Below are 69,395 nucleotides of genomic sequence, written 5' to 3' on the forward strand. Positions count from 1 at the left end.
AATCCATATTGCTCAGGATGCCTCTGAGAGGCAAGCTGGCACCAGTGCCAAGTCAGGCTGGTTGGAGAGTGCCAAGTACCTCCTGTGAACTGACACCATGAAACTGAGGTGGTGACTTTTGCTTACCTGGGAAAAGGGCCGTTGTTTGTGTTTCAAGGCCTGTGGTGCGGAGAGGCCGGCTGGCTCCTAAAAATCCATATTGCGCAGGATGCCTCCCAGAGGCAAGCTGGCACCAGTGCCAAGTCAGGCTGGTTGGAGAGTGCCAAGTACCTCCTGCAAACTGACACCATGAAACTGAGGTGGTGACTTTTGCTTACCTGGGAAAAGGGCCGTTTTTTGTGTTCCAGGGCCTGTGGCCCGGAGAGGCCGGCTGGCTCCTAAAAATCCATATTGCACCGGATGCCTGCCAGAGGCAAGCTGGCACCAGGGCCAAGTCATGGTGGTTTGAGAGTGCCAAGTACCTCCTGCAAACTGACACCATGAAACTGAGGTGGTGACTTTTGCTTACCTGGGAAAAGGGCCGTTGTTTGTGTTTCAAGGCCTGTGGCGCGGAGAGGCCGGCTGGCTCCTAAAAATCCATATCGCGCAGGATGCCTCCCAGAGGCAAGCTGGCACCAGTGCCAAGTCAGGCTGGTTGGAGAGTGCCAAGTACCTCCTGCAAACTGACACCATGAAACTGAGGTTGTTGACTTTTGCTTACCTGGGAAAAGGGCCGTTGTTTGTGTTCCAAGGCCTGTGGCCTGGAGAGGCCTGCTGGCTCCTAAAAATCCATATTGCGCAGGGTGCCTCCGAGAGGCAAGCTGGCACCTGTGCCAAGTCAGGCTGGTTTGAGAGTGCCAAGTACCTCCTGCAAACTGACACCATGAAACTGAGGTGGTGACTTTTGCTTACCTGGGAAAAGGGCCGTTTTTTGTGTTCCAGGGCCTGTGGCCCGGAGAGGCCGGCTGGCTCCTAAAAATCCATATTGCACCGGATGCCTGCCAGAGGCAAGCTGGCACCAGGGCCAAGTCAGCTGGTTTGAGAGTGCCAAGTACCTCCTGCAAACTGACACCATGAAACTGAGGTGGTGACTTTTGCTTACCTGGGAAAAGGGCCGTTGTTTGTGTTTCAAGGCCTGTGGCGCGGAGAGGCCGGCTGGCTCCTAAAAATCCATATCGCGCAGGATGCCTCCCAGAGGCAAGCTGGCACCAGTGCCAAGTCAGGCTGGTTGGAGAGTGCCAAGTACCTCCTGCAAACTGACACCATGAAACTGAGGTTGTTGACTTTTGCTTACCTGGGAAAAGGGCCGTTGTTTGTGTTCCAAGGCCTGTGGCCTGGAGAGGCCTGCTGGCTCCTAAAAATCCATATTGCGCAGGGTGCCTCCGAGAGGCAAGCTGGCACCTGTGCCAAGTCAGGCTGGTTTGAGAGTGCCAAGTACCTCCTGCAAACTGACACCATGAAACTGAGGTGGTGACTTTTGCTTACCTGGGAAAAGGGCCGTTTTTTGTGTTCCAGGGCCTGTGGCCCGGAGAGGCCGGCTGGCTCCTAAAAATCCATATTGCACCGGATGCCTGCCAGAGGCAAGCTGGCACCAGGGCCAAGTCAGCTGGTTTGAGAGTGCCAAGTACCTCCTGCAAACTGACACCATGAAACTGAGGTGGTGACTTTTGCTTACCTGGGAAAAGGGCCGTTGTTTGTGTTTCAAGGCCTGTGGCGCGGAGAGGCCGGCTGGCTCCTAAAAATCCATATCGCGCAGGATGCCTCCCAGAGGCAAGCTGGCACCAGTGCCAAGTCAGGCTGGTTGGAGAGTGCCAAGTACCTCCTGCAAACTGACACCATGAAACTGAGGTTGTTGACTTTTGCTTACCTGGGAAAAGGGCCGTTGTTTGTGTTCCAAGGCCTGTGGCCTGGAGAGGCCTGCTGGCTCCTAAAAATCCATATTGCGCAGGGTGCCTCCGAGAGGCAAGCTGGCACCAGTGCCGAGTCAGGCTGGTCGGAGAGTGCCAAGTACCTCCTGTAAACTGACATCATGAAACTGAGGTGGTGACTTTTGCTTACCTGGGAAAAGGGCCGTTGTTTGTGTTCCAGGGCCTGTGGCCCGGAGAGGCCGGCTGGCTCCTAAAAATCCATATTGCACAGGATGCCTGCCAGAGGCAAGCTGGCACCAGGGCCAAGTCAGCTGGTTTGAGAGTGCCAAATACCTCCTGTAAACTGACACCATGAAACTGAGGTGGTGACTTTTGCTTACCTGGGAAAAGGGCCGTTGTTTGTGTTCCAGGGCCTGTGGCCCGGAGAGGCCGGCTGGCTCCTAAAAATCCATATTGCTCAGGATGCCTCTGAGAGGCAAGCTGGCACCAGTGCCAAGTCAGGCTGGTTGGAGAGTGCCAAGTACCTCCTGTGAACTGACACCATGAAACTGAGGTGGTGACTTTTGCTTACCTGGGAAAAGGGCCGTTGTTTGTGTTTCAAGGCCTGTGGTGCGGAGAGGCCGGCTGGCTCCTAAAAATCCATATTGCGCAGGATGCCTCCCAGAGGCAAGCTGGCACCAGTGCCAAGTCAGGCTGGTTGGAGAGTGCCAAGTACCTCCTGCAAACTGACACCATGAAACTGAGGTGGTGACTTTTGCTTACCTGGGAAAAGGGCCGTTTTTTGTGTTCCAGGGCCTGTGGCCCGGAGAGGCCGGCTGGCTCCTAAAAATCCATATTGCACCGGATGCCTGCCAGAGGCAAGCTGGCACCAGGGCCAAGTCATGGTGGTTTGAGAGTGCCAAGTACCTCCTGCAAACTGACACCATGAAACTGAGGTGGTGACTTTTGCTTACCTGGGAAAAGGGCCGTTGTTTGTGTTTCAAGGCCTGTGGCGCGGAGAGGCCGGCTGGCTCCTAAAAATCCATATCGCGCAGGATGCCTCCCAGAGGCAAGCTGGCACCAGTGCCAAGTCAGGCTGGTTGGAGAGTGCCAAGTACCTCCTGCAAACTGACACCATGAAACTGAGGTTGTTGACTTTTGCTTACCTGGGAAAAGGGCCGTTGTTTGTGTTCCAAGGCCTGTGGCCTGGAGAGGCCTGCTGGCTCCTAAAAATCCATATTGCGCAGGGTGCCTCCGAGAGGCAAGCTGGCACCTGTGCCAAGTCAGGCTGGTTTGAGAGTGCCAAGTACCTCCTGCAAACTGACACCATGAAACTGAGGTGGTGACTTTTGCTTACCTGGGAAAAGGGCCGTTTTTTGTGTTCCAGGGCCTGTGGCCCGGAGAGGCCGGCTGGCTCCTAAAAATCCATATTGCACCGGATGCCTGCCAGAGGCAAGCTGGCACCAGGGCCAAGTCAGCTGGTTTGAGAGTGCCAAGTACCTCCTGCAAACTGACACCATGAAACTGAGGTGGTGACTTTTGCTTACCTGGGAAAAGGGCCGTTGTTTGTGTTTCAAGGCCTGTGGCGCGGAGAGGCCGGCTGGCTCCTAAAAATCCATATCGCGCAGGATGCCTCCCAGAGGCAAGCTGGCACCAGTGCCAAGTCAGGCTGGTTGGAGAGTGCCAAGTACCTCCTGCAAACTGACACCATGAAACTGAGGTTGTTGACTTTTGCTTACCTGGGAAAAGGGCCGTTGTTTGTGTTCCAAGGCCTGTGGCCTGGAGAGGCCTGCTGGCTCCTAAAAATCCATATTGCGCAGGGTGCCTCCGAGAGGCAAGCTGGCACCTGTGCCAAGTCAGGCTGGTTTGAGAGTGCCAAGTACCTCCTGCAAACTGACACCATGAAACTGAGGTGGTGACTTTTGCTTACCTGGGAAAAGGGCCGTTGTTTGTGTTCCAGGGCCTGTGACCGGGAGAGGTTGGCTGGCTCCTAAAAATCCATATTGCGCAGGATGCCTCCGAGAGGCAAGCCGGCACCAGTGCCACGTCAGGCTGGTTGGAGAGTGCCAAGTACCTCCTGCAAACTGACACCATGAAACTGAGGTGGTGACTTTTGCTTACCTGGGAAAAGGGCCGTTGTTTGTATTCCAGGGCCAGTGGCCCGGAGAGGCCGGCTGGCTCCTAAAAATCCATATTGCGCAGGATGCCTGCCCGAGGTAAGCTGGCACCAGTGCCAAGTCATGGTAGTTGGAGAGTGCCAAGTACCTCCTGCAAACTGACACCATGAAACTGAGGTGGTGGCTGTTGCTTACCTGTGAAAAGGGCCGTTGTTTGTATTCCAGGGCTTGTGGCCTGGAGAGGCCGGCTGGCTCCTAAAAATCCATATTGCGCAGGATGCCTCCGAGAGGCAAGCTGGCACCAGTGCCAAGTGAGGCTGGTTGGAGAGTGCCAAGTACCTCCTGTAAACTGACACCATGAAACTGAGGTGGTGACTTTTGCTTACCTGGGAAAAGGGCTGTTGTTTGTGTTCCAGGGCCTGTGGCCAGGAGAGGCCTGCTGGCTCCTAAAAATCCATATTGCGCAGGATGCCTCCGAGAGGCAAGCTGGCACCAGTGCCAAGTCAGGCTGGTTGGAGAGTGCCAAGTACCTCCTGCAAACTGACACCATGAAGCTGAGGTGGTGACTTTTGCATACCTGTGAAAAGGGCCGTTGTTTGTGTTCCAAGGCCTGTGACCCGGAGAGGCCGGCTGGCTCCTAAAAATCCATATTGCGCAGGATGCCTCTGAGAGGCAAGCTGGCACCAGTGCCAAGTCAGGCTGGTTGGAGAGTGCCAAGTACCTCCTGCAAACTGACACCATGAAACTGAGGTGGTGACTTTTGCTTACCTGGGAAAAGGGCCGTTGTTTGTGTTCCAGGGCCTGTGGCCCGGAGAGGCCGGCTGGCTCCTAAAATTCCATATTGCGCAGGATGCCTGCCAGAGGCAAGCTGGCATCAGGGTCAAGTCAGCTGGTTTGAGAGTGCCAAGTACCTCCTGTAAACTGACACCATGAAACTGAGGTGGTGACTTTTGCTTACCTCGGAGAAGGGCTGTTGTTTATGTTCCAGGGCCTGTGGTCAGGAGAGGCCGGCTGGCTCCTAAAAATCCATATTGCGCAGGATGCCTCCGAGAGGCAAGCTGGCACCAGTGCCAAGTCAGGCTGGTTGGAGAGTGCCAAGTACCTCCTGCAAACTGACACCATGAAGCTGAGGTTGTTGACTTTTGCTTACCTGGGAAAAGGGCCGTTGTTTGTGTTCCAGGGCCTGTGGCCAGCAGAGGCCGGCTGGCTCCTAAAAATCCATATTGCGCAGGATGCCTCCCAGAGGCAAGCTGGCACCAGTGCCAAGTCATGGTGGTTTGAGAGTGCCAAGTACCTCCTGTAAACTGACACCATGAAACTGAGGTGGTGACTTTTGCTTACCTGGGAAAAGGGCCGTTGTTTGTGTTCCAGGGCCTGTGGCCCGGAGAGGCCGGCTGGCTCCTAAAAATCCATATCGCTCAGGATGCCTCCCAGAGGCAAGCTGGCACCAGTGCCAAGTCAGGCTGGTTGGAGAGTGCCAAGTACCTCCTGTGAACTGACACCATGAAACTGAGGTGGTGACTTTTGCTTACCTGGGAAAAGGGCTGTTGTTTGTGTTCCAGGGCCTGTGGCGCGGAGAGGCCGGCTGGCTCCTAAAAATCCATATTGCGCTGGATGCCTCCCAGAGGCAAACTGGCACCAGTGCCAAGTCAGGCTGGTTGGAGAGTGCCAAGTACCTCCTGCAAACTGACACCATGAAACTGAGGTGGTGACTTTTGCTTACCTGGGAAAAGGGTCGTTGTTTGTATTCCCAGGCCTGTGGCGCGGAGAGGCCGGCTGGCTCCTAAAAATCCATATTGCGCAGGGTGCCTCCGAGAGGCAAGCTGGCACCAGTGCCGAGTCAGGCTGGTTGGAGAGTGCCAAGTACCTCCTGTAAACTGACATCATGAAACTGAGGTGGTGACTTTTGCTTACCTCGGAAAAGGGCCGTTGTTTGTGTTCCAGGGCCTGTGGCCCGGAGAGGCCGGCTGGCTCCTAAAAATCCATATTGCGCAGGATGCCTCCCAGAGGCAAGCTGGCACCAGGGCCAAGTCAGCTGGTTTGAGAGTGCCAAATACCTCCTGTAAACAGACACCATGAAACTGAGGTGGTGACTTTTGCTTACCTGGGAAAAGGGCCGTTGTTTGTGTTCCAGGGCCTGTGGCCCGGAGAGGCCGGCTGGCTCCTAAAAATCCATATTGCTCAGGATGCCTCTGAGAGGCAAGCTGGCACCAGTGCCAAGTCAGGCTGGTTGGAGAGTGCCAAGTACCTCCTGTGAACTGACACCATGAAACTGAGGTGGTGACTTTTGCTTACCTGGGAAGTGGGCCGTTGTTTGTGTTTCAAGGCCTGTGGCGCGGAGAGGCCGGCTGGCTCCTAAAAATCCATATTGCGCAGGATGCCTCCGAGAGGCAAGCTGGCACCTGTGCCAAGTCAGGCTGGTTGGAGAGTGCCAAGTACCTCCTGCAAACTGACACCATGAAACTGAGGTGGTGACTTTTGCTTACCTGGGAAAAGGGCCGTTTTTTGTGTTCCAGGGCCTGTGGCCCGGAGAGGCCGGCTGGCTCCTAAAAATCCATATTGCACAGGATGCCTGCCAGAGGCAAGCTGGCACCAGGGCCAAGTCAGCTGGTTTGAGAGTGCCAAGTACCTCCTGCAAACTGACACCATGAAACTGAGGTGGTGACTTTTGCTTACCTGGGAAAAGGGCCGTTGTTTGTGTTTCAAGGCCTGTGGCGCGGAGAGGCCGGCTGGCTCCTAAAAATCCATATCGCGCAGGATGCCTCCGAGAGGCAAGCTGGCACCAGTGCCAAGTCAGGCTGGTTGGAGAGTGCCAAGTACCTCCTGCAAACTGACACCATGAAACTGAGGTTGTTGACTTTTGCTTACCTGGGAAAAGGGCCGTTGTTTGTGTTCCAAGGCCTGTGGCTTGGAGAGGCCTGCTGGCTCCTAAAAATCCATATTGCGCAGGGTGCCTCCGAGAGGCAAGCTGGCACCTGTGCCAAGTCAGGCTGGTTTGAGAGTGCCAAGTACCTCCTGCAAACTGACACCATGAAACTGAGGTGGTGACTTTTGCTTACCTGGGAAAAGGGCCGTTGTTTGTGTTCCAGGGCCTGTGGCCCGGAGAGGCCGGCTGGCTCCTAAAAATCCATATTGCACAGGATGCCTGCCAGAGGCAAGCTGGCACCAGGGCCAAGTCAGCTGGTTTGAGAGTGCCAAATACCTCCTGTAAACTGACACCATGAAACTGAGGTGGTGACTTTTGCTTACCTCGGAAAAGGGCCGTTGTTTGTGTTCCAGGGCCTGTGGCCCGGAGAGGCCGGCTGGCTCCTAAAAATCCATATTGCTCAGGATGCCTCTGAGAGGCAAGCTGGCACCAGTGCCAAGTCAGGCTGGTTGGAGAGTGCCAAGTACCTCCTGTGAACTGACACCATGAAACTGAGGTGGTGACTTTTGCTTACCTGGGAAAAGGGCCGTTGTTTGTGTTTCAAGGCCTGTGGCGCGGAGAGGCCGGCTGGCTCCTAAAAATCCATATTGCGCAGGATGCCTCCCAGAGGCAAGCTGGCACCAGTGCCAAGTCATGGTGGTTTGAGAGTGCCAAGTACCTCCTGCAAACTGACACCATGAAACTGAGGTGGTGACTTTTGCTTACCTGGGAAAAGGGCCGTTGTTTGTGTTCCAGGGCCTGTGGCCCGGAGAGGCCGGCTCGCTCCTAAAAATCCATATTGTGCAGGATGCCTCCCAGAGGCAAGCTGGCACCAGTGCCAAGTCATGGTGGTTTGAGAGTGCCAAGTACCTCCTGCAAACTGACACCATGAAACTGAGGATGTTGACTTTTGCTTACCTGTGAAAAGGGCTGTTGTTTGTGTTCCAGGGCCTGTGGCGCGGAGAGGCCGGCTGGCTCCTAAAAATCCATATTGCGCTGGATGCCTCCGAGAGGCAAACTGGCACCAGTGCCAAGTCAGGCTGGTTGGAGAGTGCCAAGTACCTCCTGCAAACTGACACCATGAAACTGAGGTGGTGACTTTTGCTTACCTGGGAAACGGGTCGTTGTTTGTATTCCCAGGCCTGTGGCGCGGAGAGGCCGGCTGGCTCCTAAAAATCCATATTGCGCAGGGTGCCTCCGAGAGGCAAGCTGGCACCAGTGCCGAGTCAGGCTGGTCGGAGAGTGCCAAGTACCTCCTGTAAACTGACATCATGAAACTGAGGTGGTGACTTTTGCTTACCTGGGAAAAGGGCCGTTGTTTGTGTTCCAGGGCCTGTGGCCCGGAGAGGCCGGCTGGCTCCTAAAAATCCATATTGCACAGGATGCCTGCCAGAGGCAAGCTGGCACCAGGGCCAAGTCAGCTGGTTTGAGAGTGCCAAATACCTCCTGTAAACTGACACCATGAAACTGAGGTGGTGACTTTTGCTTACCTGGGAAAAGGGCCGTTGTTTGTGTTCCAGGGCCTGTGGCCCGGAGAGGCCGGCTGGCTCCTAAAAATCCATATTGCTCAGGATGCCTCTGAGAGGCAAGCTGGCACCAGTGCCAAGTCAGGCTGGTTGGAGAGTGCCAAGTACCTCCTGTGAACTGACACCATGAAACTGAGGTGGTGACTTTTGCTTACCTGGGAAAAGGGCCGTTGTTTGTGTTTCAAGGCCTGTGGCGCGGAGAGGCCGGCTGGCTCCTAAAAATCCATATTGCGCAGGATGCCTCCCAGAGGCAAGCTGGCACCAGTGCCAAGTCAGGCTGGTTGGAGAGTGCCAAGTACCTCCTGCAAACTGACACCATGAAACTGAGGTGGTGACTTTTGCTTACCTGGGAAAAGGGCCGTTTTTTGTGTTCCAGGGCCTGTGGCCCGGAGAGGCCGGCTGGCTCCTAAAAATCCATATTGCACCGGATGCCTGCCAGAGGCAAGCTGGCACCAGGGCCAAGTCATGGTGGTTTGAGAGTGCCAAGTACCTCCTGCAAACTGACACCATGAAACTGAGGTGGTGACTTTTGCTTACCTGGGAAAAGGGCCGTTGTTTGTGTTTCAAGGCCTGTGGCGCGGAGAGGCCGGCTGGCTCCTAAAAATCCATATCGCGCAGGATGCCTCCCAGAGGCAAGCTGGCACCAGTGCCAAGTCAGGCTGGTTGGAGAGTGCCAAGTACCTCCTGCAAACTGACACCATGAAACTGAGGTTGTTGACTTTTGCTTACCTGGGAAAAGGGCCGTTGTTTGTGTTCCAAGGCCTGTGGCCTGGAGAGGCCTGCTGGCTCCTAAAAATCCATATTGCGCAGGGTGCCTCCGAGAGGCAAGCTGGCACCTGTGCCAAGTCAGGCTGGTTTGAGAGTGCCAAGTACCTCCTGCAAACTGACACCATGAAACTGAGGTGGTGACTTTTGCTTACCTGGGAAAAGGGCCGTTGTTTGTGTTCCAGGGCCTGTGACCGGGAGAGGTTGGCTGGCTCCTAAAAATCCATATTGCGCAGGATGCCTCCGAGAGGCAAGCCGGCACCAGTGCCACGTCAGGCTGGTTGGAGAGTGCCAAGTACCTCCTGCAAACTGACACCATGAAACTGAGGTGGTGACTTTTGCTTACCTGGGAAAAGGGCCGTTGTTTGTATTCCAGGGCCAGTGGCCCGGAGAGGCTGGCTGGCTCCTAAAAATCCATATTGCGCAGGATGCCTGCCCGAGGTAAGCTGGCACCAGTGCCAAGTCATGGTAGTTGGAGAGTGCCAAGTACCTCCTGCAAACTGACACCATGAAACTGAGGTGGTGGCTGTTGCTTACCTGGGAAAAGGGCCGTTGTTTGTGTTCCAAGGCCTGTGGCCTGGAGAGGCCGGCTGGCTCCTAAAAATCCATATTGTGCAGGATGCCTCCCAGAGGCAAGCTGGCACCAGTGCCAAGTCATGGTGGTTTGAGAGTGCCAAGTACCTCCTGCAAACTGACACCATGAAACTGAGGATGTTGACTTTTGCTTACCTGTGAAAAGGGCCGTTATTTGTGTTCCACGGCTTGTGGCCTGGAGAGGCCGGCTGGCTCCTAAAAATCCATATTGCGCAGGATGCCTCCGAGAGGCAAGCTGGCACCAGTGCCAAGTCAGGCTGGTTGGAGAGTGCCAAGTACCTCCTGCAAACTGACACCATGAAGCTGAGGTTGTTGACTTTTGCATACCTGTGAAAAGGGCCGTTGTTTGTGTTCCAAGGCCTGTGACCCGGAGAGGCCGGCTGGCTCCTAAAAATCCATATTGCGCAGGATGCCTCTGAGAGGCAAGCTGGCACCAGTGCCAAGTCAGGCTGGTTGGAGAGTGCCAAGTACCTCCTGCAAACTGACACCATGAAACTGAGGTGGTGACTTTTGCTTACCTGGGAAAAGGGCCGTTGTTTGTGTTCCAGGGCCTGTGGCGCGGAGAGGCCGGCTGGCTCCTAAAATTCCATATTGCACAGGATGCCTGCCAGAGGCAAGCTGGCATCAGGGTCAAGTCAGCTGGTTGGAGAGTGCCAAGTACCTCCTGTAAACTGACACCATGAAACTGAGGTGGTGACTTTTGCTTACCTCGGAGAAGGGCTGTTGTTTATGTTCCAGGGCCTGTGGTCAGGAGAGGCCGGCTGGCTCCTAAAAATCCATATTGCGCAGGATGCCTCCGAGAGGCAAGCTGGCACCAGTGCCAAGTCAGGCTGGTTGGAGAGTGCCAAGTACCTCCTGCAAACTGACACCATGAAGCTGAGTTTGTTGACTTTTGCTTACCTGGGAAAAGGGCCGTTGTTTGTGTTCCAGGGCCTGTGGCCAGCAGAGGCCGGCTGGCTCCTAAAAATCCATATTGCGCAGGATGCCTCCCAGAGGCAAGCTGGCACCAGTGCCAAGTCATGGTGGTTTGAGAGTGCCAAGTACCTCCTGTAAACTGACACCATGAAACTGAGGTGGTGACTTTTGCTTACCTGGGAAAAGGGCCGTTGTTTGTGTTCCAGGGCCTGTGGCCCGGAGAGGCCGGATGGCTCCTAAAAATCCATATTGCTCAGGATGCCTCTGAGAGGCAAGCTGGCACCAGTGGCAAGTCAGGCTGGTTGGAGAGTGCCAAGTACCTCCTGTGAACTGACACCATGAAACTGAGGTGGTGACTTTTGCTTACCTGGGAAAAGGGCCGTTGTTTGTGTTCCAGGGCCAGTGGCCCGGAGAGGCCGGCTGGCTCCTAAAAATCCATATTGCGCTGGATGCCTCCGAGAGGCAAACTGGCACCAGTGCCAAGTCAGGCTGGTTGGAGAGTGCCAAGTACCTCCTGCAAACTGACACCATGAAACTGAGGTGGTGACTTTTGCTTACCTGGGAAAAGGGCCGTTGTTTGTATTCCCAGGCCTGTGGCGCGGAGAGGCCGGCTGGCTCCTAAAAATCCATATTGCGCAGGGTGCCTCCGAGAGGCAAGCTGGCACCAGTGCCGAGTCAGGCTGGTCGGAGAGTGCCAAGTACCTCCTGCAAACTGACACCATGAAACTGAGGTGGTGGCTGTTGCTTACCTGGGAAAAGGGCTGTTGTTTGTGTTCCAAGGCCTGTGGCCTGGAGAGGCCGGCTGGCTCCTAAAAATCCATATTGTGCAGGATGGCTCCCAGAGGCAAGCTGGCACCAGTGCCAAGTCATGGTGGTTTGAGAGTGCCAAGTACCTCCTGCAAACTGACACCATGAAACTGAGGATGTTGACTTTTGCTTACCTGTGAAAAGGGACGTTTTTTGTGTTCCAGGGCTTGTGGCCTGGAGAGGCCGGCTGGCTCCTAAAAATCCATATTGCGCAGGATGCCTCCGAGAGGCAAGCTGGCACCAGTGCCAAGTCAGGCTGGTTGGAGAGTGCCAAATACCTCCTGCAAACTGACACCATGAAGCTGAGGTGGTGACTTTTGCATACCTGTGAAAAGGGCCGTTGTTTGTGTTCCAAGGCCTGTGGCCCGGAGAGGCCGGCTGGCTCCTAAAAATCCATATTGCGCAGGATGCCTCTGAGAGGCAAGCTGGCACCAGTGCCAAGTCAGGCTGGTTGGAGAGTGCCAAGTACCTCCTGCAAACTGACACCATGAAACTGAGGTGGTGACTTTTGCTTACCTGGGAAAAGGGCCGTTGTTTGTGTTCCAGGGCCTGTGGCCCGGAGAGGCCGGCTGGCTCCTAAAAATCCATATTGCACAGGATGCCTGCCAGAGGCAAGCTGGTACCAGGGCCAAGTCAGCTGGTTTGAGAGTGCCAAATACCTCCTGTAAACTGACACCATGAAACTGAGGTGGTGACTTTTGCTTACCTGGGAAAAGGGCCGTTGTTTGTGTTCCAGGGCCTGTGGCCAGGAGAGGCCGGCTGGCTCCTAAAAATCCATATTGCGCAGGGTGCCTGCCAGAGGCAAGCTGGCACCAGTGCCAAGTCAGGCTGGTTGGAGAGTGCCAAGTACCTCCTGCAAACTGACACCATGAAGCTGAGGTTGTTGACTTTTGCTTACCTGGGAAAAGGGCCGTTGTTTGTGTTCCAGGGCCTGTGGCCAGCAGAGGCCGGCTGGCTCCTAAAAATCCATATTGCGCAGGATGCCTCTGAGAGGCAAGCACCACCCGTGCCAAGTCATGGTGGTTTGAGAGTGACAAGTACCTCCTGTAAACTGACACCATGAAACTGAGGTGGTGACTTTTGCTTACCTGGGAAAAGGGCCGTTGTTTGTGTTCCAGGTCCTGTGGCCTGGAGAGGCCGGCTGGCTCCTAAAAATCCATATTGCGCAGGATGCCTCTGAGAGGCAAGCTGGCACCAGTGCCAAGTCCTGGTAGTTTGAGAGTGCCAAGTACCTCCTGCAAACTGACACCATGAAACTGAGGTGGTGACTTTTGCTTACCTGGGAAAAGGGCCGTTGTTTGTATTCCTGGGCGTGTGGCCCGGAGAGGCCGGCTGGCTCCTAAAAATCCATAATGCGCAGGATGCCTCTGAGAGGCAAGCTGGCACCAGTGCCAAGTCATGGTGGTTTGAGAGTGACAAGTACCTCCTGTAAACTGACACCATGAAACTGAGGTGGTGACTTTTGCTTACCTGGGAAAAGGGCCGTTGTTTGTGTTCCAGGTCCTGTGGCCCGGAGAGGCCTGCTGGCTCCTAAAAATCCATATTGCGCAGGATGCCTGCCAGAGGCAAGCTGGCACCAGTGCCAAGTCATGGTGGTTTGAGAGTGCCAAGTACCTCCTGCAAACTGACACCATGAAACTGAGGTGGTGACTTTTGCTTACCTGGGAAAAGGGCCGTTGTTTGTATTCCAGGGCGTGTGGCCCGGAGAGGCCGGCTGGCTCCTAAAAAACCATATTGCGCAGGATGCCTCCGAGAGGCAAGCTGGCACCAGTGCCAAGTCATGGTGGTTGGAGAGTGCCAAGTACCTCCTGTAAACTGACACCATGAAACTGAGGTGGTGACTTTTGCTTACCTGGGAAAAGGGCCGTTGTTTGTATTCCCAGGCCTGTGGCCCGGAGAGGCCGGCTGGCTCCTAAAAATCCATATTGCGCAGGATGCCTCCCAGAGGCAAGCTGGCACCAGAGCCAAGTCCGGCTGGTTGGAGAGTGCCAAGTACCTCCTGTAAACTGACACCATGAAACTGAGGTGGTGACTTTTGCTTACCTGGGAAAAGGGCCGTTGTTTGTGTTCCAAGGCCTGTGGCGCGGAGAGGCCGGCTGGCTCCTAAAAATCGATATTGCGCAGGGTGCCTCCGAGAGGCAAGCTGGCACCAGTGCCAAGTCAGGCTGGTTGGAGAGTGCCAAGTACCTCCTGCAAACTGACACCATGAAACTGAGGTGGTGACTTTTGCTTACCTGGGAAAAGGGCCGTTGTTTGTGTTCCAGGGCCTGTGGCCCGGAGAGGCCGGCTGGCTCCTATAAATCCATATTGCGCAGGATGCCTTCCAGAGGCAAGCTGGCACCAGTGCCTAGTCAAGCTGGTTTGAGACTGCCAAGTACCTCCTGCAAACTGACACCATGAAACTGAGGATGTTGACTTTTGCTTACCTGTGAAAAGGGCCGTTGTTTGTGTTCCAAGGCCTGTGACCCGGAGAGGCCGGCTGGCTCCTAAAAATCCATATTGCGCAGGATGCCTCTGAGAGGCAAGCTGGCACCAGTGCCAAGTCAGGCTGGTTGGAGAGTGCCAAGTACCTCCTGCAAACTGACACCATGAAACTGAGGTGGTGACTTTTGCTTACCTGGGAAAAGGGCCGTTGTTTGTGTTCCAGGGCCTGTGGCCCGGAGAGGGCGGCTGGCTCCTAAAAATCCATATTGCGCAGGATGCCTCTGAGAGGCAAGCTGGCACCAGTGCCAAGTCAGGCTGGTTGGAGAGTGCCAAGTACCTCCTGTAAACTGACACCATGAAACTGAGGTGGTGACTTTTGCTTACCTGGGAAAAGGGCTGTTGTTTATGTTCCAGGGCCTGTGGTCAGGAGAGGCCGGCTGGCTCCTAAAAATCCATATTGCGCAGGATGCCTCCGAGAGGCAAGCTGGCACCAGTGCCAAGTCAGGCTGGTTGGAGAGTGCCAAGTACCTCCTGCAAACTGACACCATGAAGCTGAGTTTGTTGACTTTTGCTTACCTGGGAAAAGGGCCGTTGTTTGTGTTCCAGGGCCTGTGGCCAGCAGAGGCCGGCTGGCTCCTAAAAATCCATATTGCGCAGGATGCCTCCCAGAGGCAAGCTGGCACCAGTGCCAAGTCATGGTGGTTTGAGAGTGCCAAGTACCTCCTCTAAACTGACACCATGAAACTGAGGTGGTGACTTTTGCTTACCTGGGAAAAGGGCCGTTGTTTGTGTTCCAGGGCCTGTGGCCCGGAGAGGCCGGCTGGCTCCTAAAAATCCATATTGCTCAGGATGCCTCTGAGAGGCAAGCTGGCACCAGTGCCAAGTCAGGCTGGTTGGAGAGTGCCAAGTACCTCCTGTGAACTGACACCATGAAACTGAGGTGGTGACTTTTGCTTACCTGGGAAAAGGGCCGTTGTTTGTGTTCCAGGGCCAGTGGCCCGGAGAGGCCGGCTGGCTCCTAAAAATCCATATTGCGCTGGATGCCTCCGAGAGGCAAACTGGCACCAGTGCCAAGTCAGGCTGGTTGGAGAGTGCCAAGTACCTCCTGCAAACTGACACCATGAAACTGAGGTGGTGACTTTTGCTTACCTGGGAAAAGGGCCGTTGTTTGTATTCCCAGGCCTGTGGCGCGGAGAGGCCGGCTGGCTCCTAAAAATCCATATTGCGCAGGGTGCCTCCGAGAGGCAAGCTGGCACCAGTGCCGAGTCAGGCTGGTCGGAGAGTGCCAAGTACCTCCTGCAAACTGACACCATGAAACTGAGGTGGTGGCTGTTGCTTACCTGGGAAAAGGGCTGTTGTTTGTGTTCCAAGGCCTGTGGCCTGGAGAGGCCGGCTGGCTCCTAAAAATCCATATTGTGCAGGATGGCTCCCAGAGGCAAGCTGGCACCAGTGCCAAGTCATGGTGGTTTGAGAGTGCCAAGTACCTCCTGCAAACTGACACCATGAAACTGAGGATGTTGACTTTTGCTTACCTGTGAAAAGGGCCGTTATTTGTGTTCCAGGGCTTGTGGCCTGGAGAGGCCGGCTGGCTCCTAAAAATCCATATTGCGCAGGATGCCTCCGAGAGGCAAGCTGGCACCAGTGCCAAGTCATGGTGGTTTGAGAGTGCCAAGTACCTCCTGTAAACTGACACCATGAAACTGAGGTGGTGACTTTTGCTTACCTGGGAAAAGGGCTGTTGTTTGTGTTCCAGGGCCTGTGGCCAGGAGAGGCCGGCTGGCTCCTAAAAATCCATATTGCGCAGGATGCCTCCGAGAGGCAAGCTGGCACCAGTGCCAAGTCAGGCTGGTTGGAGAGTGCCAAATACCTCCTGCAAACTGACACCATGAAGCTGAGGTGGTGACTTTTGCATACCTGTGAAAAGGGCCGTTGTTTGTGTTCCAAGGCCTGTGACCCGGAGAGGCCGGCTGGCTCCTAAAAATCCATATTGCGCAGGATGCCTCTGAGAGGCAAGCTGGCACCAGTGCCAAGTCAGGCTGGTTGGAGAGTGCCAAGTACCTCCTGCAAACTGACACCATGAAACTGAGGTGGTGACTTTTGCTTACCTGGGAAAAGGGCCGTTGTTTGTGTTCCAGGGCCTGTGGCGTGGAGAGGCCGGCTGGCTCCTAAAATTCCATATTGCACAGGATGCCTGCCAGAGGCAAGCTGGCATCAGGGTCAAGTCAGCTGGTTTGAGAGTGCCAAGTACCTCCTGCAAACTGACACCATGAAACTGAGGTGGTGACTTTTGCTTACCTGGGAAAAGGGCCGTTGTTTGTGTTCCAGGGCCTGTGGCCCGGAGAGGCCGGCTGGCTCCTAAAAATCCATATTGCACAGGATGCCTGCCAGAGGCAAGCTGGCACCAGGGCCAAGTCAGCTGGTTTGAGAGTGCCAAATACCTCCTGTAAACTGACACCATGAAACTGAGGTGGTGACTTTTGCTTACCTCGGAAAAGGGCCGTTGTTTGTGTTCCAGGGCCTGTGGCCCGGAGAGGCCGGCTGGCTCCTAAAAATCCATATTGCTCAGGATGCCTCTGAGAGGCAAGCTGGCACCAGTGCCAAGTCAGGCTGGTTGGAGAGTGCCAAGTACCTCCTGTGAACTGACACCATGAAACTGAGGTGGTGACTTTTGCTTACCTGGGAAAAGGGCCGTTGTTTGTGTTTCAAGGCCTGTGGCGCGGAGAGGCCGGCTGGCTCCTAAAAATCCATATTGCGCAGGATGCCTCCCAGAGGCAAGCTGGCACCAGTGCCAAGTCATGGTGGTTTGAGAGTGCCAAGTACCTCCTGCAAACTGACACCATGAAACTGAGGTGGTGACTTTTGCTTACCTCGGAAAAGGGCCGTTGTTTGTGTTCCAGGGCCTGTGGCCCGGAGAGGCCGGCTGGCTCCTAAAAATCCATATCGCTCAGGATGCCTCCCAGAGGCAAGCTGGCACCAGTGCCAAGTCAGGCTGGTTGGAGAGTGCCAAGTACCTCCTGTGAACTGACACCATGAAACTGAGGTGGTGACTTTTGCTTACCTGGGAAAAGGGCTGTTGTTTGTGTTCCAGGGCCTGTGGCGCGGAGAGGCCGGCTGGCTCCTAAAAATCCATATTGCGCTGGATGCCTCCGAGAGGCAAACTGGCACCAGTGCCAAGTCAGGCTGGTTGGAGAGTGCCAAGTACCTCCTGCAAACTGACACCATGAAACTGAGGTGGTGACTTTTGCTTACCTGGGAAACGGGTCGTTGTTTGTATTCCCAGGCCTGTGGCGCGGAGAGGCCGGCTGGCTCCTAAAAATCCATATTGCGCAGGGTGCCTCCGAGAGGCAAGCTGGCACCAGTGCCGAGTCAGGCTGGTCGGAGAGTGCCAAGTACCTCCTGTAAACTGACATCATGAAACTGAGGTGGTGACTTTTGCTTACCTGGGAAAAGGGCCGTTGTTTGTGTTCCAGGGCCTGTGGCCCGGAGAGGCCGGCTGGCTCCTAAAAATCCATATTGCACAGGATGCCTGCCAGAGGCAAGCTGGCACCAGGGCCAAGTCAGCTGGTTTGAGAGTGCCAAATACCTCCTGTAAACTGACACCATGAAACTGAGGTGGTGACTTTTGCTTACCTCGGAAAAGGGCCGTTGTTTGTGTTCCAGGGCCTGTGGCCCGGAGAGGCCGGCTGGCTCCTAAAAATCCATATTGCTCAGGATGCCTCTGAGAGGCAAGCTGGCACCAGTGCCAAGTCAGGCTGGTTGGAGAGTGCCAAGTACCTCCTGTGAACTGACACCATGAAACTGAGGTGGTGACTTTTGCTTACCTGGGAAAAGGGCCGTTGTTTGTGTTTCAAGGCCTGTGGCGCGGAGAGGCCGGCTGGCTCCTAAAAATCCATATTGCGCAGGATGCCTCCCAGAGGCAAGCTGGCACCAGTGCCAAGTCAGGCTGGTTGGAGAGTGCCAAGTACCTCCTGCAAACTGACACCATGAAACTGAGGTGGTGACTTTTGCTTACCTGGGAAAAGGGCCGTTTTTTGTGTTCCAGGGCCTGTGGCCCGGAGAGGCCGGCTGGCTCCTAAAAATCCATATTGCACCGGATGCCTGCCAGAGGCAAGCTGGCACCAGGGCCAAGTCAGCTGGTTTGAGAGTGCCAAGTACCTCCTGCAAACTGACACCATGAAACTGAGGTGGTGACTTTTGCTTACCTGGGAAAAGGGCCGTTGTTTGTGTTTCAAGGCCTGTGGCGCGGAGAGGCCGGCTGGCTCCTAAAAATCCATATCGCGCAGGATGCCTCCCAGAGGCAAGCTGGCACCAGTGCCAAGTCAGGCTGGTTGGAGAGTGCCAAGTACCTCCTGCAAACTGACACCATGAAACTGAGGTTGTTGACTTTTGCTTACCTGGGAAAAGGGCCGTTGTTTGTGTTCCAAGGCCTGTGGCCTGGAGAGGCCTGCTGGCTCCTAAAAATCCATATTGCGCAGGGTGCCTCCGAGAGGCAAGCTGGCACCTGTGCCAAGTCAGGCTGGTTTGAGAGTGCCAAGTACCTCCTGCAAACTGACACCATGAAACTGAGGTGGTGACTTTTGCTTACCTGGGAAAAGGGCCGTTGTTTGTGTTCCAGGGCCTGTGACCGGGAGAGGTTGGCTGGCTCCTAAAAATCCATATTGCGCAGGATGCCTCCGAGAGGCAAGCCGGCACCAGTGCCACGTCAGGCTGGTTGGAGAGTGCCAAGTACCTCCTGCAAACTGACACCATGAAACTGAGGTGGTGACTTTTGCTTACCTGGGAAAAGGGCCGTTGTTTGTATTCCAGGGCCAGTGGCCCGGAGAGGCCGGCTGGCTCCTAAAAATCCATATTGCGCAGGATGCCTGCCCGAGGTAAGCTGGCACCAGTGCCAAGTCATGGTAGTTGGAGAGTGCCAAGTACCTCCTGCAAACTGACACCATGAAACTGAGGTGGTGGCTGTTGCTTACCTGGGAAAAGGGCCGTTGTTTGTGTTCCAAGGCCTGTGGCCTGGAGAGGCCGGCTGGCTCCTAAAAATCCATATTGTGCAGGATGCCTCCCAGAGGCAAGCTGGCACCAGTGCCAAGTCATGGTGGTTTGAGAGTGCCAAGTACCTCCTGCAAACTGACACCATGAAACTGAGGATGTTGACTTTTGCTTACCTGTGAAAAGGGCCGTTATTTGTGTTCCACGGCTTGTGGCCTGGAGAGGCCGGCTGGCTCCTAAAAATCCATATTGCGCAGGATGCCTCCGAGAGGCAAGCTGGCACCAGTGCCAAGTCAGGCTGGTTGGAGAGTGCCAAGTACCTCCTGCAAACTGACACCATGAAGCTGAGGTTGTTGACTTTTGCATACCTGTGAAAAGGGCCGTTGTTTGTGTTCCAAGGCCTGTGACCCGGAGAGGCCGGCTGGCTCCTAAAAATCCATATTGCGCAGGATGCCTCTGAGAGGCAAGCTGGCACCAGTGCCAAGTCAGGCTGGTTGGAGAGTGCCAAGTACCTCCTGCAAACTGACACCATGAAACTGAGGTGGTGACTTTTGCTTACCTGGGAAAAGGGCCGTTGTTTGTGTTCCAGGGCCTGTGGCGCGGAGAGGCCGGCTGGCTCCTAAAATTCCATATTGCACAGGATGCCTGCCAGAGGCAAGCTGGCATCAGGGTCAAGTCAGCTGGTTGGAGAGTGCCAAGTACCTCCTGTAAACTGACACCATGAAACTGAGGTGGTGACTTTTGCTTACCTCGGAGAAGGGCTGTTGTTTATGTTCCAGGGCCTGTGGTCAGGAGAGGCCGGCTGGCTCCTAAAAATCCATATTGCGCAGGATGCCTCCGAGAGGCAAGCTGGCACCAGTGCCAAGTCAGGCTGGTTGGAGAGTGCCAAGTACCTCCTGCAAACTGACACCATGAAGCTGAGTTTGTTGACTTTTGCTTACCTGGGAAAAGGGCCGTTGTTTGTGTTCCAGGGCCTGTGGCCAGCAGAGGCCGGCTGGCTCCTAAAAATCCATATTGCGCAGGATGCCTCCCAGAGGCAAGCTGGCACCAGTGCCAAGTCATGGTGGTTTGAGAGTGCCAAGTACCTCCTGTAAACTGACACCATGAAACTGAGGTGGTGACTTTTGCTTACCTGGGAAAAGGGCCGTTGTTTGTGTTCCAGGGCCTGTGGCCCGGAGAGGCCGGCTGGCTCCTAAAAATCCATATTGCTCAGGATGCCTCTGAGAGGCAAGCTGGCACCAGTGCCAAGTCAGGCTGGTTGGAGAGTGCCAAGTACCTCCTGCAAACTGACACCATGAAACTGAGGTGGTGACTTTTGCTTACCTGGGAAAAGGGCCGTTGTTTGTGTTCCAGGGCCAGTGGCCCGGAGAGGCCGGCTGGCTCCTAAAAATCCATATTGCGCTGGATGCCTCCGAGAGGCAAACTGGCACCAGTGCCAAGTCAGGCTGGTTGGAGAGTGCCAAGTACCTCCTGCAAACTGACACCATGAAACTGAGGTGGTGACTTTTGCTTACCTGGGAAAAGGGCCGTTGTTTGTATTCCCAGGCCTGTGGCGCGGAGAGGCCGGCTGGCTCCTAAAAATCCATATTGCGCAGGGTGCCTCCGAGAGGCAAGCTGGCACCAGTGCCGAGTCAGGCTGGTCGGAGAGTGCCAAGTACCTCCTGCAAACTGACACCATGAAACTGAGGTGGTGGCTGTTGCTTACCTGGGAAAAGGGCTGTTGTTTGTGTTCCAAGGCCTGTGGCCTGGAGAGGCCGGCTGGCTCCTAAAAATCCATATTGTGCAGGATGGCTCCCAGAGGCAAGCTGGCACCAGTGCCAAGTCATGGTGGTTTGAGAGTGCCAAGTACCTCCTGCAAACTGACACCATGAAACTGAGGATGTTGACTTTTGCTTACCTGTGAAAAGGGACGTTATTTGTGTTCCAGGGCTTGTGGCCTGGAGAGGCCGGCTGGCTCCTAAAAATCCATATTGCGCAGGATGCCTCCGAGAGGCAAGCTGGCACCAGTGCCAAGTCAGGCTGGTTGGAGAGTGCCAAATACCTCCTGCAAACTGACACCATGAAGCTGAGGTGGTGACTTTTGCATACCTGTGAAAAGGGCCGTTGTTTGTGTTCCAAGGCCTGTGGCCCGGAGAGGCCGGCTGGCTCCTAAAAATCCATATTGCGCAGGATGCCTCTGAGAGGCAAGCTGGCACCAGTGCCAAGTCAGGCTGGTTGGAGAGTGCCAAGTACCTCCTGCAAACTGACACCATGAAACTGAGGTGGTGACTTTTGCTTACCTGGGAAAAGGGCCGTTGTTTGTGTTCCAGGGCCTGTGGCCCGGAGAGGCCGGCTGGCTCCTAAAAATCCATATTGCACAGGATGCCTGCCAGAGGCAAGCTGGTACCAGGGCCAAGTCAGCTGGTTTGAGAGTGCCAAATACCTCCTGTAAACTGACACCATGAAACTGAGGTGGTGACTTTTGCTTACCTGGGAAAAGGGCCGTTGTTTGTGTTCCAGGGCCTGTGGCCAGGAGAGGCCGGCTGGCTCCTAAAAATCCATATTGCGCAGGGTGCCTCCGAGAGGCAAGCTGGCACCAGTGCCAAGTCAGGCTGGTTGGAGAGTGCCAAGTACCTCCTGCAAACTGACACCATGAAGCTGAGGTTGTTGACTTTTGCTTACCTGGGAAAAGGGCCGTTGTTTGTGTTCCAGGGCCTGTGGCCAGCAGAGGCCGGCTGGCTCCTAAAAATCCATATTGCGCAGGATGCCTCTGAGAGGCAAGCACCACCCGTGCCAAGTCATGGTGGTTTGAGAGTGACAAGTACCTCCTGTAAACTGACACCATGAAACTGAGGTGGTGACTTTTGCTTACCTGGGAAAAGGGCCGTTGTTTGTGTTCCAGGTCCTGTGGCCTGGAGAGGCCTGCTGGCTCCTAAAAATCCATATTGCGCAGGATGCCTGCCAGAGGCAAGCTGGCACCAGTGCCAAGTCCTGGTAGTTTGAGAGTGCCAAGTACCTCCTGCAAACTGACACCATGAAACTGAGGTGGTGACTTTTGCTTACCTGGGAAAAGGGCCGTTGTTTGTATTCCTGGGCGTGTGGCCCGGAGAGGCCGGCTGGCTCCTAAAAATCCATAATGCGCAGGATGCCTCTGAGAGGCAAGCTGGCACCAGTGCCAAGTCATGGTGGTTTGAGAGTGACAAGTACCTCCTGTAAACTGACACCATGAAACTGAGGTGGTGACTTTTGCTTACCTGGGAAAAGGGCCGTTGTTTGTGTTCCAGGTCCTGTGGCCCGGAGAGGCCTGCTGGCTCCTAAAAATCCATATTGCGCAGGATGCCTGCCAGAGGCAAGCTGGCACCAGTGCCAAGTCATCGTGGTTTGAGAGTGCCAAGTACCTCCTGCAAACTGACACCATGAAACTGAGGTGGTGACTTTTGCTTACCTGGGAAAAGGGCCGTTGTTTGTATTCCAGGGCGTGTGGCCCGGAGAGGCCGGCTGGCTCCTAAAAAACCATATTGCGCAGGATGCCTCCGAGAGGCAAGCTGGCACCAGTGCCAAGTCATGGTGGTTGGAGAGTGCCAAGTACCTCCTGTAAACTGACACCATGAAACTGAGGTGGTGACTTTTGCTTACCTGGGAAAAGGGCCGTTGTTTGTATTCCCAGGCCTGTGGCCCGGAGAGGCCGGCTGGCTCCTAAAAATCCATATTGCGCAGGATGCCTCCCAGAGGCAAGCTGGCACCAGAGCCAAGTCCGGCTGGTTGGAGAGTGCCAAATACCTCCTGTAAACTGACACCATGAAACTGAGGTGGTGACTTTTGCTTACCTGGGAAAAGGGCCGTTGTTTGTGTTCCAAGGCCTGTGGCGCGGAGAGGCCGGCTGGCTCCTAAAAATCGATATTGCGCAGGGTGCCTCCGAGAGGCAAGCTGGCACCAGTGCCAAGTCAGGCTGGTTGGAGAGTGCCAAGTACCTCCTGCAAACTGACACCATGAAACTGAGGTTGTTGACTTTTGCTTACCTGGGAAAAGGGCCGTTGTTTGTGTTCCAGGGCCTGTGGCCCGGAGAGGCCGGCTGGCTCCTATAAATCCATATTGCGCAGGATGCCTTCCAGAGGCAAGCTGGCACCAGTGCCTAGTCAAGCTGGTTTGAGACTGCCAAGTACCTCCTGCAAACTGACACCATGAAACTGAGGATGTTGACTTTTGCTTACCTGGGAAAAGGGCCGTTGTTTGTGTTCCAAGGCCTGTGACCCGGAGAGGCCGGCTGGCTCCTAAAAATCCATATTGCGCAGGATGCCTCTGAGAGGCAAGCTGGCACCAGTGCCAAGTCAGGCTGGTTGGAGAGTGCCAAGTACCTCCTGCAAACTGACACCATGAAACTGAGGTGGTGACTTTTGCTTACCTGGGAAAAGGGCCGTTGTTTGTGTTCCAGGGCCTGTGGCCCGGAGAGGGCGGCTGGCTCCTAAAAATCCATATTGCGCAGGATGCCTCTGAGAGGCAAGCGGGCACCAGTGCCAAGTCAGGCTGGTTGGAGAGTGCCAAGTACCTCCTGTAAACTGACACCATGAAACTGAGGTGGTGACTTTTGCTTACCTGGGAAAAGGGCTGTTGTTTATGTTCCAGGGCCTGTGGTCAGGAGAGGCCGGCTGGCTCCTAAAAATCCATATTGCGCAGGATGCCTCCGAGAGGCAAGCTGGCACCAGTGCCAAGTCAGGCTGGTTGGAGAGTGCCAAGTACCTCCTGCAAACTGACACCATGAAGCTGAGTTTGTTGACTTTTGCTTACCTGGGAAAAGGGCCGTTGTTTGTGTTCCAGGGCCTGTGGCCAGCAGAGGCCGGCTGGCTCCTAAAAATCCATATTGCGCAGGATGCCTCCCAGAGGCAAGCTGGCACCAGTGCCAAGTCATGGTGGTTTGAGAGTGCCAAGTACCTCCTCTAAACTGACACCATGAAACTGAGGTGGTGACTTTTGCTTACCTGGGAAAAGGGCCGTTGTTTGTGTTCCAGGGCCTGTGGCCCGGAGAGGCCGGCTGGCTCCTAAAAATCCATATTGCTCAGGATGCCTCTGAGAGGCAAGCTGGCACCAGTGCCAAGTCAGGCTGGTTGGAGAGTGCCAAGTACCTCCTGTGAACTGACACCATGAAACTGAGGTGGTGACTTTTGCTTACCTGGGAAAAGGGCCGTTGTTTGTGTTCCAGGGCCAGTGGCCCGGAGAGGCCGGCTGGCTCCTAAAAATCCATATTGCGCTGGATGCCTCCGAGAGGCAAACTGGCACCAGTGCCAAGTCAGGCTGGTTGGAGAGTGCCAAGTACCTCCTGCAAACTGACACCATGAAACTGAGGTGGTGACTTTTGCTTACCTGGGAAAAGGGCCGTTGTTTGTGTTCCAAGGCCTGTGGCGCGGAGAGGCCGGCTGGCTCCTAAAAATCCATATTGCGCAGGGTGCCTCCGAGAGGCAAGCTGGCACCAGTGCCGAGTCAGGCTGGTCGGAGAGTGCCAAGTACCTCCTGCAAACTGACACCATGAAACTGAGGTGGTGGCTGTTGCTTACCTGGGAAAAGGGCTGTTGTTTGTGCTCCAGAGCCTGTGGCCCGGAGAGGCCGGCTGGCTCCTAAAAATCCATATTGTGCAGGATGGCTCCCAGAGGCAAGCTGGCACCAGTGCCAAGTCATGGTGGTTTGAGAGTGCCAAGTACCTCCTGCAAACTGACACCATGAAACTGAGGATGTTGACTTTTGCTTACCTGTGAAAAGGGCCGTTATTTGTGTTCCAGGGCTTGTGGCCTGGAGAGGCCGGCTGGCTCCTAAAAATCCATATTGCGCAGGATGCCTCCGAGAGGCAAGCTGGCACCAGTGCTAAGTGAGGCTGGTTGGAGAGTGCCAAGTACCTCCTGTAAACTGACACCATGAAACTGAGGTGGTGACTTTTGCTTACCTGGGAAAAGGGCTGTTGTTTGTGTTCCAGGGCCTGTGGCCAGGAGAGGCCGGCTGGCTCCTAAAAATCCATATTGCGCAGGATGCCTCCGAGAGGCAAGCTGGCACCAGTGCCAAGTCAGGCTGGTTGGAGAGTGCCAAATACCTCCTGCAAACTGACACCATGAAGCTGAGGTGGTGACTTTTGCATACCTGTGAAAAGGGCCGTTGTTTGTGTTCCAAGGCCTGTGACCCGGAGAGGCCGGCTGGCTCCTAAAAATCCATATTGCGCAGGATGCCTCTGAGAGGCAAGCTGGCACCAGTGCCAAGTCAGGCTGGTTGGAGAGTGCCAAGTACCTCCTGCAAACTGACACCATGAAACTGAGGTGGTGACTTTTGCTTACCTGGGAAAAGGGCCGTTGTTTGTGTTCCAGGGCCTGTGGCGCGGAGAGGCCGGCTGGCTCCTAAAATTCCATATTGCACAGGATGCCTGCCAGAGGCAAGCTGGCATCAGGGTCAAGTCAGCTGGTTTGAGAGTGCCAAGTACCTCCTGTAAACTGACACCATGAAACTGAGGTGGTGACTTTTGCTTACCTCGGAGAAGGGCTGTTGTTTATGTTCCAGGGCCTGTGGTCAGGAGAGGCCGGCTGGCTCCTAAAAATCCATATTGCGCAGGATGCCTCCGAGAGGCAAGCTGGCACCAGTGCCAAGTCAGGCTGGTTGGAGAGTGCCAAGTACCTCCTGCAAACTGACACCATGAAGCTGAGGTTGTTGACTTTTGCTTACCTGGGAAAAGGGCCGTTGTTTGTGTTCCAGGGCCTGTGGCCAGCAGAGGCCGGCTGGCTCCTAAAAATCCATATTGCGCAGGATGCCTCCCAGAGGCAAGCTGGCACCAGTGCCAAGTCATGGTGGTTTGAGAGTGCCAAGTACCTCCTGTAAACTGACACCATGAAACTGAGGTGGTGACTTTTGCTTACCTGGGAAAAGGGCCGTTGTTTGTGTTCCAGGGCCTGTGGCCCGGAGAGGCCGGCTGGCTCCTAAAAATCCATATCGCTCAGGATGCCTGCCAGAGGCAAGCTGGCACCAGTGCCAAGTCAGGCTGGTTGGAGAGTGCCAAGTACCTCCTGTGAACTGACACCATGAAACTGAGGTGGTGACTTTTGCTTACCTGGGAAAAGGGCTGTTGTTTGTGTTCCAGGGCCTGTGGCGCGGAGAGGCCGGCTGGCTCCTAAAAATCCATATTGCGCTGGATGCCTCCGAGAGGCAAACTGGCACCAGTGCCAAGTCAGGCTGGTTGGAGAGTGCCAAGTACCTCCTGCAAACTGACACCATGAAACTGAGGTGGTGACTTTTGCTTACCTGGGAAAAGGGCCGTTGTTTGTGTTCCAGGGCCTGTGGCCCGGAGAGGCCGGCTGGCTCCTAAAAATCCATATTGCACAGGATGCCTGCCAGAGGCAAGCTGGCACCAGGGCCAAGTCAGCTGGTTTGAGAGTGCCAAATACCTCCTGTAAACTGACACCATGAAACTGAGGTGGTGACTTTTGCTTACCTCGGAAAAGGGCCGTTGTTTGTGTTCCAGGGCCTGTGGCCAGGAGAGGCCGGCTGGCTCCTAAAAATCCATATTGCGCAGGATGCCTCCGAGAGGCAAGCTGGCACCAGTGCCAAGTCAGGCTGGTTGGAGAGTGCCAAGTACCTCCTGCAAACTGACACCATGAAGCTGAGGTTGTTGACTTTTGCTTACCTGGGAAAAGGGCCGTTGTTTGTGTTCCAGGGCCTGTGGCCAGCAGAGGCCGGCTGGCTCCTAAAAATCCATATTGCGCAGGATGCCTCTGAGAGGCAAGCACCACCCGTGCCAAGTCATGGTGGTTTGAGAGTGACAAGTACCTCCTGTAAACTGACACCATGAAACTGAGGTGGTGACTTTTGCTTACCTGGGAAAAGGGCCGTTGTTTGTGTTCCAGGTCCTGTGGCCTGGAGAGGCCTGCTGGCTCCTAAAAATCCATATTGCGCAGGATGCCTGCCAGAGGCAAGCTTGCACCAGTGCCAAGTCCTGGTAGTTTGAGAGTGCCAAGTACCTCCTGCAAACTGACACCATGAAACTGAGGTGGTGACTTTTGCTTACCTGGGAAAAGGGCCGTTGTTTGTATTCCTGGGCGTGTGGCCCGGAGAGGCCGGCTGGCTCCTAAAAATCCATAATGCGCAGGATGCCTCTGAGAGGCAAGCTGGCACCAGTGCCAAGTCATGGTGGTTTGAGAGTGACAAGTACCTCCTGTAAACTGACACCATGAAACTGAGGTGGTGACTTTTGCTTACCTGGGAAAAGGGCCGTTGTTTGTATTCCAGGTCCTGTGGCCCGGAGAGGCCTGCTGGCTCCTAAAAATCCATATTGCGCAGGATGCCTGCCAGAGGCAAGCTGGCACCAGTGCCAAGTCATGGTGGTTTGAGAGTGCCAAGTACCTCCTGCAAACTGACACCATGAAACTGAGGTGGTGACTTTTGCTTACCTGGGAAAAGGGCCGTTGTTTGTATTCCAGGGCGTGTGGCCCGGAGAGGCCGGCTGGCTCCTAAAAAACCATATTGCGCAGGATGCCTCCGAGAGGCAAGCTGGCACCAGTGCCAAGTCATGGTGGTTGGAGAGTGCCAAGTACCTCCTGTAAACTGACACCATGAAACTGAGGTGGTGACTTTTGCTTACCTGGGAAAAGGGCCGTTGTTTGTATTCCCAGGCCTGTGGCCCGGAGAGGCCGGCTGGCTCCTAAAAATCCATATTGCGCAGGATGCCTCCCAGAGGCAAGCTGGCACCTGTGCCAAGTCAGGCTGGTTTGAGAGTGCCAAGTACCTCCTGCAAACTGACACCATGAAACTGAGGTGGTGACTTTTGCTTACCTGGGAAAAGGGCCGTTGTTTGTGTTCCAGGGCCTGTGGCCCGGAGAGGCCGGCTGGCTCCTAAAAATCCATATCGCGCACGATGCCTCCCAGATGCAAGCTGGCACCAGTGCCTAGTCAAGCTGGTTTGAGAGTGCCAAGTACCTCCTGCAAACTGACACCATGAAACTGAGGTGGTGACTTTTGCTTACCTGGGAAAAGGGCCGTTGTTTGTGTTCCAAGGCCTGTGGCCCGGAGAGGCCGGCTGGCTCCTAAAAATCCATATTGCGCAGGATGCCTCCGAGAGGCAAGCTGGCACCAGTGCCAAGTCATGGTGGTTTTAGAGTGCCAAGTACCTCCTGCAAACTGACACCATGAAACAGAGGTGGTGACTTTTTCTTACCTGGGAAAAGGGCCGTTGTTTGTGTTCCAGGGCCTGTGGCCCGGAGAGGCCGGCTGGCTCCTAAAATTCCATATTGCACAGGATGCCTGCCAGAGGCAAGCTGGCACCAGGGTCAAGTCAGCTGGTTTGAGAGTGCCAAGTACCTCCTGTAAACTGACACCATGAAACTGAGGTGGTGACTTTTGCTTACCTCGGAGAAGGGCTGTTGTTTATGTTCCAGGGCCTGTGGTCAGGAGAGGCCGGCTGGCTCCTAAAAATCCATATTGCGCAGGATGCCTCCGAGAGGCAAGCTGGCACCAGTGCCAAGTCAGGCTGGTTGGAGAGTGCCAAGTACCTCCTGCAAACTGACACCATGAAACTGAGGTGGTGACTTTTGCTTACCTGGGAAAAGGGCCGTTGTTTGTGTTCCAGGGCCTGTGGCCAGGAGAGGCCGGCTGGCTCCTAAAAATCCATATTGCGCAGGATGCCTGCCAGAGGCAAGCTGGCACCAGTGCCAAGTCAGGCTGGTTTGAGAGTGCCAAATACCTCCTGTAAACTGACACCATGAAACTGAGGTGGTGGCTGTTGCTTACCTGTGAAAAGGGCCGTTGTTTGTGTTCCAGAGCCTGTGGCCTGGAGAGGCCGGCTGGCTCCTAAAAATCCATATTGCGCAGGATGCCTCCGAGAGGCAAGCTGGCACCAGTGCCAAGTCAGGCTGGTTGGAGAGTGCCAAGTACCTCCTGCAAACTGACACCATGAAGCTGAGGTTGTTGACTTTTGCTTACCTGGGAAAAGGGCCGTTGTTTGTGTTCCAGGGCCTGTGGCCAGCAGAGGCCGGCTGGCTCCTAAAAATCCATATTGCGCAGGATGCTTCCGAGAAGAAAGCACCACCCGTGCCAAGTCATGGTGGTTTGAGAGTGCCAAGTACCTCCTGCAAACTGACACCATGAAACTGAGGTGGTGACTTTTGCTTACCTGGGAAAAGGGCCGTTGTTTGTGTTCCAGGGCCTGTGGCCCGGAGAGGCCGGCTGGCTCCTAAAAATCCATATCGCGCAGGATGCCTCCCAGAGGCAAGCTGGCACCAGTGCCAAGTCCGGCTGGTTGGAGAGTGCCAAGTACCTCCTGTAAACTGACACCATGAAACTGAGGTGGTGACTTTTGCTTACCTCGAAAAAGGGCTGTTGTTTGTGTTCCAGGGCCTGTGGCCTGGAGAGGCCGGCTGGCTCCTAAAAATCCATATTGCGCAGGATGCCTCCGAGAGGCAAGCTGGCACCAGTGCCAAGTCAGGCTGGTTGGAGAGTGCCAAGTACCTCCTGCAAACTGACACCATGAAGCTGAGGTTGTTGACTTTTGCATACCTGTGAAAAGGGCTGTTGTTTGTGTTCCAAGGCCTGTGACCCGGAGAGGCCGGCTGGCTCCTAAAAATCCATATTGCGCAGGATGCCTCTGAGAGGCAAGCTGGCACCAGTGCCAAGTCAGGCTGGTTGGAGAGTGCCAAGTACCTCCTGCAAACTGACACCATGAAACTGAGGTGGTGACTTTTGCTTACCTGGGAAAAGGGCTGTTGTTTGTGTTCCAGAGCCTGTGGCCAGGAGAGGCCGGCTGGCTCCTAAAAATCCATATTGCGCAGGATGCCTGCCAGAGGCAAGCTGGCACCAGTGCCAAGTCAGGCTGGTTGGAGAGTGCCAAGTACCTCCTGCAAACTGACACCATGAAGCTGAGGTTGTTGACTTTTGCATACCTGTGAAAAGGGCTGTTGTTTGTGTTCCAAGGCCTGTGGCCCGGAGAGGCCGGCTGGCTCCTAAAAATCCATATTGCGCAGGATGCCTCCGAGAGGCAAGCTGGCACCAGTGCCAAGTCATGGTGGTTTTAGAGTGCCAAGTACCTCCTGCAAACTGACACCATGAAACAGAGGTGGTGACTTTTTCTTACCTGGGAAAAGGGCCGTTGTTTGTGTTCCAGGGCCTGTGGCCCGGAGAGGCCGGCTGGCTCCTAAAATTCCATATTGCACAGGATGCCTGCCAGAGGCAAGCTGGCACCAGGGTCAAGTCAGCTGGTTTGAGAGTGCCAAGTACCTCCTGTAAACTGACACCATGAAACTGAGGTGGTGACTTTTGCTTACCTCGGAGAAGGGCTGTTGTTTATGTTCCAGGGCCTGTGGTCAGGAGAGGCCGGCTGGCTCCTAAAAATCCATATTGCGCAGGATGCCTCCGAGAGGCAAGCTGGCACCAGTGCCAAGTCAGGCTGGTTGGAGAGTGCCAAGTACCTCCTGCAAACTGACACCATGAAGCTGAGGTTGTTGACTTTTGCTTACCTGGGAAAAGGGCCGTTGTTTGTGTTCCAGGGCCTGTGGCCCGGAGAGGCCGGCTGGCTCCTAAAAATCCATATTGCGCAGGATGCCTCCGAGAGGCAAACTGGCACCAGTGCCAAGTCAGGCTGGTTGGAGAGTGCCAAGTACCTCCTGCAAACTGACACCATGAAACTGAGGTGGTGACTTTTGCTTAGCTGGGAAAAGGGCCGTTGTTTGTATTCCCAGGCCTGTGGCGCGGAGAGGCCGGCTGGCTCCTAAAAATCCATATTGCGCAGGGTGCCTCCGAGAGGCAAGCTGGCACCAGTGCCAAGTCAGGCTGGTTGGAGAGTGCCAAGTACCTCCTGTAAACTGACACCATGAAACTGAGGTGGTGACTTTTGCTTACCTGGGAAAAGGGCCGTTGTTTGTGTTCCAGGGCCTGTGGCCAGGAGAGGCCGGCTGGCTCCTAAAAATCCATATTGCACAGGATGCCTGCCAGAGGCAAGCTGGCACCAGGGCCAAGTCAGCTGGTTTGAGAGTGCCAAGTACCTCCTGCAAACTGACACCATGAAGCTGAGGTTGTTGACTTTTGCTTACCTGTGAAAAGGGCCGTTGTTTGTGTTCCAAGGCCTGTGGCCCCGAGAGGCCGGCTGGCTCCTAAAAATCCATATTGCGAAGGATGCCTCCGAGAGGCAAGCTGGCACCAGTGCCAAGTCAGGCAGGTTGGAGAGTGCCAAGTACCTCCTGCAAACTGACACCATGAAGCTGAGGTTGTTGACTTTTGCTTACCTGGGAAAAGGGCCGTTGTTTGTGTTCCAGAGCCTGTGGCCCGGAGAGGCCGGCTGGCTCCTAAAAATCCATATTGCGCAGGATGCCTCCGAGAGGCAAGCTGGCACCAGTGCCAAGTCAGGCTGGTTGGAGAGTGCCAAGTACCTCCTGCAAACTGACACCATGAAACTGAGGTTGTTGACTTTTGCTTACCTGGGAAAAGGGCCGTTGTTTGTGTTCCAGGGCCTGTGGCCAGCAGAGGCCGGCTGGCTCCTAAAAATCCATATTGCGCAGGATGCCTCCGAGAAGAAAGCACCACCCGTGCCAAGTCATGGTGGTTTGAGAGTGCCAAGTACCTCCTGCAAACTGACACCATGAAGCTGAGTTTGTTGACTTTTGCTTACCTGGGAAAAGGGCCGTTGTTTGTGTTCCAGGGCCTGTGGCCCGGAGAGGCCGGCTGGCTCCTAAAAATCCATATCGCGCAGGATGCCTCCCAGAGGCAAGCTGGCACCAGTGCCAAGTCCGGCTGGTTGGAGAGTGCCAAGTACCTCCTGTAAACTGACACCATGAAACTGAGGTGGTGACTTTTGCTTACCTCGGAAAAGGGCTGTTGTTTGTGTTCCAGGGCCTGTGGCCTGGAGAGGCCGGCTGGCTCCTAAAAATCCATATTGCGCAGGATGCCTCCGAGAGGCAAGCTGGCACCAGTGCCAAGTCAGGCTGGTTGGAGAGTGCCAAGTACCTCCTGCAAACTGACACCATGAAGCTGAGGTTGTTGACTTTTGCATACCTGTGAAAAGGGCCGTTGTTTGTGTTCCAAGGCCTGTGACCCGGAGAGGCCGGCTGGCTCCTAAAAATCCATATTGCGCAGGATGCCTCTGAGAGGCAAGCTGGCACCAGTGCCAAGTCAGGCTGGTTTGAGAGTGCCAAGTACCTCCTGCAAACTGGCACCATGAAACTGAGGTGGTGACTTTTGCTTACCTGGGAAAAGGGCTGTTGTTTGTGTTCCAGGGCCTGTGGCCAGGAGAGGCCGGCTGGCTCCTAAAAATCCATATTGCGCAGGATGCCTGCCAGAGGCAAGCTGGCACCAGTGCCAAGTCAGGCTGGTTGGAGAGTGCCAAGTACCTCCTGCAAACTGACACCATGAAGCTGAGGTTGTTGACTTTTGCATACCTGTGAAAAGGGCTGTTGTTTGTGTTCCAAGGCCTGTGGCCCGGAGAGGCCGGCTGGCTCCTAAAAATCCATACTGCGCAGGATGCCTCCGAGAGGCAAGCTGGCGCCAGTGCCAAGTCAGGCTGGTTGGAGAGTGCCAAGTACCTCCTGCAAGCTGACACCATGAAATAGAGGTGGTGACTTTTTCTTACCTGGGAAAAGGGCCGTTGTTTGTGTTCCAGGGCCTGTGGCCCGGAGAGGCCGGCTGGCTCCTAAAATTCCATATTGCACAGGATGCCTGCCAGAGGCAAGCTGGCGCCAGGGTCAAGTCAGCTGGTTTGAGAGTGCCAAGTACCTCCTGTAAACTGACACCATGAAACTGAGGTGGTGACTTTTGCTTACCTCGGAGAAGGGCTGTTGTTTATGTTCCAGGGCCTGTGGTCAGGAGAGGCCGGCTGGCTCCTAAAAATCCATATTGCGCAGGATGCCTCCGAGAGGCAAGCTGGCACCAGTGCCAAGTCAGGCTGGTAGGAGAGTGCCAAGTACCTCCTGCAAGCTGACACCATGAAACAGAGGTGGTGACTTTTTCTTACCTGGGAAAAGGGCCGTTGTTTGTGTTCCAGGGCCTGTGGCCCGGAGAGGCCGGCTGGCTCCTAAAATTCCATATTGCACAGGATGCCTGCCAGAGGCAAGCTGGCACCAGGTTCAAGTCAGCTGGTTTGAGAGTGCCAAGTACCTCCTGTAAACTGACACCATGAAACTGAGGTGGTGACTTTTGCTTACCTCGGAGAAGGGCTGTTGTTTATGTTCCAGGGCCTGTGGTCAGGAGAGGCCGGCTGGCTCCTAAAAATCCATATTGCGCAGGATGCCTCCGAGAGGCAAGCTGGCACCAGTGCCAAGTCAGGCTGGTTGGAGAGTGCCAAGTACCTCCTGCAAACTGACACCATGAAGCTGAGGTTGTTGACTTTTGCTTACCTGGGAAAAGGGCCGTTGTTTGTGTTCCAGGGCCTGTGGCCAGCAGAGGCCGGCTGGCTCCTAAAAATCCATATCGCGCAGGATGCCTGCCAGAGGCAAGCTGGCACCAGTGCCAAGTCAGGCTGGTTGGAGAGTGCCAAGTACCTCCTGCAAACTGACACCATGAAACTGAGGTGGTGACTTTTGCTTACCTGGGAAAAGGGCCGTTGTTTGTGTTCCAGGGCCTGTGGCCCGGAGAGGCCGGCTGGCTCCTAAAAATCCATATTGCACAGGATGCCTGCCAGAGGCAAGCTGGCACCAGGGCCAAGTCAGCTGGTTTGAGAGTGCCAAATACCTCCTGTAAACTGACACCATGAAACTGAGGTGGTGGCTGTTGCTTACCTGTGAAAAGGGCCGTTGTTTGTGTTCCAGAGCCTGTGGCCAGGAGAGGCCGGCTGGCTCCTAAAAATCCATATTGCGCAGGATGCCTCCGAGAGGCAAGCTGGCACCAGTGCCAAGTCAGGCTGGTTGGAGAGTGCCAAGTACCTCCTGCAAACTGACACCATGAAGCTGAGGTTGTTGACTTTTGCTTACCTGGGAAAAGGGCCGTTGTTTGTGTTCCAGGGCCTGTGGCCAGCAGAGGCCGGCTGGCTCCTAAAAATCCATATCGCGCAGGATGCCTGCCAGAGGCAAGCTGGCACCAGTGCCAAGTCAGGCTGGTTGGAGAGTGCCAAGTACCTCCTGCAAACTGACACCATGAAACTGAGGTGGTGACTTTTGCTTACCTGGGAAAAGGGCCGTTGTTTGTGTTCCAGGGCCTGTGGCCCGGAGAGGCCGGCTGGCTCCTAAAAATCCATATTGCACAGGATGCCTGCCAGAGGCAAGCTGGCACCAGGGCCAAGTCAGCTGGTTTGAGAGTGCCAAGTACCTCCTGTAAACTGACACCATGAAACTGAGGTGGTGACTTTTGCTTACCTCGGAGAAGGGCTGTTGTTTATGTTCCAGGGCCTGTGGTCAGGAGAGGCCGGCTGGCTCCTAAAAATCCATATTGCGCAGGATGCCTCCGAGAGGCAAGCTGGCACCAGTGCCAAGTCAGGCTGGTTGGAGAGTGCCAAGTACCTCCTGCAAACTGACACCATGAAGCTGAGGTTGTTGACTTTTGCTTACCTGGGAAAAGGGCCGTTGTTTGTGTTCCAGGGCCTGTGGCCAGCAGAGGCCGGCTGGCTCCTAAAAATCCATATTGCGCAGGATGCCTCCGAGAAGAAAGCACCACCCGTGCCGAGTCATGGTGGTTTGAGAGTGCCAAGTACCTCCTGCAAACTGGCACCATGAAACTGAGGTGGTGACTTTTGCTTACCTGGGAAAAGGGCCGTTGTTTGTGTTCCAGGGCCTGTGGCCCGGAGAGGCCGGCTGGCTCCTAAAAATCCATATCGCGCACGATGCCTCCCAGAGGCAAGCTGGCACCAGTGCCAAGTCCGGCTGGTTGGAGAGTGCCAAGTACCTCCTGTAAACTGACACCATGAAACTGAGGTGGTGACTTTTGCTTACCTCGGAAAAGGGCTGTTGTTTGTGTTCCAGGGCCTGTGGCCTGGAGAGGCCGGCTGGCTCCTAAAAATCCATATCGCGCAGGATGCCTCCGAGAGGCAAGCTGGCGCCAGTGCCAAGTCAGGCTGGTTGGAGTGTGCCATGTACCTCCTGCAAACTGACACCATGAAGCTGAGGTTGTTGACTTTTGCATACCTGTGAAAAGGGCCGTTGTTTGTGTTCCAAGGCCTGTGACCCGGAGAGGCCGGCTGGCTCCTAAAAATCCATATTGCGCAGGATGCCTCTGAGAGGCAAGCTGGCACCAGTGCCAAGTCAGGCTGGTTTGAGAGTGCCAAGTACCTCCTGTAAACTGACACCATGAAACTGAGGTGGTGACTTTTGCTTACCTCGGAAAAGGGCTGTTGTTTGTGTTCCAGGGCCTGTGGCCTGGAGAGGCCGGCTGGCTCCTAAAAATCCATATTGCGCAGGATGCCTCCGAGAGGCAAGCTGGCACCAGTGCCAAGTCAGGCTGGTTGGAGAGTGCCAAGTACCTCCTGCAAGCTGACACCATGAAACAGAGGTGGTGACTTTTTCTTACCTGGGAAAAGGGCCGTTGTTTGTGTTCCAGGGCCTGTGGCCCGGAGAGGCCGGCTGGCTCCTAAAATTCCATATTGCACAGGATGCCTGCCAGAGGCAAGCTGGCACCAGGTTCAAGTCAGCTGGTTTGAGAGTGCCAAGTACCTCCTGTAAACTGACACCATGAAACTGAGGTGGTGACTTTTGCTTACCTCGGAGAAGGGCTGTTGTTTATGTTCCAGGGCCTGTGGTCAGGAGAGGCCGGCTGGCTCCTAAAAATCCATATTGCGCAGGATGCCTCCGAGAGGCAAGCTGGCACCAGTGCCAAGTCAGGCTGGTTGGAGAGTGCCAAGTACCTCCTGCAAACTGACACCATGAAGCTGAGGTTGTTGACTTTTGCTTACCTGGGAAAAGGGCCGTTGTTTGTGTTCCAGGGCCTGTGGCCAGCAGAGGCCGGCTGGCTCCTAAAAATCCATATCGCGCAGGATGCCTGCCAGAGGCAAGCTGGCACCAGTGCCAAGTCAGGCTGGTTGGAGAGTGCCAAGTACCTCCTGCAAACTGACACCATGAAACTGAGGTGGTGACTTTTGCTTACCTGGGAAAAGGGCCGTTGTTTGTGTTCCAGGGCCTGTGGCCCGGAGAGGCCGGCTGGCTCCTAAAAATCCATATTGCACAGGATGCCTGCCAGAGGCAAGCTGGCACCAGGGCCAAGTCAGCTGGTTTGAGAGTGCCAAATACCTCCTGTAAACTGACACCATGAAACTGAGGTGGTGGCTGTTGCTTACCTGTGAAAAGGGCCGTTGTTTGTGTTCCAGAGCCTGTGGCCAGGAGAGGCCGGCTGGCTCCTAAAAATCCATATTGCGCAGGATGCCTCCGAGAGGCAAGCTGGCACCAGTGCCAAGTCAGGCTGGTTGGAGAGTGCCAAGTACCTCCTGCAAACTGACACCATGAAGCTGAGGTTGTTGACTTTTGCTTACCTGTGAAAAGGGCCGTTGTTTGTGTTCCAGGGCCTGTGGCCAGCAGAGGCCGGCTGGCTCCTAAAAATCCATATTGCGCAGGATGCCTCCGAGAAGAAAGCACCACCCGTGCCGAGTCATGGTGGTTTGAGAGTGCCAAGTACCTCCTGCAAACTGGCACCATGAAACTGAGGTGGTGACTTTTGCTTACCTGGGAAAAGGGCCGTTGTTTGTGTTCCAGGGCCTGTGGCCCGGAGAGGCCGGCTGGCTCCTAAAAATCCATATCGCGCACGATGCCTCCCAGAGGCAAGCTGGCACCAGTGCCAAGTCCGGCTGGTTGGAGAGTGCCAAGTACCTCCTGTAAACTGACACCATGAAACTGAGGTGGTGACTTTTGCTTACCTCGGAAAAGGGCTGTTGTTTGTGTTCCAGGGCCTGTGGCCTGGAGAGGCCGGCTGGCTCCTAAAAATCCATATCGCGCAGGATGCCTCCGAGAGGCAAGCTGGCGCCAGTGCCAAGTCAGGCTGGTTGGAGTGTGCCAAGTACCTCCTGCAAACTGACACCATGAAGCTGAGGTTGTTGACTTTTGCATACCTGTGAAAAGGGCCGTTGTTTGTGTTCCAAGGCCTGTGACCCGGAGAGGCCGGCTGGCTCCTAAAAATCCATATTGCGCAGGATGCCTCTGAGAGGCAAGCTGGCACCAGTGCCAAGTCAGGCTGGTTGGAGAGTGCCAAGTACCTCCTGCAAACTGACACCATGAAACTGAGGTGGTGACTTTTGCTTACCTGGGAAAAGGGCTGTTGTTTGTGTTCCAAGGCCTGTGGCCCGGAGAGGCCGGCTGGCTCCTAAAAATCCATACTGCGCAGGATGCCTGCCAGAGGCAAGCTGGCACCAGTGCCAAGTCAGGCTGGTTGGAGAGTGCCAAGTACCTCCTGCAAGCTGACACCATGAAACTGAGGTGGTGACTTTTGCTTACCTGGGAAAAGGGCCGTTGTTTGTGTTCCAGGGCCTGTGGCCCGGAGAGGCCGGCTGGCTCCTAAAATTCCATATTGCACAGGATGCCTGCCAGAGGCAAGCTGGCACCAGGGCCAAGTCAGCTGGTTTGAGAGTGCCAAATACCTCCTGTAAAATGACACCATGAAACTGAGGTGGTGACTTTTGCTTACCTGGGAAAAGGGCTGTTGTTTGTGTTCCAGGGCCTGTGGCCAGGAGAGGCCGGCTGGCTCCTAAAAATCCATATTGCGCAGGATGCCTCCGAGAGGCAAGCTGGCACCAGGGCCAAGTCAGGCTGGTTGGAGAGTGCCAAGTACCTCCTGCAAACTGACACCATGAAGCTGAGGTTGTTGACTTTTGCTTACCTGGGAAAAGGGCCGTTGTTTGTGTTCCAGGGCCTGTGGCCAGCAGAGGCCGGCTGGCTCCTAAAAATCCATATCGCGCAGGATGCCTCTGAGAGGCAAGCTGGCACCAGTGCCAAGTCAGGCTGGTTGGAGAGTGCCAAGTACCTCCTGCAAACTGACACCATGAAACTGAGGTGGTGACTTTTGCTTACCTGGGAAAATGACTGTTGTTTGTGTTCCAGGGCCTGTGGCCCGGAGAGGCCGGCTGGCTCCTAAAAATCCATATTGCGCAGGATGCCTGCCAGAGGCAAGCTGGCACCAGTGCCAAGTCAGGCTGGTTGGAGAGTGCCAAGTACCTCCTGCAAACTGACACCATGAAGCTGAGGTTGTTGACTTTTGCATACCTGTGAAAAGGGCCGTTGTTTGTGTTCCAGGGCCTGTGGCCCGGAGAGGCCGGCTGGCTCCTAAAAATCCATACTGCGCAGGATGCCTCTGAGAGGCAAGCTGGCACCAGTGCCAAGTCAGGCTGGTTGGAGAGTGCCAAGTACCTCCTGCAAACTGACACCATGAAACTGAGGTGGTGACTTTTTCTTACCTGGGAAAAGGGCCGTTGTTTGTGTTCCAGGGCCTGTGGCCCGGAGAGGCCGGCTGGCTCCTAAAATTCCATATTGCACAGGATGCCTGCCAGAGGCAAGCTGGCACCAGGTTCAAGTCAGCTGGTTTGAGAGTGCCAAGTACCTCCTGTAAACTGACACCATGAAACTGAGGTGGTGACTTTTGCTTACCTCGGAGAAGGGCTGTTGTTTATGTTCCAGGGCCTGTGGTCAGGAGAGGCCGGCTGGCTCCTAAAAATCCATATTGCGCAGGATGCCTCCGAGAGGCAAGCTGGCACCAGTGCCAAGTCAGGCTGGTTGGAGAGTGCCAAGTACCTCCTGCAAACTGACACCATGAAGCTGAGGTTGTTGACTTTTGCTTACCTGGGAAAAGGGCCGTTGTTTGTATTCCCAGGCCTGTGGCGCGGAGAGGCCAGCTGGCTCTTAAAAATCCATATCGCGCAGGGTGCCTCCGAGAGGCAAGCTGGCACCAGTGCCGAGTCAGGCTGGTTTGAGAGTGCCAAGTACCTCCTGTAAACTGACACCATGAAACTGAGGTGGTGACTTTTGCTTACCTGGGAAAAGGGCCGTTGTTTGTGTTCCAGGGCCTGTGGCCCGGAGAGGCCGGCTGGCTCCTAAAATTCCATATTGCACAGGATGCCTGCCAGAGGCAAGCTGGCACCAGGGCCAAGTCAGCTGGTTTGAGAGTGCCAAATACCTCCTGTAAAATGACACCATGAAACTGAGGTGGTGACTTTTGCTTAGCTGGGAAAAGGGCTGTTGTTTGTGTTCCAGGGCCTGTGGCCAGGAGAGGCCGGCTGGCTCCTAAAAATCCATATTGCGCAGGATGCCTCCGAGAGGCAAGCTGGCACCAGGGCCAAGTCAGGCTGGTTGGAGAGTGCCAAGTACCTCCTGCAAACTGACACCATGAAGCTGAGGTTGTTGACTTTTGCTTACCTGGGAAAAGGGCCGTTGTTTGTGTTCCAGGGCCTGTGGCCAGCAGAGGCCGGCTGGCTCCTAAAAATCCATATCGCGCAGGATGCCTCTGAGAGGCAAGCTGGCACCAGTGCCAAGTCAGGCTGGTTGGAGAGTGCCAAGTACCTCCTGCAAACTGACACCATGAAACTGAGGTGGTGACTTTTGCTTACCTGGGAAAATGACTGTTGTTTGTGTTCCAGGGCCTGTGGCCCGGAGAGGCCGGCTGGCTCCTAAAAATCCATATTGCGCAGGATGCCTGCCAGAGGCAAGCTGGCACCAGTGCCAAGTCAGGCTGGTTGGAGAGTGCCAAGTACCTCCTGCAAACTGACACCATGAAGCTGAGGTTGTTGACTTTTGCATACCTGTGAAAAGGGCCGTTGTTTGTGTTCCAGGGCCTGTGGCCCGGAGAGGCCGGCTGGCTCCTAAAAATCCATACTGCGCAGGATGCCTCTGAGAGGCAAGCTGGCACCAGTGCCAAGTCAGGCTGGTTGGTGAGTGCCAAGTACCTCCTGCAAGCTGACACCATGAAACTGAGGTGGTGACTTTTTCTTACCTGGGAAAAGGGCCGTTGTTTGTGTTCCAGGGCCTGTGGCCCGGAGAGGCCGGCTGGCTCCTAAAATTCCATATTGCACAGGATGCCTGCCAGAGGCAAGCTGGCACCAGGTTCAAGTCAGCTGGTTTGAGAGTGCCAAGTACCTCCTGTAAACTGACACCATGAAACTGAGGTGGTGACTTTTGCTTACCTCGGAGAAGGGCTGTTGTTTATGTTCCAGGGCCTGTGGTCAGGAGAGGCCGGCTGGCTCCTAAAAATCCATATTGCGCAGGATGCCTCCGAGAGGCAAGCTGGCACCAGTGCCAAGTCAGGCTGGTTGGAGAGTGCCAAGTACCTCCTGCAAACTGACACCATGAAGCTGAGGTTGTTGACTTTTGCTTACCTGGGAAAAGGGCCGTTGTTTGTATTCCCAGGCCTGTGGCGCGGAGAGGCCGGCTGGCTCTTAAAAATCCATATCGCGCAGGGTGCCTCCGAGAGGCAAGCTGGCACCAGTGCCGAGTCAGGCTGGTTTGAGAGTGCCAAGTACCTCCTGTAAACTGACACCATGAAACTGAGGTGGTGACTTTTGCTTACCTGGGAAAAGGGCCGTTGTTTGTGTTCCAGGGTCTGTGGCCCGGAGAGGCCGGCTGGCTCCTAAAAATCCATATTGCACAGGATGCCTGCCAGAGGCAAGCTGGCACCAGGGCCAAGTCAGCTGGTTTGAGAGTGCCAAATACCTCCTGTAAACTGACACCATGAAACTGAGGTGGTGACTTTTGCTTACCTCGGAAAAGGGCCGTTGTTTGTGTTCCAGGGCCTGTGGCCAGGAGAGGCCGGCTGGCTCCTAAAAATCCATATTGCGCAGGATGCCTCCGAGAGGCAAGCTGGCACCAGTGCCAAGTCAGGCTGGTTGGAGAGTGCCAAGTACCTCCTGCAAACTGACACCATGAAGCTGAGGTTGTTGACTTTTGCTTACCTGGGAAAAGGGCCGTTGTTTGTGTTCCAGGGCCTGTGGCCAGCAGAGGCCGGCTGGCTCCTAAAAATCCATATTGCGCAGGATGCCTCCGAGAGGCAAGCACCACCCGTGCCAAGTCATGGTGGTTTGAGAGTGCCAAGTACCTCCTGTAAACTGACACCATGAAACTGAGGTGGTGACTTTTGCTTACCTGGGAAAAGGGCCGTTGTTTGTGTTCCAGGGCCTGTGGCCCGGAGAGGCCGGCTGGCTCCTAAAATTCCATATTGCACAGGATGCCTGCCAGAGGCAAGCTGGCACCAGTGCCAAGTCAGGCTGGTTGGAGAGTGCCTAGTACCTCCTGCAAACTGACACCATGAAACTGAGGTGGTGACTTTTGCTTACCTGGGAAAAGGGCTGTTGTTTGTGTTCCAGGGCCTGTGGCGCGGAGAGGCCGGCTGGCTCCTAAAAATCCATATTGCGCAGGATGCCTCCGAGAGGCAAACTGGCACCAGTGCCAAGTCAGGCTGGTTTGAGAGTGCCAAGTACCTCCTGCAAACTGACACCATGAAACTGAGGTGGTGACTTTTGCTTACCTGGGAAAAGGGCCGTTGTTTGTGTTCCAGGGCCAGTGGCCCGGAGAGGCCGGCTGGCTCCTAAAAATCCATATCGCGCACGATGCCTGCCAGAGGCAAGCTGGCACCAGTGCCAAGTCAGGCTGGTTGGAGAGTGCCAAGTACCTCCTGCAAACTGACACCATGAAACTGAGGTGGTGACTTTTGCTTACCTGGGAAAAGGGCCGTTGTTTGTGTTCCAGGGCCTGTGGCCCGGAGAGGCCGGCTGGCTCCTAAAAATCCATATTGCACAGGATGCCTGCCAGAGGCAAGCTGGCACCAGGGCCAAGTCAGCTGGTTTGAGAGTGCCAAATACCTCCTGTAAACTGACACCATGAAACTGAGGTGGTGGCTGTTGCTTACCTGTGAAAAGGGCCGTTGTTTGTGTTCCAGAGCCTGTGGCCAGGAGAGGCCGGCTGGCTCCTAAAAATCCATATTGCGCAGGATGCCTCCGAGAGGCAAGCTGGCACCAGTGCCAAGTCAGGCTGGTTGGAGAGTGCCAAGTACCTCCTATTGACTGACACCATGAAACTGAGGTTGTTAACTTTTGCTTACCTGGGAAAAGGGCCGTTGTTTGTGTTCCAGGGCCTGTGGCCCGGAGAGGCCGGCTGGCTCCTAAAAATCCATATTGCGCAGGATGCCTCCGAGAAGAAAGCACCACCCGTGCCAAGTCATGGTGGTTTGAGAGTGCCAAGTACCTCCTGCAAACTGACACCATGAAACTGAGGTGGTGACTTTTGCTTACCTGGGAAAAGGGCCGTTGTTTGTGTTCCAGGGCCTGTGGCCCGGAGAGGCCGGCTGGCTCCTAAAAATCCATATTGCACAGGATGCCTGCCAGAGGCAAGCTGGCACCAGGGCCAAGTCAGCTGGTTTGAGAGTGCCAAATACCTCCTGTAAACTGACACCATGTAACTGAGGTGGTGACTTTTGCTTACCTCGGAAAAGGGCCGTTGTTTGTGTTCCAGGGCCTGTGGCCAGGAGAGGCCGGCTGGCTCCTAAAAATCCATATTGCGCAGGATGCCTCCGAGAGGCAAGCTGGCACCAGTGCCAAGTCAGGCTGGTTGGAGAGTGCCAAGTACCTCCTGCAAACTGACACCATGAAGCTGAGGTTGTTGACTTTTGCTTACCTGTGAAAAGGGCCGTTGTTTGTGTTCCAGGGCCTGTGGCCAGCAGAGGCCGGCTGGCTCCTAAAAATCCATATTGCGCAGGATGCCTCCGAGAGGCAAGCACCACCCGTGCCAAGTCATGGTGGTTTGAGAGTGCCAAGTACCTCCTGTAAACTGACACCATGAAACTGAGGTGGTGACTTTTGCTTACCTGGGAAAAGGGCCGTTGTTTGTGTTCCAGGGCCTGTGGCCCGGAGCGGCCGGCTGGCTCCTAAAATTCCATATTGCACAGGATGCCTGCCAGAGGCAAGCTGGCACCAGTGCCAAGTCAGGCTGGTTGGAGAGTGCCTAGTACCTCCTGCAAACTGACACCATGAAACTGAGGTGGTGACTTTTGCTTACCTGGGAAAAGGGCTGTTGTTTGTGTTCCAGGGCCTGTGGCGCGGAGAGGCCGGCTGGCTCCTAAAAATCCATATTGCGCAGGATGCCTCCGAGAGGCAAACTGGCACCAGTGCCAAGTCAGGCTGGTTTGAGAGTGCCAAGTACCTCCTGCAAACTGACACCATGAAACTGAGGTGGTGACTTTTGCTTACCTGGGAAAAGGGCCGTTGTTTGTGTTCCAGGGCCAGTGGCCCGGAGAGGCCGGCTGGCTCCTAAAAATCCATATCGCGCAGGATGCCTGCCAGAGGCAAGCTGGCACCAGTGCCAAGTCAGGCTGGTTTGAGAGTGCCAAGTACCTCCTGCAAACTGACACCATGAAACTGAGGTGGTGACTTTTGCTTACCTGGGAAAAGGGCCGTTGTTTGTGTTCCAGGGCCTGTGGCCCGGAGAGGCCGGCTGGCTCCTAAAAATCCATATTGCACAGGATGCCTGCCAGAGGCAAGCTGGCACCAGGGCCAAGTCAGCTGGTTTGAGAGTGCCAAATACCTCCTGTAAACTGACACCATGAAACTGAGGTGGTGGCTGTTGCTTACCTGTGAAAAGGGCCGTTGTTTGTGTTCCAGAGCCTGTGGCCAGGAGAGGCCGGCTGGCTCCTAAAAATCCATATTGCGCAGGATGCCTCCGAGAGGCAAGCTGGCACCAGTGCCAAGTCAGGCTGGTTGGAGAGTGCCAAGTACCTCCTATTGACTGACACCATGAAGCTGAGGTTGTTAACTTTTGCTTACCTGGGAAAAGGGCCGTTGTTTGTGTTCCAGGGCCTGTGGCCCGGAGAGGCCGGCTGGCTCCTAAAAATCCATATTGCGCAGGATGCCTCCGAGAAGAAAGCACCACCCGTGCCAAGTCATGGTGGTTTGAGAGTGCCAAGTACCTCCTGCAAACTGACACCATGAAACTGAGGTGGTGACTTTTGCTTACCTGGGAAAAGGGCCGTTGTTTGTGTTCCAGGGCCTGTGGCCCGGAGAGGCCGGCTGGCTCCTAAAAATCCATATCGCGCAGGATGCCTGCCAGAGGCAAGCTGGCACCAGTGCCAAGTCCGGCTGGTTGGAGAGTGTCAAGTACCTCCTGTAAACTGACACCATGAAACTGAGGTGGTGACTTTTGCTTACCTCGGAAAAGGGCTGTTGTTTGTGTTCCAGGGCCTGTGGCCTGGAGAGGCCGGCTGGCTCCTAAAAATCCATATCGCGCAGGATGCCTCCGAGAGGCAAGCTGGCACCAGTGCCAAGTCAGGCTGGTTGGAGAGTGCCAAGTACCTCCTGCAAACTGACACCATGAAGCTGAGGTTGTTGACTTTTGCATACCTGTGAAAAGGGCCGTTGTTTGTGTTCCAAGGCCTGTGACCCGGAGAGGCCGGCTGGCTCCTAAAAATCCATATTGCGCAGGATGCCTCTGAGAGGCAAGCTGGCACCAGTGCCAAGTCAGGCTGGTTGGAGAGTGCCAAGTACCTCCTGCAAACTGACACCATGAAACTGAGGTGGTGACTTTTGCTTACCTGGGAAAAGGGCTGTTGTTTGTGTTCCAGGGCCTGTGGCCAGGAGAGGCCGGCTGGCTCCTAAAAATCCATATTGCGCAGGATGCCTCCGAGAAGAATGCACCACCCGTGCCAAGTCATGGTGGTTTGAGAGTGCCAAGTACCTCCTGCAAACTGACACCATGAAACTGAGGTGGTGACTTTTGCTTACCTGGGAAAAGGGCCGTTGTTTGTGTTCCAGGGCCTGTGGCCCGGAGAGGCCGGCTGGCTCCTAAAAATCCATATCGCGCAGGATGCCTCCCAGAGGCAAGCTGGCACCAGTGCCAAGTCCGGCTGGTTGGAGAGTGCCAAGTACCTCCTGTAAACTGACACCATGAAACTGAGGTGGTGACTTTTGCTTACCTCGGAAAAGGGCTGTTGTTTGTGTTCCAGGGCCTGTGGCCTGGAGAGGCCGGCTGGCTCCTAAAAATCCATATTGCGCAGGATGCCTCCGAGAGGCAAGCTGGCACCAGTGCCAAGTCAGGCTGGTTGGAGAGTGCCAAGTACCTCCTGCAAACTGACACCATGAAGCTGAGGTTGTTGACTTTTGCATACCTGTGAAAAGGGCCGTTGTTTGTGTTCCAAGGCCTGTGACCCGGAGAGGCCGGCTGGCTCCTAAAAATCCATATTGCGCAGGATGCCTCTGAGAGGCAAGCTGGCACCAGTGCCAAGTCAGGCTGGTTGGAGAGTGCCAAGTACCTCCTGCAAACTGACACCATGAAACTGAGGTGGTGACTTTTGCTTACCTGGGAAAAGGGCTGTTGTTTGTGTTCCAGGGCCTGTGGCCAGGAGAGGCCGGCTGGCTCCTAAAAATCCATATTGCGCAGGATGCCTGCCAGAGGCAAGCTGGCACCAGTGCCAAGTCAGGCTGGTTGGAGAGTGCCAAGTACCTCCTGCAAACTGACACCATGAAGCTGAGGTTGTTGACTTTTGCATACCTGTGAAAAGGGCTGTTGTTTGTGTTCCAAGGCCTGTGGCCCGGAGAGGCCGGCTGGCTCCTAAAAATCCATACTGCGCAGGATGCCTCCGAGAGGCAAGCTGGCACCAGTGCCAAGTCAGGCTGGTTGGAGAGTGCCAAGTACCTCCTGCAAGCTGACACCATGAAATAGAGGTGGTGACTTTTTCTTACCTGGGAAAAGGGCCGTTGTTTGTGTTCCAGGGCCTGTGGCCCGGAGAGGCCGGCTGGCTCCTAAAATTCCATATTGCACAGGATGCCTGCCAGAGGCAAGCTGGCACCAGGGTCAAGTCAGCTGGTTTGAGAGTGCCAAGTACCTCCTGTAAACTGACACCATGAAACTGAGGTGGTGACTTTTGCTTACCTCGGAGAAGGGCTGTTGTTTATGTTCCAGGGCCTGTGGTCAGGAGAGGCCGGCTGGCTCCTAAAAATCCATATTGCGCAGGATGCCTCCGAGAGGCAAGCTGGCACCAGTGCCAAGTCAGGCTGGTTGGAGAGTGCCAAGTACCTCCTGCAAGCTGACACCATGAAACAGAGGTGGTGACTTTTTCTTACCTGGGAAAAGGGCCGTTGTTTGTGTTCCAGGGCCTGTGGCCCGGAGAGGCCGGCTGGCTCCTAAAATTCCATATTGCACAGGATGCCTGCCAGAGGCAAGCTGGCACCAGGTTCAAGTCAGCTGGTTTGAGAGTGCCAAGTACCTCCTGTAAACTGACACCATGAAACTGAGGTGGTGACTTTTGCTTACCTCGGAGAAGGGCTGTTGTTTATGTTCCAGGGCCTGTGGTCAGGAGAGGCCGGCTGGCTCCTAAAAATCCATATTGCGCAGGATGCCTCCGAGAGGCAAGCTGGCACCAGTGCCAAGTCAGGCTGGTTGGAGAGTGCCAAGTACCTCCTGCAAACTGACACCATGAAGCTGAGGTTGTTGACTTTTGCTTACCTGGGAAAAGGGCCGTTGTTTGTGTTCCAGGGCCTGTGGCCAGCAGAGGCCGGCTGGCTCCTAAAAATCCATATTGCGCAGGATGCCTCCGAGAGGCAAACTGGCACCAGTGCCAAGTCAGGCTGGTTGGAGAGTGCCAAGTACCTCCTGCAAACTGACACCATGAAACTGAGGTGGTGACTTTTGCTTACCTGGGAAAAGGGCCGTTGTTTGTATTCCCAGGCCTGTGGCGCGGAGAGGCCGGCTGGCTCCTAAAAATCCATATTGCGCAGGGTGCCTCCGAGAGGCAAGCTGGCACCAGTGCCGAGTCAGGCTGGTTGGAGAGTGCCAAGTACCTCCTGTAAACTGACACCATGAAACTGAGGTGGTGACTTTTGCTTACCTGGGAAAAGGGCCGTTGTTTGTGTTCCAGGGCCTGTGGCCAGGAGAGGCCGGCTGGCTCCTAAAAATCCATATTGCACAGGATGCCTGCCAGAGGCAAGCTGGCACCAGGGCCAAGTCAGCTGGTTTGAGAGTGCCAAGTACCTCCTGCAAACTGACACCATGAAGCTGAGGTTGTTGACTTTTGCTTACCTGTGAAAAGGGCCGTTGTTTGTGTTCCAAGGCCTGTGGCCCCGAGAGGCCGGCTGGCTCCTAAAAATCCATATTGCGAAGGATGCCTCCGAGAGGCAAGCTGGCACCAGTGCCAAGTCAGGCAGGTTGGAGAGTGCCAAGTACCTCCTGCAAACTGACACCATGAAGCTGAGGTTGTTGACTTTTGCTTACCTGGGAAAAGGGCCGTTGTTTGTGTTCCAGAGCCTGTGGCCCGGAGAGGCCGGCTGGCTCCTAAAAATCCATATTGCGCAGGATGCCTCCGAGAGGCAAGCTGGCACCAGTGCCAAGTCAGGCTGGTTGGAGAGTGCCAAGTACCTCCTGCAAACTGACACCATGAAACTGAGGTTGTTGACTTTTGCTTACCTGGGAAAAGGGCCGTTGTTTGTGTTCCAGGGCCTGTGGCCAGCAGAGGCCGGCTGGCTCCTAAAAATCCATATTGCGCAGGATGCCTCCGAGAAGAAAGCACCACCCGTGCCAAGTCATGGTGGTTTGAGAGTGCCAAGTACCTCCTGCAAACTGACACCATGAAACTGAGGTGGTGACTTTTGCTTACCTGGGAAAAGGGCCGTTGTTTGTGTTCCAGGGCCTGTGGCCCGGAGAGGCCGGCTGGCTCCTAAAAATCCATATCGCGCAGGATGCCTCCCAGAGGCAAGCTGGCACCAGTGCCAAGTCCGGCTGGTTGGAGAGTGCCAAGTACCTCCTGTAAACTGACACCATGAAACTGAGGTGGTGACTTTTGCTTACGTCGGAAAAGGGCTGTTGTTTGTGTTCCAGGGCCTGTGGCCTGGAGAGGCCGGCTGGCTCCTAAAAATCCATATTGCGCAGGATGCCTCCGAGAGGCAAGCTGGCACCAGTGCCGAGTCATGGTGGTTTGAGAGTGCCAAGTACCTCCTGTAAACTGGCACCATGAAACTGAGGTGGTGACTTTTGCTTACCTGGGAAAAGGGCCGTTGTTTGTGTTCCAGGGCCTGTGGCCCGGAGAGGCCGGCTGGCTCCTAAAAATCCATATCGCGCACGATGCCTCCCAGAGGCAAGCTGGCACCAGTGCCAAGTCCGGCTGGTTGGAGAGTGCCAAGTACCTCCTGTAAACTGACACCATGAAACTGAGGTGGTGACTTTTGCTTACCTCGGAAAAGGGCTGTTGTTTGTGTTCCAGGGCCTGTGGCCTGGAGAGGCCGGCTGGCTCCTAAAAATCCATATCGCGCAGGATGCCTCCGAGAGGCAAGCTGGCGCCAGTGCCAAGTCAGGCTGGTTGGAGTGTGCCAAGTACCTCCTGCAAACTGACACCATGAAGCTGAGGTTGTTGACTTTTGCATACCTGTGAAAAGGGCCGTTGTTTGTGTTCCAAGGCCTGTGACCCGGAGAGGCCGGCTGGCTCCTAAAAATCCATATTGCGCAGGATGCCTCTGAGAGGCAAGCTGGCACCAGTGCCAAGTCAGGCTGGTTGGAGAGTGCCAAGTACCTCCTGCAAACTGACACCATGAAACTGAGGTGGTGACTTTTGCTTACCTGGGAAAAGGGCTGTTGTTTGTGTTCCAAGGCCTGTGGCCCGGAGAGGCCGGCTGGCTCCTAAAAATCCATACTGCGCAGGATGCCTGCCAGAGGCAAGCTGGCACCAGTGCCAAGTCAGGCTGGTTGGAGAGTGCCAAGTACCTCCTGCAAGCTGACACCATGAAACTGAGGTGGTGACTTTTGCTTACCTGGGAAAAGGGCCGTTGTTTGTGTTCCAGGGCCTGTGGCCCGGAGAGGCCGGCTGGCTCCTAAAATTCCATATTGCACAGGATGCCTGCCAGAGGCAAGCTGGCACCAGGGCCAAGTCAGCTGGTTTGAGAGTGCCAAATACCTCCTGTAAAATGACACCATGAAACTGAGGTGGTGACTTTTGCTTACCTGGGAAAAGGGCTGTTGTTTGTGTTCCAGGGCCTGTGGCCAGGAGAGGCCGGCTGGCTCCTAAAAATCCATATTGCGCAGGATGCCTCCGAGAGGCAAGCTGGCACCAGGGCCAAGTCAGGCTGGTTGGAGAGTGCCAAGTACCTCCTGCAAACTGACACCATGAAGCTGAGGTTGTTGACTTTTGCTTACCTGGGAAAAGGGCCGTTGTTTGTGTTCCAGGGCCTGTGGCCAGAAGAGGCCGGCTGGCTCCTAAAAATCCATATCGCGCAGGATGCCTCTGAGAGGCAAGCTGGCACCAGTGCCAAGTCAGGCTGGTTGGAGAGTGCCAAGTACCTCCTGCAAACTGACACCATGAAACTGAGGTGGTGACTTTTGCTTACCTGGGAAAATGACTGTTGTTTGTGTTCCAGGGCCTGTGGCCCGGAGAGGCCGGCTGGCTCCTAAAAATCCATATTGCGCAGGATGCCTGCCAGAGGCAAGCTGGCACCAGTGCCAAGTCAGGCTGGTTGGAGAGTGCCAAGTACCTCCTGCAAACTGACACCATGAAGCTGAGGTTGTTGACTTTTGCATACCTGTGAAAAGGGCCGTTGTTTGTGTTCCAGGGCCTGTGGCCCCGAGAGGCCGGCTGGCTCCTAAAAATCCATACTGCGCAGGATGCCTCTGAGAGGCAAGCTGGCACCAGTGCCAAGTCAGGCTGGTTGGAGAGTGCCAAGTACCTCCTGCAAGCTGACACCATGAAACTGAGGTGGTGACTTTTTCTTAGCTGGGAAAAGGGCCGTTGTTTGTGTTCCAGGGCCTGTGGCCCGGAGAGGCCGGCTGGCTCCTAAAATTCCATATTGCACAGGATGCCTGCCAGAGGCAAGCTGGCACCAGGTTCAAGTCAGCTGGTTTGAGAGTGCCAAGTACCTCCTGTAAACTGACACCATGAAACTGAGGTGGTGACTTTTGCTTACCTCGGAGAAGGGCTGTTGTTTATGTTCCAGGGCCTGTGGTCAGGAGAGGCCGGCTGGCTCCTAAAAATCCATATTGCGCAGGATGCCTCCGAGAGGCAAGCTGGCACCAGTGCCAAGTCAGGCTGGTTGGAGAGTGCCAAGTACCTCCTGCAAACTGACACCATGAAGCTGAGGTTGTTGACTTTTGCTTACCTGGGAAAAGGGCCGTTGTTTGTATTCCCAGGCCTGTGGCGCGGAGAGGCCGGCTGGCTCTTAAAAATCCATATCGCGCAGGGTGCCTCCGAGAGGCAAGCTGGCACCAGTGCCGAGTCAGGCTGGTTTGAGAGTGCCAAGTACCTCCTGTAAACTGACACCATGAAACTGAGGTGGTGACTTTTGCTTACCTGGGAAAAGGGCCGTTGTTTGTGTTCCAGGGCCTGTGGCCCGGAGAGGCCGGCTGGCTCCTAAAATTCCATATTGCACAGGATGCCTGCCAGAGGCAAGCTGGCACCAGGGCCAAGTCAGCTGGTTTGAGAGTGCCAAATACCTCCTGTAAAATGACACCATGAAACTGAGGTGGTGACTTTTGCTTACCTGGGAAAAGGGCTGTTGTTTGTGTTCCAGGGCCTGTGGCCAGGAGAGGCCGGCTGGCTCCTAAAAATCCATATTGCGCAGGATGCCTCCGAGAGGCAAGCTGGCACCAGGGCCAAGTCAGGCTGGTTGGAGAGTGCCAAGTACCTCCTGCAAACTGACACCATGAAGCTGAGGTTGTTGACTTTTGCTTACCTGGGAAAAGGGCCGTTGTTTGTGTTCCAGGGCCTGTGGCCAGCAGAGGCCGGCTGGCTCCTAAAAATCCATATCGCGCAGGATGCCTCTGAGAGGCAAGCTGGCACCAGTGCCAAGTCAGGCTGGTTGGAGAGTGCCAAGTACCTCCTGCAAACTGACACCATGAAACTGAGGTGGTGACTTTTGCTTACCTGGGAAAATGACTGTTGTTTGTGTTCCAGGGCCTGTGGCCCGGAGAGGCCGGCTGGCTCCTAAAAATCCATATTGCGCAGGATGCCTGCCAGAGGCAAGCTGGCACCAGTGCCAAGTCAGGCTGGTTGGAGAGTGCCAAGTACCTCCTGCAAACTGACACCATGAAGCTGAGGTTGTTGACTTTTGCATACCTGTGAAAAGGGCCGTTGTTTGTGTTCCAGGGCCTGTGGCCCGGAGAGGCCGGCTGGCTCCTAAAAATCCATACTGCGCAGGATGCCTCTGAGAGGCAAGCTGGCACCAGTGCCAAGTCAGGCTGGTTGGAGAGTGCCAAGTACCTCCTGCAAGCTGACACCATGAAACTGAGGTGGTGACTTTTTCTTACCTGGGAAAAGGGCCGTTGTTTGTGTTCCAGGGCCTGTGGCCCGGAGAGGCCGGCTGGCTCCTAAAATTCCATATTGCACAGGATGCCTGCCAGAGGCAAGCTGGCACCAGGTTCAAGTCAGCTGGTTTGAGAGTGCCAAGTACCTCCTGTAAACTGACACCATGAAACTGAGGTGGTGACTTTTGCTTACCTCGGAGAAGGGCTGTTGTTTATGTTCCAGGGCCTGTGGTCAGGAGAGGCCGGCTGGCTCCTAAAAATCCATATTGCGCAGGATGCCTCCGAGAGGCAAGCTGGCACCAGTGCCAAGTCCGGCTGGTTGGAGAGTGCCAAGTACCTCCTGCAAACTGACACCATGAAGCTGAGGTTGTTGACTTTTGCTTACCTGGGAAAAGGGCCGTTGTTTGTATTCCCAGGCCTGTGGCGCGGAGAGGCCGGCTGGCTCTTAAAAATCCATATCGCGCAGGGTGCCTCCGAGAGGCAAGCTGGCACCAGTGCCGAGTCAGGCTGGTTTGAGAGTGCCAAGTACCTCCTGTAAACTGACACCATGAAACTGAGGTGGTGACTTTTGCTTACCTGGGAAAAGGGCCGTTGTTTGTGTTCCAGGGTCTGTGGCCCGGAGAGGCCGGCTGGCTCCTAAAAATCCATATTGCACAGGATGCCTGCCAGAGGCAAGCTGGCACCAGGGCCAAGTCAGCTGGTTTGAGAGTGCCAAATACCTCCTGTAAACTGACACCATGAAACTGAGGTGGTGACTTTTGCTTACCTCGGAAAAGGGCCGTTGTTTGTGTTCCAGGGCCTGTGGCCAGGAGAGGCCGGCTGGCTCCTAAAAATCCATATTGCGCAGGATGCCTCCGAGAGGCAAGCTGGCACCAGTGCCAAGTCAGGCTGGTTGGAGAGTGCCAAGTACCTCCTGCAAACTGACACCATGAAGCTGAGGTTGTTGACTTTTGCTTACCTGGGAAAAGGGCCGTTGTTTGTGTTCCAGGGCCTGTGGCCAGCAGAGGCCGGCTGGCTCCTAAAAATCCATATTGCGCAGGATGCCTCCGAGAGGCAAGCACCACCCGTGCCAAGTCATGGTGGTTTGAGAGTGCCAAGTACCTCCTGTAAACTGACACCATGAAACTGAGGTGGTGACTTTTGCTTACCTGGGAAAAGGGCCGTTGTTTGTGTTCCAGGGCCTGTGGCCCGGAGCGGCCGGCTGGCTCCTAAAATTCCATATTGCACAGGATGCCTGCCAGAGGCAAGCTGGCACCAGTGCCAAGTCAGGCTGGTTGGAGAGTGCCTAGTACCTCCTGCAAACTGACACCATGAAACTGAGGTGGTGACTTTTGCTTACCTGGGAAAAGGGCTGTTGTTTGTGTTCCAGGGCCTGTGGCGCGGAGAGGCCGGCTGGCTCCTAAAAATCCATATTGCGCAGGATGCCTCCGAGAGGCAAACTGGCACCAGTGCCAAGTCAGGCTGGTTTGAGAGTGCCAAGTACCTCCTGCAAACTGACACCATGAAACTGAGGTGGTGACTTTTGCTTACCTGGGAAAAGGGCCGTTGTTTGTGTTCCAGGGCCAGTGGCCCGGAGAGGCCGGCTGGCTCCTAAAAATCCATATCGCGCACGATGCCTCCCAGAGGCAAGCTGGCACCAGTGCCAAGTCAGGCTGGTTTGAGAGTGCCAAGTACCTCCTGCAAACTGACACCATGAAACTGAGGTGGTGACTTTTGCTTACCTGGGAAAAGGGCCGTTGTTTGTGTTCCAGGGCCTGTGGCCCGGAGAGGCCGGCTGGCTCCTAAAAATCCATATTGCACAGGATGCCTGCCAGAGGCAAGCTGGCACCAGGGCCAAGTCAGCTGGTTTGAGAGTGCCAAATACCTCCTGTAAACTGACACCATGAAACTGAGGTGGTGGCTGTTGCTTACCTGTGAAAAGGGCCGTTGTTTGTGTTCCAGAGCCTGTGGCCAGGAGAGGCCGGCTGGCTCCTAAAAATCCATATTGCGCAGGATGCCTCCGAGAGGCAAGCTGGCACCAGTGCCAAGTCAGGCTGGTTGGAGAGTGCCAAGTACCTCCTATTGACTGACACCATGAAACTGAGGTTGTTAACTTTTGCTTACCTGGGAAAAGGGCCGTTGTTTGTGTTCCAGGGCCTGTGGCCCGGAGAGGCCGGCTGGCTCCTAAAAATCCATATTGCGCAGGATGCCTCCGAGAAGAAAGCACCACCCGTGCCAAGTCATGGTGGTTTGAGAGTGCCAAGTACCTCCTGCAAACTGACACCATGAAACTGAGGTGGTGACTTTTGCTTACCTGGGAAAAGGGCCGTTGTTTGTGTTCCAGGGCCTGTGGCCCGGAGAGGCCGGCTGGCTCCTAAAAATCCATATTGCACAGGATGCCTGCCAGAGGCAAGCTGGCACCAGGGCCAAGTCAGCTGGTTTGAGAGTGCCAAATACCTCCTGTAAACTGACACCATGAAACTGAGGTGGTGACTTTTGCTTACCTCGGAAAAGGGCCGTTGTTTGTGTTCCAGGGCCTGTGGCCAGGAGAGGCCGGCTGGCTCCTAAAAATCCATATTGCGCAGGATGCCTCCGAGAGGCAAGCTGGCACCAGTGCCAAGTCAGGCTGGTTGGAGAGTGCCAAGTACCTCCTGCAAACTGACACCATGAAGCTGAGGTTGTTGACTTTTGCTTACCTGTGAAAAGGGCCGTTGTTTGTGTTCCAGGGCCTGTGGCCAGCAGAGGCCGGCTGGCTCCTAAAAATCCATATTGCGCAGGATGCCTCCGAGAGGCAAGCACCACCCGTGCCAAGTCATGGTGGTTTGAGAGTGCCAAGTACCTCCTGTAAACTGACACCATGAAACTGAGGTGGTGACTTTTGCTTACCTGGGAAAAGGGCCGTTGTTTGTGTTCCAGGGCCTGTGGCCCGGAGCGGCCGGCTGGCTCCTAAAATTCCATATTGCGCAGGATGCCTGCCAGAGGCAAGCTGGCACCAGTGCCAAGTCAGGCTGGTTGGAGAGTGCCTAGTACCTCCTGCAAACTGACACCATGAAACTGAGGTGGTGACTTTTGCTTACCTGGGAAAAGGGCTGTTGTTTGTGTTCCAGGGCCTGTGGCGCGGAGAGGCCGGCTGGCTCCTAAAAATCCATATTGCGCAGGATGCCTCCGAGAGGCAAACTGGCACCAGTGCCAAGTCAGGCTGGTTTGAGAGTGCCAAGTACCTCCTGCAAACTGACACCATGAAACTGAGGTGGTGACTTTTGCTTACCTGGGAAAAGGGCCGTTGTTTGTGTTCCAGGGCCAGTGGCCCGGAGAGGCCGGCTGGCTCCTAAAAATCCATATCGCGCACGATGCCTCCCAGAGGCAAGCTGGCACCAGTGCCAAGTCAGGCTGGTTTGAGAGTGCCAAGTACCTCCTGCAAACTGACACCATGAAACTGAGGTGGTGACTTTTGCTTACCTGGGAAAAGGGCCGTTGTTTGTGTTCCAGGGCCTGTGGCCCGGAGAGGCCGGCTGGCTCCTAAAAATCCATATTGCACAGGATGCCTGCCAGAGGCAAGCTGGCACCAGGGCCAAGTCAGCTGGTTTGAGAGTGCCAAATACCTCCTGTAAACTGACACCATGAAACTGAGGTGGTGGCTGTTGCTTACCTGTGAAAAGGGCCGTTGTTTGTGTTCCAGAGCCTGTGGCCAGGAGAGGCCGGCTGGCTCCTAAAAATCCATATTGCACAGGATGCCTCCGAGAGGCAAGCTGGCACCAGTGCCAAGTCAGGCTGGTTGGAGAGTGCCAAGTACCTCCTATTGACTGACACCATGAAACTGAGGTTGTTAACTTTTGCTTACCTGGGAAAAGGGCCGTTGTTTGTGTTCCAGGGCCTGTGGCCCGGAGAGGCCGGCTGGCTCCTAAAAATCCATATTGCGCAGGATGCCTCCGAGAAGAAAGCACCACCCGTGCCAAGTCATGGTGGTTTGAGAGTGCCAAGTACCTCCTGCAAACTGACACCATGAAACTGAGGTGGTGACTTTTGCTTACCTGGGAAAAGGGCCGTTGTTTGTGTTCCAGGGCCTGTGGCCCGGAGAGGCCGGCTGGCTCCTAAAAATCCATATCGCGCAGGATGCCTGCCAGAGGCAAGCTGGCACCAGTGCCAAGTCCGGCTGGTTGGAGAGTGTCAAGTACCTCCTGTAAACTGACACCATGAAACTGAGGTGGTGACTTTTGCTTACCTCGGAAAAGGGCTGTTGTTTGTGTTCCAGGGCCTGTGGCCTGGAGAGGCCGGCTGGCTCCTAAAAATCCATATCGCGCAGGATGCCTCCGAGAGGCAAGCTGGCACCAGTGCCAAGTCAGGCTGGTTGGAGAGTGCCAAGTACCTCCTGCAAACTGACACCATGAAGCTGAGGTTGTTGACTTTTGCATACCTGTGAAAAGGGCCGTTGTTTGTGTTCCAAGGCCTGTGACCCGGAGAGGCCGGCTGGCTCCTAAAAATCCATATTGCGCAGGATGCCTCTGAGAGGCAAGCTGGCACCAGTGCCAAGTCAGGCTGGTTGGAGAGTGCCAAGTACCTCCTGCAAACTGACACCATGAAACTGAGGTGGTGACTTTTGCTTACCTGGGAAAAGGGCTGTTGTTTGTGTTCCAGGGCCTGTGGCCAGGAGAGGCCGGCTGGCTCCTAAAAATCCATATTGCGCAGGATGCCTGCCAGAGGCAAGCTGGCACCAGTGCCAAGTCAGGCTGGTTGGAGAGTGCCAAGTACCTCCTGCAAACTGACACGGTGAAGCTGAGGTTGTTGACTTTTGCATACCTGTGAAAAGGGCTGTTGTTTGTGTTCCAAGGCCTGTGGCCCGGAGAGGCCGGCTGGCTCCTAAAAATCCATACTGCGCAGGATGCCTCCGAGAGGCAAGCTGGCACCAGTGCCAAGTCAGGCTGGTTGGAGAGTGCCAAGTACCTCCTGCAAGCTGACACCATGAAATAGAGGTGGTGACTTTTTCTTACCTGGGAAAAGGGCCGTTGTTTGTGTTCCAGGGCCTGTGGCCCGGAGAGGCCGGCTGGCTCCTAAAATTCCATATTGCACAGGATGCCTGCCAGAGGCAAGCTGGCACCAGGGTCAAGTCAGCTGGTTTGAGAGTGCCAAGTACCTCCTGTAAACTGACACCATGAAACTGAGGTGGTGACTTTTGCTTACCTCGGAGAAGGGCTGTTGTTTATGTTCCAGGGCCTGTGGTCAGGAGAGGCCGGCTGGCTCCTAAAAATCCATATTGCGCAGGATGCCTCCGAGAGGCAAGCTGGCACCAGTGCCAAGTCAGGCTGGTTGGAGAGTGCCAAGTACCTCCTGCAAGCTGACACCATGAAACAGAGGTGGTGACTTTTTCTTACCTGGGAAAAGGGCCGTTGTTTGTGTTCCAGGGCCTGTGGCCCGGAGAGGCCGGCTGGCTCCTAAAATTCCATATTGCACAGGATGCCTGCCAGAGGCAAGCTGGCACCAGGTTCAAGTCAGCTGGTTTGAGAGTGCCAAGTACCTCCTGTAAACTGACACCATGAAACTGAGGTGGTGACTTTTGCTTACCTCGGAGAAGGGCTGTTGTTTATGTTCCAGGGCCTGTGGTCAGGAGAGGCCGGCTGGCTCCTAAAAATCCATATTGCGCAGGATGCCTCCCAGAGGCAAGCTGGCACCAGTGCCAAGTCAGGCTGGTTGGAGAGTGCCAAGTACCTCCTGCAAACTGACACCATGAAGCTGAGGTTGTTGACTTTTGCTTACCTGGGAAAAGGGCCGTTGTTTGTGTTCCAGGGCCTGTGGCCAGCAGAGGCCGGCTGGCTCCTAAAAATCCATATTGCGCAGGATGCCTCCGAGAGGCAAACTGGCACCAGTGCCAAGTCAGGCTGGTTGGAGAGTGCCAAGTACCTCCTGCAAACTGACACCATGAAACTGAGGTGGTGACTTTTGCTTACCTGGGAAAAGGGCCGTTGTTTGTATTCCCAGGCCTGTGGCGCGGAGAGGCCGGCTGGCTCCTAAAAATCCATATTGCGCAGGGTGCCTCCGAGAGGCAAGCTGGCACCAGTGCCGAGTCAGGCTGGTTGGAGAGTGCCAAGTACCTCCTGTAAACTGACACCATGAAACTGAGGTGGTGACTTTTGCTTACCTGGGAAAAGGGCCGTTGTTTGTGTTCCAGGGCCTGTGGCCAGGAGAGGCCGGCTGGCTCCTAAAAATCCATATTGCACAGGATGCCTGCCAGAGGCAAGCTGGCACCAGGGCCAAGTCAGCTGGTTTGAGAGTGCCAAGTACCTCCTGCAAACTGACACCATGAAGCTGAGGTTGTTGACTTTTGCTTACCTGTGAAAAGGGCCGTTGTTTGTGTTCCAAGGCCTGTGGCCCCGAGAGGCCGGCTGGCTCCTAAAAATCCATATTGCGAAGGATGCCTCCGAGAGGCAAGCTGGCACCAGTGCCAAGTCAGGCAGGTTGGAGAGTGCCAAGTACCTCCTGCAAACTGACACCATGAAGCTGAGGTTGTTGACTTTTGCTTACCTGGGAAAAGGGCCGTTGTTTGTGTTCCAGAGCCTGTGGCCCGGAGAGGCCGGCTGGCTCCTAAAAATCCATATTGCGCAGGATGCCTCCGAGAGGCAAGCTGGCACCAGTGCCAAGTCAGGCTGGTTGGAGAGTGCCAAGTACCTCCTGCAAACTGACACCATGAAACTGAGGTTGTTGACTTTTGCTTACCTGGGAAAAGGGCCGTTGTTTGTGTTCCAGGGCCTGTGGCCCGGAGAGGCCGGCTGGCTCCTAAAAATCCATATTGCGCAGGATGCCTCCGAGAAGAAAGCACCACCCGTGCCAAGTCATGGTGGTTTGAGAGTGCCAAGTACCTCCTGCAAACTGACACCATGAAACTGAGGTGGTGACTTTTGCTTACCTGGGAAAAGGGCCGTTGTTTGTGTTCCAGGGCCTGTGGCCCGGAGAGGCCGGCTGGCTCCTAAAAATCCATATCGCGCAGGATGCCTCCCAGAGGCAAGCTGGCACCAGTGCCAAGTCCGGCTGGTTGGAGAGTGCCAAGTACCTCCTGTAAACTGACACCATGAAACTGAGGTGGTGACTTTTGCTTACCTCGGAAAAGGGCTGTTGTTTGTGTTCCAGGGCCTGTGGCCTGGAGAGGCCGGCTGGCTCCTAAAAATCCATATTGCGCAGGATGCCTCCGAGAGGCAAGCTGGCACCAGTGCCAAGTCAGGCTGGTTGGAGAGTGCCAAGTACCTCCTGCAAACTGACACCATGAAGCTGAGGTTGTTGACTTTTGCATACCTGTGAAAAGGGCCGTTGTTTGTGTTCCAAGGCCTGTGACCCGGAGAGGCCGGCTGGCTCCTAAAAATCCATATTGCGCAGGATGCCTCTGGGAGGCAAGCTGGCACCAGTGCCAAGTCAGGCTGGTTGGAGAGTGCCAAGTACCTCCTGCAAACTGACACCATGAAACTGAGGTGGTGACTTTTGCTTACCTGGGAAAAGGGCTGTTGTTTGTGTTCCAGGGCCTGTGGCCAGGAGAGGCCGGCTGGCTCCTAAAAATCCATATTGCGCAGGATGCCTGCCAGAGGCAAGCTGGCACCAGTGCCAAGTCAGGCTGGTTGGAGAGTGCCAAGTACCTCCTGCAAACTGACACCATGAAGCTGAGGTTGTTGACTTTTGCATACCTGTGAAAAGGGCTGTTGTTTGTGTTCCAAGGCCTGTGGCCCGGAGAGGCCGGCTGGCTCCTAAAAATCCATACTGCGCAGGATGCCTCCGAGAGGCAAGCTGGCGCCAGTGCCAAGTCAGGCTGGTTGGAGAGTGCCAAGTACCTCCTGCAAGCTGACACCATGAAATAGAGGTGGTGACTTTTTCTTACCTGGGAAAAGGGCCGTTGTTTGTGTTCCAGGGCCTGTGGCCCGGAGAGGCCGGCTGGCTCCTAAAATTCCATATTGCACAGGATGCCTGCCAGAGGCAAGCTGGCGCCAGGGTCAAGTCAGCTGGTTTGAGAGTGCCAAGTACCTCCTGTAAACTGACACCATGAAACTGAGGTGGTGACTTTTGCTTACCTCGGAGAAGGGCTGTTGTTTATGTTCCAGGGCCTGTGGTCAGGAGAGGCCGGCTGGCTCCTAAAAATCCATATTGCGCAGGATGCCTCCGAGAGGCAAGCTGGCACCAGTGCCAAGTCAGGCTGGTTGGAGAGTGCCAAGTACCTCCTGCAAGCTGACACCATGAAACAGAGGTGGTGACTTTTTCTTACCTGGGAAAAGGGCCGTTGTTTGTGTTCCAGGGCCTGTGGCCCGGAGAGGCCGGCTGGCTCCTAAAATTCCATATTGCACAGGATGCCTGCCAGAGGCAAGCTGGCACCAGGTTCAAGTCAGCTGCTTTGAGAGTGCCAAGTACCTCCTGTAAACTGACACCATGAAACTGAGGTGGTGACTTTTGCTTACCTCGGAGAAGGGCTGTTGTTTATGTTCCAGGGCCTGTGGTCAGGAGAGGCCGGCTGGCTCCTAAAAATCCATATCGCGCAGGATGCCTGCCAGAGGCAAGCTGGCACCAGTGCCAAGTCATGGTGGTTGGAGAGTGCCAAGTACCTCCTGCAAACTGACACCATGAAACTGAGGTGGTGACTTTTGCTTACCTGGGAAAAGGGCCGTTGTTTGTGTTCCAGGGCCTGTGGCCCGGAGAGGCCGGCTGGCTCCTAAAAATCCATATTGCACAGGATGCCTGCCAGAGGCAAGCTGGCACCAGGGCCAAGTCAGCTGGTTTGAGAGTGCCAAATACCTCCTGTAAACTGACACCATGAAACTGAGGTGGTGGCTGTTGCTTACCTGTGAAAAGGGCCGTTGTTTGTGTTCCAGAGCCTGTGGCCAGGAGAGGCCGGCTGGCTCCTAAAAATCCATATTGCGCAGGATGCCTCCGAGAGGCAAGCTGGCACCAGTGCCAAGTCAGGCTGGTTGGAGAGTGCCAAGTACCTCCTGCAAACTGACACCATGAAGCTGAGGTTGTTGACTTTTGCTTACCTGTGAAAAGGGCCGTTGTTTGTGTTCCAGGGCCTGTGGCCAGCAGAGGCCGGCTGGCTCCTAAAAATCCATATTGCGCAGGATGCCTCCTAGAAGAAAGCACCACCCGTGCCGAGTCATGGTGGTTTGAGAGTGCCAAGTACCTCCTGCAAACTGGCACCATGAAACTGAGGTGGTGACTTTTGCTTACCTGGGAAAAGGGCCGTTGTTTGTGTTCCAGGGCCTGTGGCCCGGAGAGGCCGGCTGGCTCCTAAAAATCCATATCGCGCAGGATGCCTCCCAGAGGCAAGCTGGCACCAGGGCCAAGTCAGGCTGGTTGGAGAGTGCCAAGTACCTCCTGTAAACTGACACCATGAAACTGAGGTGGTGACTTTTGCTTACCTCGGAAAAGGGCTGTTGTTTGTGTTCCAGGGCCTGTGGCCTGGAGAGGCCGGCTGGCTCCTAAAAATCCATATTGCGCAGGATGCCTCCGAGAGGCAAGCTGGCGCCAGTGCCAAGTCAGGCTGGTTGGAGTGTGCCATGTACCTCCTGCAAACTGACACCATGAAGCTGAGGTTGTTGACTTTTGCATACCTGTGAAAAGGGCCGTTGTTTGTGTTCCAAGGCCTGTGACCCGGAGAGGCCGGCTGGCTCCTAAAAATCCATATTGCGCAGGATGCCTCTGAGAGGCAAGCTGGCACCAGTGCCAAGTCAGGCTGGTTTGAGAGTGCCAAGTACCTCCTGTAAACTGACACCATGAAACTGAGGTGGTGACTTTTGCTTACCTCGGAAAAGGGCTGTTGTTTGTGTTCCAGGGCCTGTGGCCTGGAGAGGCCGGCTGGCTCCTAAAAATCCATATTGCGCAGGATGCCTCCGAGAGGCAAGCTGGCACCAGTGCCAAGTCAGGCTGGTTGGAGAGTGCCAAGTACCTCCTGCAAGCTGACACCATGAAACAGAGGTGGTGACTTTTTCTTACCTGGGAAAAGGGCCGTTGTTTGTGTTCCAGGGCCTGTGGCCCGGAGAGGCCGGCTGGCTCCTAAAATTCCATATTGCACAGGATGCCTGCCAGAGGCAAGCTGGCACCAGGTTCAAGTCAGCTGGTTTGAGAGTGCCAAGTACCTCCTGTAAACTGACACCATGAAACTGAGGTGGTGACTTTTGCTTACCTCGGAGAAGGGCTGTTGTTTATGTTCCAGGGCCTGTGGTCAGGAGAGGCCGGCTGGCTCCTAAAAATCCATATTGCGCAGGATGCCTCCGAGAGGCAAGCTGGCACCAGTGCCAAGTCAGGCTGGTTGGAGAGTGCCAAGTACCTCCTGCAAACTGACACCATGAAGCTGAGGTTGTTGACTTTTGCTTACCTGGGAAAAGGGCCGTTGTTTGTGTTCCAGGGCCTGTGGCCAGCAGAGGCCGGCTGGCTCCTAAAAATCCATATCGCGCAGGATGCCTGCCAGAGGCAAGCTGGCACCAGTGCCAAGTCAGGCTGGTTGGAGAGTGCCAAGTACCTCCTGCAAACTGACACCATGAAACTGAGGTGGTGACTTTTGCTTACCTGGGAAAAGGGCCATTGTTTGTGTTCCAGGGCCTGTGGCCCGGAGAGGCCGGCTGGCTCCTAAAAATCCATATTGCACAGGATGCCTGCCAGAGGCAAGCTGGCACCAGGGCCAAGTCAGCTGGTTTGAGAGTGCCAAATACCTCCTGTAAACTGACACCATGAAACTGAGGTGGTGGCTGTTGCTTACCTGTGAAAAGGGCCGTTGTTTGTGTTCCAGAGCCTGTGGCCAGGAGAGGCCGGCTGGCTCCTAAAAATCCATATTGCGCAGGATGCCTCCGAGAGGCAAGCTGGCACCAGTGCCAAGTCAGGCTGGTTGGAGAGTGCCAAGTACCTCCTGCAAACTGACACCATGAAGCTGAGGTTGTTGACTTTTGCTTACCTGTGAAAAGGGCCGTTGTTTGTGTTCCAGGGCCTGTGGCCAGCAGAGGCCGGCTGGCTCCTAAAAATCCATATTGCGCAGGATGCCTCCGAGAAGAAAGCACCACCCGTGCCGAGTCATGGTGGTTTGAGAGTGCCAAGTACCTCCTGCAAACTGGCACCATGAAACTGAGGTGGTGACTTTTGCTTACCTGGGAAAAGGGCCGTTGTTTGTGTTCCAGGGCCTGTGGCCCGGAGAGGCCGGCTGGCTCCTAAAAATCCATATCGCGCACGATGCCTCCCAGAGGCAAGCTGGCACCAGTGCCAAGTCCGGCTGGTTGGAGAGTGCCAAGTACCTCCTGTAAACTGACACCATGAAACTGAGGTGGTGACTTTTGCTTACCTCGGAAAAGGGCTGTTGTTTGTGTTCCAGGGCCTGTGGCCTGGAGAGGCCGGCTGGCTCCTAAAAATCCATATCGCGCAGGATGCCTCCGAGAGGCAAGCTGGCGCCAGTGCCAAGTCAGGCTGGTTGGAGTGTGCCAAGTACCTCCTGCAAACTGACACCATGAAGCTGAGGTTGTTGACTTTTGCATACCTGTGAAAAGGGCCGTTGTTTGTGTTCCAAGGCCTGTGACCCGGAGAGGCCGGCTGGCTCCTAAAAATCCATATTGCGCAGGATGCCTCTGAGAGGCAAGCTGGCACCAGTGCCAAGTCAGGCTGGTTGGAGAGTGCCAAGTACCTCCTGCAAACTGACACCATGAAACTGAGGTGGTGACTTTTGCTTACCTGGGAAAAGGGCTGTTGTTTGTGTTCCAAGGCCTGTGGCCCGGAGAGGCCGGCTGGCTCCTAAAAATCCATATTGCGCAGGATGCCTCCGAGAGGCAAGCTGGCACCAGGGCCAAGTCAGGCTGGTTGGAGAGTGCCAAGTACCTCCTGCAAACTGACACCATGAAGCTGAGGTTGTTGACTTTTGCTTACCTGGGAAAAGGGCCGTTGTTTGTGTTCCAGGGCCTGTGGCCAGCAGAGGCCGGCTGGCTCCTAAAAATCCATATCGCGCAGGATGCCTCTGAGAGGCAAGCTGGCACCAGTGCCAAGTCAGGCTGGTTGGAGAGTGCCAAGTACCTCCTGCAAACTGACACCATGAAACTGAGGTGGTGACTTTTGCTTACCTGGGAAAATGACTGTTGTTTGTGTTCCAGGGCCTGTGGCCCGGAGAGGCCGGCTGGCTCCTAAAAATCCATATTGCGCAGGATGCCTGCCAGAGGCAAGCTGGCACCAGTGCCAAGTCAGGCTGGTTGGAGAGTGCCAAGTACCTCCTGCAAACTGACACCATGAAGCTGAGGTTGTTGACTTTTGCATACCTGTGAAAAGGGCCGTTGTTTGTGTTCCAGGGCCTGTGGCCCGGAGAGGCCGGCTGGCTCCTAAAAATCCATACTGCGCAGGATGCCTCTGAGAGGCAAGCTGGCACCAGTGCCAAGTCAGGCTGGTTGGAGAGTGCCAAGTACCTCCTGCAAGCTGACACCATGAAACTGAGGTGGTGACTTTTTCTTACCTGGGAAAAGGGCCGTTGTTTGTGTTCCAGGGCCTGTGGCCCGGAGAGGCCGGCTGGCTCCTAAAATTCCATATTGCACAGGATGCCTGCCAGAGGCAAGCTGGCACCAGGTTCAAGTCAGCTGGTTTGAGAGTGCCAAGTACCTCCTGTAAACTGACACCATGAAACTGAGGTGGTGACTTTTGCTTACCTCGGAGAAGGGCTGTTGTTTATGTTCCAGGGCCTGTGGTCAGGAGAGGCCGGCTGGCTCCTAAAAATCCATATTGCGCAGGATGCCTCCGAGAGGCAAGCTGGCACCAGTGCCAAGTCAGGCTGGTTGGAGAGTGCCAAGTACCTCCTGCAAACTGACACCATGAAGCTGAGGTTGTTGACTTTTGCTTACCTGGGAAAAGGGCCGTTGTTTGTGTTCCAGGGCCTGTGGCCCGGAGAGGCCTGCTGGCTCCTAAAAATCCATATTGCGCAGGATGCCTCCGAGAGGCAAACTGGCACCAGTGCCAAGTCAGGCTGGTTTGAGAGTGCCAAGTACCTCCTGTAAACTGACACCATGAAACTGAGGTGGTGACTTTTGCTTACCTCGGAGAAGGGCTGTTGTTTATGTTCCAGGGCCTGTGGTCAGGAGAGGCCGGCTGGCTCCTAAAAATCCATATTGCGCAGGATGCCTCCGAGAGGCAAGCTGGCACCAGTGCCAAGTCAGGCTGGTTGGAGAGTGCCAAGTACCTCCTGCAAACTGACACCATGAAGCTGAGGTTGTTGACTTTTGCTTACCTGGGAAAAGGGCCGTTGTTTGTATTCCCAGGCCTGTGGCGCGGAGAGGCCGGCTGGCTCTTAAAAATCCATATCGCGCAGGGTGCCTCCGAGAGGCAAGCTGGCACCAGTGCCGAGTCAGGCTGGTTTGAGAGTGCCAAGTACCTCCTGTAAACTGACACCATGAAACTGAGGTGGTGACTTTTGCTTACCTGGGAAAAGGGCCGTTGTTTGTGTTCCAGGGTCTGTGGCCCGGAGAGGCCGGCTGGCTCCTAAAAATCCATATTGCACAGGATGCCTGCCAGAGGCAAGCTGGCACCAGGGCCAAGTCAGCTGGTTTGAGAGTGCCAAATACCTCCTGTAAACTGACACCATGAAACTGAGGTGGTGACTTTTGCTTACCTCGGAAAAGGGCCGTTGTTTGTGTTCCAGGGCCTGTGGCCAGGAGAGGCCGGCTGGCTCCTAAAAATCCATATTGCGCAGGATGCCTCCGAGAGGCAAGCTGGCACCAGTGCCAAGTCAGGCTGGTTGGAGAGTGCCAAGTACCTCCTGCAAACTGACACCATGAAGCTGAGGTTGTTGACTTTTGCTTACCTGGGAAAAGGGCCGTTGTTTGTGTTCCAGGGCCTGTGGCCAGCAGAGGCCGGCTGGCTCCTAAAAATCCATATTGCGCAGGATGCCTCCGAGAGGCAAGCACCACCCGTGCCAAGTCATGGTGGTTTGAGAGTGCCAAGTACCTCCTGTAAACTGACACCATGAAACTGAGGTGGTGACTTTTGCTTACCTGGGAAAAGGGCCGTTGTTTGTGTTCCAGGGCCTGTGGCCCGGAGCGGCCGGCTGGCTCCTAAAATTCCATATTGCACAGGATGCCTGCCAGAGGCAAGCTGGCACCAGTGCCAAGTCAGGCTGGTTGGAGAGTGCCTAGTACCTCCTGCAAACTGACACCATGAAACTGAGGTGGTGACTTTTGCTTACCTGGGAAAAGGGCTGTTGTTTGTGTTCCAGGGCCTGTGGCGCGGAGAGGCCGGCTGGCTCCTAAAAATCCATATTGCGCAGGATGCCTCCGAGAGGCAAACTGGCACCAGTGCCAAGTCAGGCTGGTTTGAGAGTGCCAAGTACCTCCTGCAAACTGACACCATGAAACTGAGGTGGTGACTTTTGCTTACCTGGGAAAAGGGCCGTTGTTTGTGTTCCAGGGCCAGTGGCCCGGAGAGGCCGGCTGGCTCCTAAAAATCCATATCGCGCACGATGCCTCCCAGAGGCAAGCTGGCACCAGTGCCAAGTCAGGCTGGTTTGAGAGTGCCAAGTACCTCCTGCAAACTGACACCATGAAACTGAGGTGGCGACTTTTGCTTACCTGGGAAAAGGGCCGTTGTTTGTGTTCCAAGGCCTGTGGCCCGGAGAGGCCGGCTGGCTCCTAAAAATCCATATTGCACAGGATGCCTGCCAGAGGCAAGCTGGCACCAGGGCCAAGTCAGCTGGTTTGAGAGTGCCAAATACCTCCTGTAAACTGACACCATGAAACTGAGGTGGTGGCTGTTGCTTACCTGTGAAAAGGGCCGTTGTTTGTGTTCCAGAGCCTGTGGCCAGGAGAGGCCGGCTGGCTCCTAAAAATCCATATTGCGCAGGATGCCTCCGAGAGGCAAGCTGGCACCAGTGCCAAGTCAGGCTGGTTGGAGAGTGCCAAGTACCTCCTATTGACTGACACCATGAAACTGAGGTTGTTGACTTTTGCTTACCTGGGAAAAGGGCCGTTGTTTGTGTTCCAGGGCCTGTGGCCCGGAGAGGCCGGCTGGCTCCTAAAAATCCATATTGCGCAGGATGCCTCCGATAAGAAAGCACCACCCGTGCCAAGTCATGGTGGTTTGAGAGTGCCAAGTACCTCCTGCAAACTGACACCATGAAACTGAGGTGGTGACTTTTGCTTACCTGGGAAAAGGGCCGTTGTTTGTGTTCCAGGGCCTGTGGCCCGGAGAGGCCGGCTGGCTCCTAAAAATCCATATTGCGCAGGATGCCTGCCAGAGGCAAGCTGGCACCAGTGCCAAGTCCGGCTGGTTGGAGAGTGTCAAGTACCTCCTGTAAACTGACACCATGAAACTGAGGTGGTGACTTTTGCTTACCTCGGAAAAGGGCTGTTGTTTGTGTTCCAGGGCCTGTGGCCTGGAGAGGCCGGCTGGCTCCTAAAAATCCATATCGCGCAGGATGCCTCCGAGAGGCAAGCTGGCACCAGTGCCAAGTCAGGCTGGTTGGAGAGTGCCAAGTACCTCCTGCAAACTGACACCATGAAGCTGAGGTTGTTGACTTTTGCATACCTGTGAAAAGGGCCGTTGTTTGTGTTCCAAGGCCTGTGACCCGGAGAGGCCGGCTGGCTCCTAAAAATCCATATTGCGCAGGATGCCTCTGAGAGGCAAGCTGGCACCAGTGCCAAGTCAGGCTGGTTGGAGAGTGCCAAGTACCTCCTGCAAACTGACACCATGAAACTGAGGTGGTGACTTTTGCTTACCTGGGAAAAGGGCTGTTGTTTGTGTTCCAGGGCCTGTGGCCAGGAGAGGCCGGCTGGCTCCTAAAAATCCATATTGCGCAGGATGCCTCCGAGAAGAATGCACCACCCGTGCCAAGTCATGGTGGTTTGAGAGTGCCAAGTACCTCCTGCAAACTGACACCATGAAACTGAGGTGGTGATTTTTGCTTACCTGGGAAAAGGGCCGTTGTTTGTGTTCCAGGGCCTGTGGCCCGGAGAGGCCGGCTGGCTCCTAAAAATCCATATTGCGCAGGATGCCTCCCAGAGGCAAGCTGGCACCAGTGCCAAGTCCGGCTGGTTGGAGAGTGCCAAGTACCTCCTGTAAACTGACACCATGAAACTGAGGTGGTGACTTTTGCTTACCTCGGAAAAGGGCTGTTGTTTGTGTTCCAGGGCCTGTGGCCTGGAGAGGCCGGCTGGCTCCTAAAAATCCATATTGCGCAGGATGCCTCCGAGAGGCAAGCTGGCACCAGTGCCAAGTCAGGCTGGTTGGAGAGTGCCAAGTACCTCCTGCAAACTGACACCATGAAGCTGAGGTTGTTGACTTTTGCATACCTGTGAAAAGGGCCGTTGTTTGTGTTCCAAGGCCTGTGACCCGGAGAGGCCGGCTGGCTCCTAAAAATCCATATTGCGCAGGATGCCTCTGAGAGGCAAGCTGGCACCAGTGCCAAGTCAGGCTGGTTGGAGAGTGCCAAGTACCTCCTGCAAACTGACACCATGAAACTGAGGTGGTGACTTTTGCTTACCTGGGAAAAGGGCTGTTGTTTGTGTTCCAGGGCCTGTGGCCAGGAGAGGCCGGCTGGCTCCTAAAAATCCATATTGCGCAGGATGCCTGCCAGAGGCAAGCTGGCACCAGTGCCAAGTCAGGCTGGTTGGAGAGTGCCAAGTACCTCCTGCAAACTGACACCATGAAGCTGAGGTTGTTGACTTTTGCATACCTGTGAAAAGGGCTGTTGTTTGTGTTCCAAGGCCTGTGGCCCGGAGAGGCCGGCTGGCTCCTAAAAATCCATACTGCGCAGGATGCCTCCGAGAGGCAAGCTGGCACCAGTGCCAAGTCAGGCTGGTTGGAGAGTGCCAAGTACCTCCTGCAAGCTGACACCATGAAATAGAGGTGGTGACTTTTTCTTACCTGGGAAAAGGGCCGTTGTTTGTGTTCCAGGGCCTGTGGCCCGGAGAGGCCGGCTGGCTCCTAAAATTCCATATTGCACAGGATGCCTGCCAGAGGCAAGCTGGCACCAGGGTCAAGTCAGCTGGTTTGAGAGTGCCAAGTACCTCCTGTAAACTGACACCATGAAACTGAGGTGGTGACTTTTGCTTACCTCGGAGAAGGGCTGTTGTTTATGTTCCAGGGCCTGTGGTCAGGAGAGGCCGGCTGGCTCCTAAAAATCCATATTGCGCAGGATGCCTCCGAGAGGCAAGCTGGCACCAGTGCCAAGTCAGGCTGGTTGGAGAGTGCCAAGTACCTCCTGCAAGCTGACACCATGAAACAGAGGTGGTGACTTTTTCTTACCTGGGAAAAGGGCCGTTGTTTGTGTTCCAGGGCCTGTGGCCCGGAGAGGCCGGCTGGCTCCTAAAATTCCATATTGCACAGGATGCCTGCCAGAGGCAAGCTGGCACCAGGTTCAAGTCAGCTGGTTTGAGAGTGCCAAGTACCTCCTGTAAACTGACACCATGAAACTGAGGTGGTGACTTTTGCTTACCTCGGAGAAGGGCTGTTGTTTATGTTCCAGGGCCTGTGGTCAGGAGAGGCCGGCTGGCTCCTAAAAATCCATATTGCGCAGGATGCCTCCGAGAGGCAAGCTGGCACCAGTGCCAAGTCAGGCTGGTTGGAGAGTGCCAAGTACCTCCTGCAAACTGACACCATGAAGCTGAGGTTGTTGACTTTTGCTTACCTGGGAAAAGGGCCGTTGTTTGTGTTCCAGGGCCTGTGGCCAGCAGAGGCCGGCTGGCTCCTAAAAATCCATATCGCGCAGGATGCCTGCCAGAGGCAAGCTGGCACCAGTGCCAAGTCAGGCTGGTTTGAGAGTGCCAAGTACCTCCTGCAAACTGACACCATGAAACTGAGGTGGTGACTTTTGCTTACCTGGGAAAAGGGCCGTTGTTTGTGTTCCAGGGCCTGTGGCCCGGAGAGGCCGGCTGGCTCCTAAAAATCCATATTGCACAGGATGCCTGCCAGAGGCAAGCTGGCACCAGGGCCAAGTCAGCTGGTTTGAGAGTGCCAAATACCTCCTGTAAACTGACACCATGAAACTGAGGTGGTGGCTGTTGCTTACCTGTGAAAAGGGCCGTTGTTTGTGTTCCAGAGCCTGTGGCCAGGAGAGGCCGGCTGGCTCCTAAAAATCCATATTGCGCAGGATGCCTCCGAGAGGCAAGCTGGCACCAGTGCCAAGTCAGGCTGGTTGGAGAGTGCCAAGTACCTCCTGCAAACTGACACCATGAAGCTGAGGTTGTTGACTTTTGCTTACCTGTGAAAAGGGCCGTTGTTTGTGTTCCAGGGCCTGTGGCCCGGAGAGGCCGGCTGGCTCCTAAAAATCCATATTGCGCAGGATGCCTCCGAGAAGAAAGCACCACCCGTGCCGAGTCATGGTGGTTTGAGAGTGCCAAGTACCTCCTGCAAACTGGCACCATGAAACTGAGGTGGTGACTTTTGCTTACCTGGGAAAAGGGCCGTTGTTTGTGTTCCAGGGCCTGTGGCCCGGAGAGGCCGGCTGGCTCCTAAAAATCCATATTGCACAGGATGCCTGCCAGAGGCAAGCTGGCACCAGGTTC

This window comes from Haemorhous mexicanus, chromosome 20 (assembly GCF_027477595.1).
Source record: "Haemorhous mexicanus isolate bHaeMex1 chromosome 20, bHaeMex1.pri, whole genome shotgun sequence".
Lineage (NCBI taxonomy): Eukaryota > Metazoa > Chordata > Aves > Passeriformes > Fringillidae > Haemorhous > Haemorhous mexicanus.